At 36.7% G+C, this 72,089-nt stretch overlaps 1 protein-coding gene and 1 long non-coding RNA gene across 2 annotated transcripts in view; one reads left to right on the plus strand and one right to left on the minus strand.

Moving 5' to 3' along the window:
• Nucleotides 1–4,413: 4,413 nt before the first annotated feature.
• Nucleotides 4,414–38,437, minus strand: LOC142353308 (uncharacterized). The gene is made up of 3 exons (XR_012761043.1): nt 38,108–38,437; nt 14,490–14,674; nt 4,414–4,586 (listed from the first exon to the last, which is right to left on the minus strand). It is a non-coding gene; the product is annotated as an uncharacterized LOC142353308 (long non-coding RNA).
• Nucleotides 38,438–65,672: 27,235 nt separating this feature from the next.
• The window catches only part of LOC142352928 (perivitellin-2 67 kDa subunit-like), a 24,707-nt gene continuing 18,290 nt past the window's right edge, over nt 65,673–72,089 (plus strand). Inside the window, exon 1 of the mRNA XM_075405085.1 lies at nt 65,673–67,329. Coding sequence (XP_075261200.1) covers nt 65,673–67,329 — 1,657 coding nt within the window. The remainder of the gene's footprint in view (nt 67,330–72,089) is intronic.

Below are 72,089 nucleotides of genomic sequence, written 5' to 3' on the forward strand. Positions count from 1 at the left end.
TGTTTTTAATAGCCGCACAGCGATAGCTGGGGCTATTATTGGCCTTCTCGTGGTTGTTTACAATTCAAAGAATTTGAACTGTATTGGGGCGCTCTCTTTTTACGACTCGAGGAGGAGTATTGGAGAAGTCCTTTTTTTAATCGATTTTATTGGAGTGATTTTTGAAGCGAGAAATGAAACGCGTGAAAAAATTTGGAGTGATTTTGGTGCTGAACAAAATGAAGAGCGGAACGAAAAGAGTGGTTTTTGTTGATACCGCTGCTTTTGAGAGAGCGAAAAATTGATGTGTGAAAAAATTTTCTCCAAGCGAGGGAATTTTTTGTTCACGTGCGGCACTTTAAAGCGGTTTTTTTCCATTTTTTTTGGTTAAGAGGTCTGGTTATGATTTTTTTAATTTTTAGGCTGGTGTTGGTAGCGGTTTGCAGGTTTCTGGAAATTTATATGAATTTTATGCTAATTCGGATGTTTTTCATGTATTTTGCTGATTTTTGGGCTAACTTTTGCGATTTTTTGACTTTTGTTTTGTTTTACTGCCTCAAATGGGTATTGAAAAGACCCCTATTTATAAAGAAATTTTTAGTTAACAAATAGTTGGAGTTTTGTGGATATGAAGAAGTTTTTGGTTGAGAAATATGACAAAAAATATTGAAAATTGGAACTGTTTTTCTTATTTTTTGCAATTTTTCCTTTTTTTATCTGTTCTCTAGATAAATTTCTTAGCCTATTATGACTAGCCTATTGTTTTGCGATCATCTGGATATCCTATTTGCTCAAAAGAATTTGTCTTTGGGTTTTTGTGCTTGTGTATTCTTAAAAAATTTATTAACTTTTTCCAGTTTTTTTTAGTCAAAGTTGTTTGGAAGAGCTTATTTTTTCATGACCTGGCATCAAGTATTTTTAAAACTTCTCATGAGTGGTTTTATTAGGTACTAGTTGTGCTGATGAAGTAATTTTTACAGAGATGATCCTAAAGATAATCCTAAATTAGTGGAGGCACGTTTTGTCTGATGAGTAGTTGAATAGCATTTAAATGGATTTCCACTTCGAGTCGTTTCCGGAATTCTTCCGGCTATGTTTTTTTTAAGATCTGTTCACAAATTTTCATGATTTTTGAATTCAAGTTGGAGTAGTGATTTTGGTCACGCCGACACAGGAAATGGAGCGAAAAAGCGAGTGATTTTGCGGCATAATTTTTTTTCGCTCTAAGTTAAAAGTAGAGTGAGAAAATGGTGTTTGACTAAAAATTCGGTTTCTCGGTAGTGGTTTCTCACATGCTGCATTTTGACATTGATTTTCTGTTTTTTCCTTATTTTTTTATCTGATTTTTTTAGTTATTTTCTCAATTAATTCATAGTCCATTCTAGGTCTAGTTTTTTCTGCTTAGTCAATGAAATTTCTTTGAATTGAATGTCAGGACTTGTCCTGCTATGTTTTTTTTATTTCGTCGTTATGATTTTTGTTACGACCATATGACGTCACAGCCACTTTTTGTTCATTCGTTCATGCAATTTCAACTGAATTGCACGTCATTTTTCGCTCTTAGCGGTGCGAGTTTTTTTTGTTCATTTGCGTGATTAAATTTTTGGTCACACTTGACTCACCTCACTCTCAAAAATGATTTCCTCACTTTGAATTTGACTTTTATTTACTTTAATTCAAACAGATAAGGTCAAATGGGTGTGGGTCACTCTAAATGAAGATTATTTGAGATCAGCTAATAGAGGCAGCAATAACTTATACAGATTTTTAATCAAAATATAACAGATCAGCCTTCAATGAAAAGACAAATTTTTTTGGTCTGTCTTTTTTACTGTTTTTTTAGACTGCCGATCTACGAATCTATTGCGGCTATTTTCTGGCAATCTGCCAGCTATGTTAAATTTTCTAAATTTGATTTCAGATTTTATTCTCCGTGTTAATAACATAAAAGTGTGAACTGGCAGATTTAGCAATGATTAAAAGTACCAAGATTCATTTATTTCTCTTCGAAACATATACAATTTGGTAACATCTTATACGAAATGCAATGTTCAACGATATGAAAAGGAGAGGAAGTTTCAACCGTAAGCAAGATTGGCAACGACTGACTTATAGAGGCCACTTTCTTCGTAAGTACGTTCAGTTTGGTGCTAGGAAATTTGGCCGACAGAGCGTGTAGCCGAAAAGGAAAACCTAATTAACTCACATTTAATCTACAGCACATGGGAGAAGGTCCTGGGTACAGAGGAAAAAAACGTGGAAAAATATGTATCCCCAGTGCATCGAATCCCGGAAACCCTGCCGGGAAACCCGGAAATCTTAGTTTTCCCGGTTAACTTGTCCGGAAACCCGGGAATCTTATTTTTTCCCGGTTGTATTGTCGGGAAACCCGGGAATCTTAGTTGTTACCAGTTATCTTGTCGGGAAACCCGGAAAACAAAATTTTGTCCGATTAAACTTGCAGGAAATCTCGGGAATCTTGAGTTTCTTGGGAAAGTTAGCGGGAAGCACAGGAATATTATTTTTTGGGAGGATAACTTACCGAGAAGCCGGGAAGTTTCAGTATTTAAGTAAACATAGCGGAAAGCACGGCAGAAGCACGGAATGACTATGTTATTTTTTAAACATAAAGTGAAAACAAGTGTGAAAGGCCAAAGACTACTGATTTTACTGGATTGCTTGTAAAACAAAAACTGTAACAGAAACTTGTATACCAGAGACTAGTCGAAGAAAAAAATTCCAAAAACTGTCATTAGCTGCTTTAGCTCAAGTCCAGGGCTCCTTTTTATATCAAAATGAGGTAGATAGTTTTTTTGCCCCATTTATCTGAATATGGGAGTTTTTTGCCAAACCAAAAGCTTCTTCAAAGTATGAAGAGTAAGGCTTTATGTGGCAATTGTTCTCCATTATTGTTTTTGGTCTCAGAATGTGATTTTTACATTGAACGTGCTCGGCAATAAGTTATGCAGTTGTTTGTAAGTTGTGCTAGTTTTCCCTAAAATTTAGCGTCTGCTAATGCTCTATGACAGTATTGAACGTTTATTTAAGTCCAGAAAAAAATGAAATTTTTAATTAAAAAGTTTTCGATAATTCTTACTTTGGTTTTTCGGGTCGTAAGTTGTTAGGTGCGACGAAGTCGGTCGGTTAGGTTACCCGGTGACAAAAAGAGTTTTCCTGAATAAAATTCCTTGTGCTTTTGGTTAGGAATATCGTAACTGTTTGAGATAAAAAAAACACGTCGGGCCATGGGGTACATCTGCTCAAAATCCAAATTTCGATGTTTGCATGTTTGCAAACATTGGAAATTGGTTTTTGAGGAGATGTACACTAACGCCCGCCTTTTTTTGCCACCTACAAACAAAGGGCTATCTAGATCGTTATTTGGCGCTAATAAAAAATTTTTTGCCCAGATTTGGAATAACTTGTCTCAAAAATGAATTTATGTGAAGGCAATAATTTTGCTTAAATTTTTTATATGTCTGTTATGCTTGTGCCATGTGTTTTCCTCCACGGAATCATAATTTTACCGGTTTTCCCGGTAAGACCAGCAGCTCATTCCCGCAAATACTTGCGGGAATTTTAAATTTCCCAGTTTCCCCGGTAAAATCCCGGCCGGTAAATCCCGGAAATACTGGCAGGAATCTTAAATTTCCCGATTTTCGCGGTAAGTTCCCGGCAGAGAAATCCCGGAAATACTGGCGGGAATCTTAAAGTTCCCGAGTTTCCCGGTAAGATCCCACTGGTGAATCCCGGAATCCCCGCCGGGATTTAATTTTTTCCCGGTTTTCCTGTCAGGGTTCTTAAATGTCCCGGATTTCCCGGCGGGAAATGCGGGATCTTGCTCTATCTTGGCACATCTTGAAATTCCCGGTAGTTTTCCCGGTAATATCCCCGGACCTTCCCCGTGTATTTCCCGGATCTTGTCGGGAAAAAAACCGGGATCTTAATAAGATTTCCGGGATCCGACGCACTGGGTCATAAACTTTTTTTTGGTTTTTCTGAGTCTTTCATAAATTGAACGAGCCAAAGTCTTTATCATATCGCTGCATTTTGGTCTGGACGGGTCTCTTTCATAAGCGCTTTTGGACGAGCACATGAACGCGGCGAAAATTTGAACGAGACAAAGTCTAGGATCATAAGCATTATTGGTCTGCCTGGGTATTTTCATAGGCAAAAATGGCCTGGAAGGGTATTTTCATAAGGACTTTTGAACGAGGACCTCAACCTGGGAACCGACACTTCTATGATAATTGATATTATATTCGCCTTATTTTGAAATACCGTCAAATTGGCCAATAACAACTCAAGAATTTATCTACTAACGCCTTTTACGTAAATTTTTGGCCAAATTTTGCTTTTTTCTTGGTCTGCTAAACGCACTGTCGGCCAATAACATCCCTGCTCAGTGGATATTTGCAATGAAAAGAACTGTTTTCATATGTTTATTTGGCATACAGCTACCATTGGTTCCGATTCGATCTTACACTCTGATAAGTACAGAATAAAACGATAGGTGTGAGACTTCGTACAGCTGTAGTTTTGATTTGACTTGCTGTCATCCCAGGTCAAATATAACTCTTTTTTCGTAAGATCGGGCATTTGTTCACCTGAAAAAAAATGGAATAGAAGTCTTCAAATATGTGCTAAAATAACACGAAGGTCGGACGTATTCAGTTTTGAATCGGCCTCAAGAGACTTGCTAGTTTTAAATTCACTCATAACTAGGGTCGCAAAATTAACAACTACTAACAACATTGATAGACAACGTTGAATTTTTTTTGAACGTGACCATTATAGGCCAATCCAAAGTCAACCATGACCAATATCGGTTGATCTAAACTCAACCTTGACTAATATCGTCGACCTAAGGTCGACCATGAAAATTATCCTTGTCATAAAGTCTACCATGACCAATATCTGTCAACCTAAACTCGACCATGGCCAATATCGGTCGCCCTAAAGTCAACCAACCGTAACCATTAAGGTCGACCTAAAGTCTGATCATATCCATTATCGGTCGACCACTGTCTTTTCATACCCGATATTGGCCGACCACGATCTTTTCATAAGTCGACCTCTCAAGATTTATCCGGTGGAAAATATTTTTTATTCAGCGCTTGTCAGCGCATATCTTACAAATTTTTCAGTTTTTCACCACCTATCTCACATAATTTCAACGCATTCCGTACACAATTTCAGCACTTATGTGACATATTTTCAACGCTTTCCGTACAAAATTTTGAGCATTTTCACCACCCATTTTATATAATTTCTACGCTTTTCGTCACAATTTCGGCATTTTCAGCACTTAGCTTATATTTTTTTACCGCTCTTTTAACACCTATATTGAATATTTTCAACGCATTCTGTACTCAATTTGAGCACTTTCAGCGCCTATCTTACATATTTTGTACGCTTCCCGTACACAATCTCAGAATTATATTACATATTTTCAACAAATTCCGTTGACATTTTCAGCACTTATCTTACTTGTTTTGAACGCTTTCCACACACATTTTCAGCACTTAGAGCACTTATCTTACTTGTTTGCAACGCTTTCCATACATAATTTCAGCATTTTCAGCACTTATGAAGCATATTTTCAAAGCTTTCCGCATTCAATTTGTTCACGTTCAGCTATCATAATTCATATATTAAAAGCTTTTATACATAATTTCAGCACTTACCTTGCATAATTTCACCACTCAATTTTCGCAATTTCAAGGCTTTCAGTACCCAATTACTTGAATGTTTGAGCGTAAATCCTTTAAATTAGATGCTGTATTTAAGCAAACTAAGTAAGTAAACTAACTAAGCACTGTAAAAAAGACCTGTTCCTTTTTTGAGAACAGCACGAGTTACCTCACTGTTTGAGCGCAATTTCCGAAGCTTAGATGCCTCGCTAGTTGAGCACATTAAAATAAAAGATTTTCTCTCCAAATACTTGAAGGTTGTATTTTTAAATGACTTGTGCTGAACTTTTAATGTGTCGAAATTATGTAAGCAATGTGTTGAAAGAAGTCTTGAAAGAGTTTATATAAGAAATGAATTCACCTAAAAATGTGGTGAAAGCGGTGAAAATCTATCGTTTTTGAAGTGCTGAAATTATGCAAGAATTGTGCTGAACTTTAGAAGTGTCGATTTTATTTCAGGAATGTGTTGAAAGAAGTGCTGATTTTTTGTAAGAAATTTGCTGAATTTCTGTAACACATGTGCTGAGAGCGGCGAAATTCTTTGTTTTTCTGAAGTGCTAAACTTACGTAAAAATTGTGCTGAACTTTTGAAGTGTTGTATTGCACAATTTTAGTGTCAGTAAAGACAAAATCATTTCAATTATTTATAATGCTGAAAAGCATTCAAGCCCAATGTGTGATCAAATAGCAGAGAATCTTTAAAATTCTCTCCACAGGACCAACAAAACGTAGTCTCGATTATACACACAAAACTCATGACAGAAATCCAAATGTTTCAGCCAGCAGAGAAAACAATGCTATTCCTCTCGATGACGGAACATTGTTTCGCTAACACAGAATGAACAACATATCTCTTGATGAAGAAACAACGATTAGGGGAACCATCCTTAAGCCATCATTTCTACATAACTCCCCACAATAAAAACTCAATGTTCAAAAACAACTTTAACTACAAAATTAAATGTCATTACACTACTACTGCTGGTGTCGCTTCTAAACAGCAAAATAGGCCAGCATTGAGCAAGAATTATTTTTTAAAACTGAAAATTAACAAAATGTCAGAAAGCAAAACTGACTGAATTTTCAAAAAATGTAAAAATTGAGCCTGATAAAACGTCATCCCTATCCATTCTGGTGAAGAGAAACCTTGAGAGGCCAAATGGTTTGCACACGGTTAGAATAATTCCAAAAATTTTGAATTTATGTCAAGAATGCGTCCGAAGATGTGCTGATTTTTTGTAAGAAACGTGTTGAGAATTTGTAAGAAATGTGCTAAAAGCGCTGAACTCGTCGGACAAGAATTTTGTTTCTAGGGCCTTTTCTACGGCGTATCTATTCAGCTCGCTGCCTTTTATGAGCAGTTTTTCAAACCTTTTTTATTCTAAAACAGTGTTCTTAAGTATATTGAAGAGACATCTTCGTTCAAGACAATTCAAAAGGAAATATTATGACAATCGTACACGAGCATCACGATTTTCTGGACAAAATTGAAAGTTTAAAAGCCGCACAAGTCGAATCGTTTTTCTTCTTAGACTCTTTCGAATTTCCAGGCAATCAAATAAACGATAAATGAATCTATTCTTTGAAGTCAAATTAATGCATATTTTCTTTATTTTTGTTCATCGAACCCAGAATTCAGAAACGCTCTTTTGTTACCGTTGGTAATGTGTTGTGCCCGGTCGGCCGTTTTTAAACCAAATTAATTATAAAAGCGTGTTCCAGATTGTGTAATGAATATGCTTTTGGAAAATTGAACAAGGTTTTCGAGCCTCATTTGTTTTTCATTTGGGTCAAAAACCCCCTACTTGTTCCTTTCTTCCAAGAAAATTGTATTAATAATAACTGTTGTTATCCTGGATATAAATTCATCCTGAAAGCCTTGATCCTACTGACAAATGCGTGCAAACGGCATTTTACAACCCGGGTCAAGGTTTGGCGGTGAACTTTCGTAAGAAATGCGGTGAAATGCGGTGAAAAAAGATAATATTCACAGCGTATTTCTTACATCTTTTTGCGGTGAATGCGGTGAATCGCGGTGAATTATTTATTTTCACCGAGTTCTGAGTATTCTTATAAAAATGAATCATCCGCACACGTGTTCGAACCTCTGACCTCCTCTAACCGCATGACTTCAACTGCTTAGTCCACTGCGCCACCTGTCACCAACATCTTTAAAATTTCATTTGATCTTAAATCAGATTGAGTAAACTTTGGAAATCATATGCGGTGAAATTTTGTAAGAAACGCGGTGAATTTTTGTAACAAATGCAGTGAAATGTGGTGAATTTTTTCTTTCACCGCATTCGCCGCTTTCACCGCATTTCTTACATTAATTTGACACAAAAGTCAATGCGGTGATTTTTTGTAAGAAATGAGGTGAAATGCGGTGAAATGTTCATTTTCACCGCATTCACCGCAATCGCCGCATTTCTTACAAAAATTCACCGCATTCACCGCATTTCTTACAAAAATTTACCCAAAAACCTCGACCCGGGAAATGAAAATAGGCGCCGCCATTTTGAAATGATCACTATTCGAATTTTTCATTTTGATCATTCAGTTTCGCTGCTCAGACTGATTTAATTTAGTTAAGTGAAATGTGTAATCTAAATTTGCATCCAATTGTTCGTCATTGTGTACTGAACATACAATCTTCCCTGCTCAGGTAGAAGGCTGTTAGTAATCAGCCATTCTCAGATAGAGGGCAGTTGGTAATTAGCCATATTCAGGTGAAGGGCAGTTGTTAATTAGCCAAACTCATATGGAGGGCAGTTTATAATCAGCCATGACAGACAGAGGGCAGTTGTCAATCGGCTGTGTTCAGATTGAGGGCAGTCCAAAATCATCTCTCTTCAGAGGGAGTGTAGAATGGTTTGGTTGATTCAGTACAGACACAAATGCAGTCAAACACTGGTAATTCAAAGGTTCAGGCCTGTTTGGTAACCCCAATCAATGAAACAGCGCTGAATGTCCCTGGGACCGAGCTCCGGGTTGGGACAACCTTATATTTTACATTTGTCGAATCAAATTTTGACATTTGTCGAATTGAATAGTTTTAACGATAAAATATTGTTTTAAGTACCAGTTTACAGATTTTTTAGCCAAAAGTTTCTATTGAATATAGAACTACAACTAGGTACAATAAGGGGCTGATAACCAATTTTTTGAGGACTGATTAGTCGAAATTGATTGTCAAAATGTTTCAAATAGCGGAAATAATATCTTTGAGCCATTTTTCCAATATAGATTTAACCACAATTTTGAACTTTAACTGATTGGCCATTTGGTGATCCTTTTACTTAATGTCTGATCTCTCAATGATGTACAAAATATCTGCCGCCCCGGGTTGAATTTTTCCGCCCAAAATGATGTAAGAGTGGGGCTGCAATGGGAGGATTTTTTTTAGGAAAATGCAGCTGAAAACTCTTACTTATTTTTGGGCTGCATTTGGCTTCCAAGGGGGTAAAATGGTGTAAGAGTGAGGGGATAAAAGACAAATTAACCCCCCACTCTTACCTCTTTTTTGGTCTGCCAAGGGGGGTAAAACGATGCAAGAGTTTGGGGGTATTTTGTCTTTTACCCCCTCACTCTTACCCCATTTTACTTCCCTTGGAAGCCCAATGCAGCCCAAAAAGATATGAGAGTTTTGAGCTGCATTTTCCTAAAAAATCTTCCCATTGCAGCCCCACTCTTACATCATTTTACCCCCCTTGACAACCCAAATCTTACATCATTTTACCCCCCCCCCCTCTCTGGCAGCCCATCTCTTACATCATTTTCCCCCCTCAATCTTACATTTATTTTAGCCCCCATACCAGAAGACTGCCAGTCTTGAACCCACATCCTCTGTACCCACAGATGCGTCACCTTATCCTCCAGACCATAAAAGCTTGTCCAACTCTTGACGGTCTATATATGTGAATAATACTTGTTAGAATTGCCCCATCTCAACAAATTACGCCCTCACTCTTACTTAGTTTTACCCCCTCAGAACAAATTACCCCCTCACTCTTACACCATTTTACATCCCTTGGCAGCCCAACTCTTACATCAATTTACCCTCTCTGGACAAATTACCCCCTTCCTCTTACACCATTTTACCCCCCTTGGCAGCCCAACTCTTACATCATTTTTACCCCCCTCTGGAAAAATTACAACATCACTCTTGCACCATTTTAGCCCCCCCCTTGGCAGCTCAAATCTTAGCTCATGTTACCCCCTCTGGACAAATTAACCCCTCACTCTTACACCTTTTTACCCCCTTGGCAGCCCAACTCTTACATCATTTTACCCCCTCTAGACAAAATAGAACCTCACTCTTACACCATTTTATCCCCCTTGGCAGCCCAACTATTACATCGTTTTACCACCTCTGAACAAATAACCCCCTCACTCTTACAACATTTTACCCCCTTGGCAGCCCAACTCATACATCAGTTTAAGTTCCCTGGACAATTTAACCCCTCACTCTTACACCATTTTACCCCCCCCCCCCCCCTTGGCAGCTCAAATCTTAGCTCATGTTACCCCCTCTGGACAAATTAACCCCTCACTCTCACAACATTTTACCCCCCTTGGCAGACCAACTCTTGCATCATTTTACCCTCTCTCGACAAATTGCCCCCTCACTCTTACACCATTTTTCCCCCTTGGCAGCCCAATTATTTTATTATTTTACCCTCTCTGGACAAATTACCCCCTCACTCTTACACCCTTTTACCCCCCTTGGCAGCCCAACTCTTACATCATTAAACCCCCTCTGAACAAATTACCCCATCACTCTTACACCATTTTACCCCCTTGGCAGCCCAACTCTTACATCATTTTACCCCCCTCTGGACAAATTACCCCCTCACTCTTACATCAATTTACCCCCATAGACAAATTACCCCCCCCCCAACCTTATATCAAAATGGGAGGATTTTAGGGAGGACAATCGACCTGGGTCTATTTATTACGTCACCCATTTCTAACACTCGTACTGATTTTAGTTAATTTCATTTTTGCTAAAAACAGTCAAAGTGTAATTATTGGAAGGGACTGAAAATATTATTTGCACAATCAATTAGTTTTTTTGTTTTTCTCTATTTCAATTTTGGTTTAAAATGAATGTGTCATGAAAAGCGAATGCTTATTGATTGAGTTATGTATCAATGTCGTTTAGCATATTAATTAGGTGGATAGTGAATATTTGTATTCACAATACTGCAATTTGAAGAAATTGATTTATTTCATCAGGCGTTAAAGGCTAAAATTCCCATTTTGTTGGCATAATTTCCAAATGTTATCGGTTGAATGAGTTAAAAGCCTTTATACATTAAAAGCAACAACTTTTTTATAATCAAGTCTTTTGAGTTTTGATAGTTCAACGTTTTTTCCTAAAACCATACTGATTTTTGCTAGGCTGATTATTTTTGTTACTCAAATTATTAATTCATTTTATTCAAAGTGTTTATGGGATAATCTATCGAGCTCGTGCAGATCAGTTGTTTTAAAATTTGGAATGAAATATGCTCTTCTAACTCTTTTCAAAAAATATTATCTGGTTGAGCTGTTAATAAAACGTTGCATAAGACAACTTACTCAAAGTTTTTTTGCCCCAGATGTTATTGCTGAACATCCAAGAGATTTAAATCTGCCCAAAACTCAAAAATGAAATTCCTTTTTATGATGGTCAGCACTAATGGAACAAAATCGAAAGCTTTTATGCGCTAACCATGGAAATAATTATAGTTTTTTTGGGACCAGAATATTTTTCGATCCGTGCAATACCGATAATAAAGCATGTTTCACAGATCGTTTTTAATAGGTCCTTAAAAACTAGTCAAAAGTCATTTTTGAAACAAGCAATGTTAGGTTTTCTTCTGCTCCAATGTCCGATTTCATTAATTAAAGGCAGCTTTTTAATGTCCCTTTTGGCTGCAAGCGTTAAAATTTGATAAATTTGTAGGATCTTTTCCACTTGTGCCCCCCAACTTAGTGGGTGCATATTATTTGCACCCCTGAGATGCACGTGCCATACTTTTACATGATGATTTACTATGTAATGGCACGTGTTCTGTAACTGGGCGGTGCATAACTTAGTGGGGGGCACAAACGGAAAAGATCCCAATTGTAGGAAGATATTTTTTTCGACACTCAGACCTATAAACTGTTTGTGGTTACCATGTCTTGAATTGAAGTTTTGCATTATGCCAATTTCTTTAGTTTTCCTAGAGACCCATTTCTCAGATAATGAGTAATAGGTTTTTAATATGAGTCATTTTGGTTCCGAGAAAAAGGAGTTTTTTAATGAAGCATATGAATTCAGAGAGCGAATACATATGAGCGAAAATATTCAATATTTCATTAGGGGAAGTCCTGTTCTAAATACTACACCAATTTACTACTTTCATTGTTTTCCAACAATTGTTGGCCGTTTAGGTCTTTTATCTTCGAACATTTTAAATGTTGCTTGTCATTTTCTTGAGAGTAATTTAGACATTTAAAAATATAACTTAAGGTAGCTTTTGCACAGACAAAGTGTGCTTTAAAACAATCATTAGATAAAAAAAATAATCAGTTATACTTTGGCTACGCGAAGTTAGTTTATACGTATTGGAATTTGTTGGTTTTAAACATCTAGATCACGTTGAGCATGTATTTTTTCTTTCTGTTCACGACCTGCTCCAAGTAATTTATGCTGCTGTCACTCAAAAGAATTAATGGATCTTTTCCGTTTGTGCCTCCCAGCTAAGTAAGTGTATATTATTTGCACCTCCAAACGCACGTGTCATATTTTAACATAATGATTTAACATGTAATGTAACGTGCTGTGTAACAGGGTGGAGCATAACGTACTGGGGATTAACGTACTGGGGAGCATAACGTACATAACTTAACTAAGGATCCAGGGTGCAAAAACTTTTACGATCTTGGAACCCCTTCGGTAACTTTTGATGAGATTTTGCATGCGGCCCCGAAATGGCGAGAAAATGATAAGTCTACTAGGTCACATCTCCCAAATGTGCTTGTGAGAAGAGATATTGCCGGTTGGGGGGGTCAAAAACCGACTTTTTGGGAAAAGTCATCCCCGCTCGCATTTTTTTGAAATTTTTTCAACTTTTTTGTTGTCCAGTTCGATGAAGCACATGTAGGAGTGTTATAGCCCGCAGAGAAGTCGGAAGTGACAGAAGTCAAAAATTTTCAAAAAATCGTGATTTTTGACAATTTTTTCATAATTTTTGACTTTTCTCGGAACTGATTGACTTTTGACCTTTGACCTACATGTTAAAAGTTGTCTGCCGTCGAAAATGGGGGTCACAGATGTGTAGTTTTGGAGTAGAGGCACTCTAAACGTGATTTTCGATCAACGTTTTTTTGACGGTTGAGGGGCACAACGGCCCTTTTCATAAGGAGTTTACTGCTAAACTAAAAGAGCTATTGATGTTCAGTAAAGTCCAGTCGGTCATCCAAAGAGTTAGTAATGCACGCGAGTAATAAAAACGAAAAATAAAAGTTTTTGAAAAAATTGAAATTTAATTTTTGAATTTTTGACCTAATTTTTTTGAAAATTTGACCAAAAAACGCTTAAGTCCGAAAAAAATCAAACTTTCGAAAAAGTGATTTTTGATGCCACAAACGTGCTTCTCGGGAGAAAATTACTCCTGGCTGATATTTTTTTTAGCTATTTTAGATATATTTTTTTTCATTATAAGGCAAAATCGGGACTGTCTGAGGGGCTTGTCCCTGACGACAGTCCCCACATTAAACAGAAGGACATGATGATGTTGCCACTTGAAAATTCATTCCGAGCCGGAACGGCTCGGCCAGGTACACTTTGATGATATGACAAAAAGAACGAACTTCGTGCTTTCCTATCTTTAGTTTGATTGAAAAGCATATCAGATTTTTTGTTTTAGAGCAGGCAGTCACCGCAGTTTGGCAAACGCGTGGCACTACCGTGAGCGGCAAACACCTGAATAGTTTGACCGGTTGCCGAGAGGCGAAACTCCTGACAGCTCTAGGTTTTCGTTATGGGAGTCACTAAAGGCGCGGAAAAAAAGAGTAAACAATGTGTAATTACTTCAATTTTTCCTTTTCGTTAACTAGGATTTAAGCGTTTTAATTGAATAAATTGAGATCTTTTTTTGAGTTGCCTAATCGTTCATCAGAGTTGAGTATATGTATATAGATCATGGATTTCTATCAAGGTTAGCAAAGGATATAATGGTTTCTCAAAAGTAGTAAAATGAATACACAAACCCAATATACAAACCCAATGAGTATACTTATAAGTTAAAGGTTTTCATAGCAAATCTAGGTAGAGAACATGTCATTTCATAGCAAATCGAGGTAAAATATGGCGCGTACGAAAGGGGGTGGGGGTGTTGTCAATGCGGCCGCACCCTAATGATTTATTGACGCATGAAAGGAATTTTTCTCGGGTATAATAGTCTAGGATAAGTCTACACCCCAAGAAAGGAGAGCGCTAAGCCATCCTTATCTATAAAAAGAACGTGTATGGACCCGTGAAAAGTCTTTGTATTGAATTTAGTGCTCGACTGTGTAATTTGGGTCACGATTATTCCTTGACTTTTTGCGTCTTTTCATAAAGTCTAGATCTCGACTGTAAAAAATCCGTTTTATATTTAGCAGGTGGAGATAAAAAAAATTAGGGTCTTTCCCATTATACCCCCCCCCACGAAATTATAGCCCCTTATTATAGTATAATTACCATGATTGGGGGGAGGGGGGCTATAGGTTATCTGTTATCTGACCACTAAGCTGGGGGGCGGGGGGGGGGCTACAATTGCGGAGATGAGAAAATCCTTTCACCTGTTGATAAGTACTGCCATGTAGCTTTTTTCATAATTGCTTTTGATGGGTCGCGGAAACTTCCCGGAATTCTCAGCTCGACTTTCCCAACGCCCATCCAGTTCCATCCGAGAGAAACGAGTTCGAAATGGGAACTAACACTAATTATTTGCTGCATTGATTTGGGTTCGAACAAAACAGCGTTGCTGAAAAATAAGATATCCCTTCTTTTGATTGGGGGGGGGGGGGCATTATGGTATGAGTGTTGAGAAACTTTTCTTCATGAGAAACTTGAGAAACTTATCTTCATGAGATAAATTTTATGATTTTGAACCGCTTGTCGCTCGATCGGGGTGTTGTCTCATAAATTGGGGTGAATTTGGGGGGGGGGGGGGGGGGGGGGGTCTTTCCCATTATAGCCCCCCAAATGAAATAATAGCCCCCCATTATGATATAATTAACATATTTCGGGGGGGGGGACTATAGGTTATCTGACGACTAAAATGGGAACTGGGGGGGGGCTGTAATGGGAAGGACCCGTTATGTTTAAAAGAATTATATACCCAAATTGGGTCTTTCTCATTATAGCCCCCTGTGATACATATGATTACATATATATATATCGAAATTTCTATGTGTACTAAATTATCAGTTATCCTCTATTTTAATATTCATATCATACATTTTATAACTAAGATTATGATTTTTAATTATTCACGTATAAATATGTTCCAGCTAGTTTACTAAATTATTTCATATTTTGTTCAGAGTATTTTATTATGAGTAATCATAATATCGATTAGCATTCTGAATTCAAGTTATCGTTGTAAACGCTCTTCAATTATCAGAGACAAATTCTAGATTGGATTCGCACTGCGATTCCACTAAGTAAAAGTAATAATTTCCGCGTAAATTCGGATTCGCTCCGCGATTCCATCATAATTCTAAGATAACGTATTCGTAACGCTAAAACAATTCTGATTGCTAACCTCAGCTATAAAATGGCGCAGTCAGCATTAAAGGACAGCGGCAAGTCTCCACTCGGAATTCAACCCTTCTGGGAAAAGGCAATTCTAGAGCCCCCACTTCGATGGGAATACTGGAGGACGCAACTCAAACCCGCAATTCTTGCTCGTGAAGGCATTGTAGTGGACATTCTCTTGGCCGACCCTCCAGAGCATGTCATTTTGCCCCCTGAACCGGCATATGAAGATGCAGTCGAAAACCCTACAGCACAATCCGAACGAGATCAACGCACTCGTAACGAACAGGCAAAGACTGCGTGGAAAAATCACTGCCAACGTGTTGCGGTGGTAGGCATTCTATGCGGAGATAAACCATGGCAACTTTGTGATCGAAAAGCATCTTCATTGATGTACTTGAGTTTGGGAACGGAAGGGCGTCGAGTATTCAACTCTAAGAACTCGACTGTTAATCTTGACGAAATCTCAACAAGAAATCTTTGGGATGTCCTGAATAAAACATTTATTCAAATCCATAATATAACTTTCGACCGATATCTCTTTCTTACACGGAAACAGCAAAAGGGGGTACCGATTGAGAAATTCTACGGTCACCTTAAAGAACTATCCTAGAATTGTGATCTAGGTGAAAAAGGGGATACAATTATCGGAGACGTTTTCATCGCAAATATGCAAAACTAAGACATCCACAAAGAACTTCTCAAAGAAACGGTAGAACCAGATAAAGCCTTAGCAATAGCAATCAACATTGAAATGGGTACTCTTAATCAACTTAAAATGAACGCAAACAAAACTGAACTCAATTCAACGGTTAATCAAGTACAACGGATGTGCATCGCGAATGCTACCCCTTTTTCTACTATGAATACCACTGCACGGAAAAAGCCCACAACCTTTCACTTCTGTGGAATGAGTTGGACTCCAGAACACTGCAATAGATGTCCAGCACGTGGAAAGAAATGCAACAACTGCGGTATTGAAAACCACTTCGCAAAGATCTGTCGAAAACCTAAAGATCCCAACTCTTACCCAAAAGCGAAGCCAAAAGTTAATAATGTTGAAAAAGATGATCAAAATGAAGATGTTAATCAAATCTTGGCTGATTTTGATCCTGATTTGGAATCAAATTACTCATCGGATGAAGATAATTGTGTAGCTTCAGTGTCTTCGGCAGACTCTACAACTTCTGTAGAAGCAATCAATCTCCCTGTAGTGTTCGGAAACACAGCAACAAACGTTCTGGTGGATTCGGGTAGTGTATGTACAATAATAAATGAGTCATTGACAGATTCAATCATTTCCCAAGATCTAAATTCGAAGTGGATACGCGAAGCGAATCCCAAACAATTGAAAACTTTCTCTAACGAGCCCGTTCAAACGCTAGGCATCCTCCAAACGTCAATTCGAAGCAACAATTGGTACGCGAATCCCATAGAAATTCAAGTAGTGACGGATGGTCATAGTCCTCTATTGGTTAGAGATCTATTTACTGCTCTCGGTCTTTCTATCCAACAATCTAATAATCAAAAGACAGTTAATCAGGTAGATCAAGAATACTGCCCAATCAAAAAGCAAATCGCAACTGATTTTCCCGACCTAATCTCCCGAATTGGTAAGTCCAAAGTACATATAGTTCGTTCAAAATGTCATCGGAATTATACCCCATCACACCAAAAAGGTCGTCGTGTCCCTATAAATTTATCAGATAAAGTATCTGATGAATTGCAAAAACTTTCAGAACAAGGACATATCGAGAAATTACAGGAATGCTCTGATAAGAACTTTGTTTCTACAATTGTAATCACAGTTAAAAAAGACCAGTCAGTAAAGCTAGCCCTTGATTCTATAGTTCTGAACCAGGCTAGCCATAAAAATAAGTATCGAATGCCAAACATAGATAGTCTTACTGATTCGATTTCACTAAATATTAAGGATTCTAATCATGGTGATAATGTTTATTTTTCGACGATTGATTTAAAATATGCATATAGTCAACTAAACTTGCATCCGGATACCGCACGTCCTTGCAATTTCAATATTATTTGTGGCGACGCAACAGGTACGTATCGCTTTAAAACGGGATTTTATGGTCTTACGGATAAGCCAGCAGAATTCCAGAAAGCGATGGACTCTACACTAGTTCACTAGTGGTTTGTCTAATACCTAATGTTTTCTCCATGACATAATTGTAGTTAGCAAAAGCACTAAGGAATTGCTCCTCAAGTACGTTTACAAATGTTTGCAGAAACTCGATGCCGATAATCTCAGAATTAATTTAAGCAAATGTCACTTCGCAAAACACCAGAAAAATTGGCTTGGCTTCACATTTTCGCAAAATGGCGTTAAACCTATAGAAATAAAAACCGCAGCAATTGCAGAAATTAAAGCTCCTAAAACATTAAAACAATTACGATCATTCTTAGGCAGTGTTCATCATTTAATCAAATTTAGAACCAATCTTGCTAAAATCAGTCACCCTCTCCGACCCCTATTAAAGAAAAGTGAAAAATTCGTTTGTACTGATATTCACCAAAAACATTTCGAGTATAATAAAACCGTAATCACAAGCGCTACAGAAAATACTCATTTTAACCCAACATTGGAAACGCGAATCAAATGCGATGAATCTCGCCAAGGATTAGGCGCTGCGCTTGAGCTATTGGATTGTGACGGGTGGAAAACGGTAGCTTTTGCTTCTCGCTTTCTTAATAATAATAAAGAACGTTACAGTATAAATGAACTCGAATTGCTTGGTGTGGTTTGGGCTATCAAATATTTTAAATATTATCTTTTTGGAAAAAATTTCACAGTCCTGACAGATCATAGAGCACTCTTTTCGGTTCTAATATCTCATTGTTCAAATAAATATTATAATAGCCGATTAAAACGATGGATTGATCGTTTGTTATCTTTCGACTTTAATATAGACATATTCCCGGCACTAGAATGGGTTTAGTTGATTACTTTTCGCGCCAACCAAATCAAAGAGCAAAAAGCATCACTCAATATGATGATGAATTCATGGCGACGAATTCATTAGCAACAATTTCCCGCATTCGCGACGCAATTACATTTTTTTTCTGTCACCCACATAAAATTCCTTTCCATAAGCGGCACACTACAAAAATACAAGTAAACAAGCCGCGCGTCCATTATTGCAAACCTGCTAAAAGTAGCACGTAAATACTTCAAATGCCTCAAATAACTCATTCACTACCCGAGCAACAGTAAACAATTACAATTCTAAATTCACTTCTGCTTTTAATTGCCAAGCAAATCACTTGCTTCAAATTAATACTGCACCCGCAGCGCAAATCCACTCGCAAAATTTAAACTGTAATTCAACCGCAAATTCAGATTGGAAAATACACCACATAACAATGTCCACAAATGAGTCACCACAAAATAGCCCCACAGCATCCCCGCAAAGTCCCCGAGTGACGTTTCGTACTCATTCAACTCCTATAGCAACTACTAGTACGAGCCACAGTAACACCCAGGCCTCATCGCCACCCGAAAATCATGATATCGAACTTTCTCGGGAGGAGATTTTCGAAAACAATCTCAATCAGTTGTTTACCAAGTCCTTCCTTGCAGTCCTCACTAGCAAGGATGCGGTGTTGAAAGAGATCTGAGATTGCGTCATTCAAGACGACGAGGCTCGATGTAAGGAAGTCAGTCCTTATGTCCACTCCTTCTGGAAAGACCTCCATGTAAAGTCTGGCTGCCTGTGTGTCGACCAACGCGTCGCCATACCCAACTCCATCAAGGAAGCTGTATTGGAATCAATACACAAGACACACCCCGGTAGTTGGGGAATGATTTCCCTTTCCCAATATGCATGGTGGCCATACATGTACAGGGAAATTTAGGCCAAAACTTCAGATTGTGTTCCGTGTACGGATATTGGTAAGAACCTCAAACCTATTATCCCAAAATCTGAATGGTATTCACATAAGGCTTGTCAAGAACTTAATGATGAAATTCAGATTGACTTTGGGGGTCCGATACTAAACGATCAAAATAAAGATATATATTTCCTAAGACGTATCGACCGTTAATCAAAGTATCCGACAGTTCAAATTTTTGAAAAATCTAATGGCGCAAATGTAGTGAAATTTTTTCGACACTATGCATATACTCACGGTAATCCACGAACCATACGCTTAGATCAAGCAACTTGTCTAGTTGGTAAACAAGTTACAAATTACCGTAATGAAAACAATATTAACATTATTGATGCTCCGGTCGGCGATCAAAGAGCTATTGGATTAGTGGAGCGAATGATCCAAACAATGAAACGCCGTTTATCTTGTATGAAAGCTGAAAATAAAGACACATTCTCAACGTCCAAAGCCATTAAACAAATAGTCTCCGTTTTACGTTTAACATGGCAGAAAACTACAAAGATAACACCGTTTGAAGCTCATTTCGGTAGTCCTGCAAATACTCCTTTACGGAATATTAGTACTAATCCGTCAAGTTTAAATCTAAGTTATGAAAAAATCAATAATCACTATTTAGATGCTGATACAGTTCCCGCCGACGAATTCTTGGACGAAGCTAGATGGATTAACCGGAACAGAAGTGACACTGAGATTGAAAAGAATATGTGTCAGGCATCACTAGACGCGGGCTCTCGTTATCGAGATTCAGATGATAAGGAACCCCGGTTCATTACCCACCCAAAGCTCACAGACCCCATTCCCCGGACAGAAAAATCGCTCAGCGTCAAATTAGTTCGGAAGCTCCCGAACAAAAAGAGAGCGAGGAGACAACTCGCTGGTCTCTATGAGGTCCTTAAACCAGGATCATTCGTGACGAAATCATCGCCCACAACGACAATAATTAATGAACCTGGGCAATCTCCATTAAAAGTTCGGGATAGCGGTTTAGCCAAGTTTGGAACAAAAGCGGAGCGATCAACCAATCTATGGATGTATGCGCAACGACGACCCGCGCCATATGAACAGACGACGGAAACAAAGATCGCGAGACACAGTAATGATTTGAAAAGACAGAAGAGGGGAGAGATAAAGATTCTCCACCGTCAACGCGATACCACTTCTGTAGTCTCTTCAGTAAATTCGATTGTTTCACGCGCCCTGACAGTCTGTAAACCAGTTAAGCCTCACATTAAATGTCATCGTAACACAAATTTAAATGAGCCAAGCGATACTGCAATGACTTCTACACAACCATTAATTTCAATTGTACCTGCTCCGGCGGCGCCTAATGCACGAGATCATCAGGAACCATCCATGTCTTCCACTTCGCAAGATCAAACTGAAGGTCGTAAAAGAAGACGGACCCAATTTTACGGCTTCACAGACGCGGATATCTCCCCAACAAGTTCTTTGGCTTCAACTAGTTCGGCAAAACCAAATAAACGCATAACCAAAAAGGAAAAGAAAAGTGAAAATTCTGTAGTAGCGCTAATTTAGGACGCCGAGCACTCAAGAGTCCCATCACCACCACGGCCGGATATTCGAATCGGACAGACTTCACCATCAGATCCCCGAATCAGGTACTACGAATATGAGCAGGAACGTGAGTTATCAGTCTTGGACGCTGAAAATGAAATTTAGTTGAAACAATTAAAACTTTGCAAACTCCATCATCTTAATTCTTTTATGTATTCGCCCTGCGAATCCAATTTTAAATGTGTACGTTAAACTTAATTTATTTCATTTGTTACTCAATTTATAATTTCAATTTGTTCCTGTATTCGCTCTGCGAATCCACTTTCTAATGTGTGTGCATTTAATTTATTTACTCCAATTTGGTTCTTTTGCATGTTATAATTATACACTGTATTCGTTCTGCGAATCCAATTTTAATTGGATTTCATTATTTAATGTGCTGTAATTGCCCTTCAAGTTTATCAATATGATAATCACTGTATACTTGATATTTGTGCCAATATGTTTTTCCCGCTTACATATGCTTCACATATACATAAACATCAGTCATTTGTTCATTCAATTTAACATTTGCGTCACCTTTCCATTCATTGTTTCTGTTATTTGCACTCATAGTTTCATCTCCTCATTTGTGTTCATTCTCAAATTGTAAATAAATTTCCAATTTTTCTGTCATGGGGGAAATGTGATACATATGATTACATAAATATATATATATATATATATATATATATATATATATATATATATGTATCGAAATCTCTATGTGTACTAAACTATCAGTTATCCTCTTTTTTAATATTAATATCATACATTTTAAAACTAAGATTATGACTTTTAGTTATTCTCGTATAAATATGTTCCCGCTAGTCTACTAAATTATTTCATATTTTGTTCACAGTACTTTATTATAAGTAATCATAATATCGATTAGCATTCTGAATTCAAGTTTTCGTTGTAAAAGCTCTTCAATTATCAGACACAAATTCCAGATTGGATTCGCACTGCGATCCCACTAAGTAAAAGTAACAATTTCCGCGTAAATTCGGATTCGCTCCGCGATTTCATCATAATTCCAAGATAACGTATTCGTAACGCTAAAACAATTCTAATTGCTAACCTCAGCTATAACACCCCCCCAGCTCAGTGGTCAGATAACCTATAGTCCCCCCAAACATGGTAATTATATCATAATGCGGGGGCTATAATTTCATGGGGGGGGCTGTAATGGGAAAGACCCCCCCAAATTTAACCCAATTTATGAGACAACACCCCGATCGAGCGACAAGCGGTTCAAAATCATGAAATTTATCTCATGAAGATAAGTTTCTCAAGATGAGACTGCCAAGATTGCGTCGATCTACTCAGCTCCTCCCCCATGCCGAACACTCATTCAGCATCAGAAACGATTCAGAGCATTTCCAGAGTAACATTGACAATCAGTACTGATTCACAAGGTTTGCAGAATAGTTTCTGTATTGATTCTGAATCAGAACAAAATTCAAAAATAGGGTTCTCTGAATTTTTTTGAATCAAAGGAAAATTTGGAATGCAATTTGGATTTAGCTCCGAAACTGAATGAAAGTGAAAAATTAATTGTTTTCAAAACTGCAGGAACAAATGAAAAGACTCTCCATCAATTTTTCAACAGTTTTTAATAGGTTTTGGAGAAAAATGCCGATAACTTTTGTCAAAAACGGAATCACAATTTTATTATATTCATCATGGTAAAACCTAGCTTGCCTCAGTTTATGAATTTAAATGGTTCAGAATCATAAAATTGAATTGAATATTAGTTTTCTCAGAATTATACTACCCCCAACTTATTCAGCACCCTTGCTGAGTGGGTGTATACCCGCGACTAGCACCCAGTCAGCATCAGAATTGATTAAGAAGATTTTCAAAGTAACAGTAACTTTCAATACTGATTAAGAAGATTTTCAGATTTGTTGCTGCATCGAATTTTAAACCTCTCTGAATCAGAGCAAAAACAAAAATTGGTGTTCTCAGAGTTTTTCTCAATCAGAGCAAAATTTAGAATAGGTTTCTTTAATTTCTTTTGTTATTTTATGTCTTTGTTTTTTTTTCAAATGACCTGAGAGCGAAATCAATGGAAAAAACCTAGTTTGGCTTACAAACTTATATATGACTTTAGCCGGATCTATTCTGTTTTGGCCCCCTAGCTTAGTGATTATAAACCTTTTATGACCCCCAGGCGCACGTGCTATTTTCTTCGATAGTAACGTGCTATATAACAACATATAATTTGTAAGTGGGGGTCATAAAAACACTGGGGGGGGGGGGGGGGTGTCGAAACAGAATAGATCCCTTTAGCCATACTCAGACGTAAATCGGAGTCTGATTCAGAGTCTCAATAAGAAATAATTTAAGGTCTGAATCAGAGTTCGAATAGGAGAAAAATAGAGCAAAAAGTGACCCGAACAGACTCTAAATCTAAACTGAACAGTTTATTTCGCATTTCATTGCTGATTTACTATGAAAATTATGTACAGGAAAATTTATAATTTATACTCTCCCACTAGCCACTAGCACGCACGTGCTAATTCTTCTGCCCCCTTCAAAATTCTTCTTCTAAAATTTTGATCCGTTCTGCCCCCCCCCCCCCACCAGCTTAGAAGGCCCCAATTTATTTACGCCAACCAGATGCACATAGTATTTTTTCCATAGTAATGTTGTATATAACAACAAACAAATTGTTGGATGTTTAAAAAATTGGGGGTTCAAAGAACACTGGGGGAAGCAGAATAGATGGAAAAATTGATACCTAACAACAACTAACTTGTAAGGGGGTTCAAAAGCAAGACAAAGGAGGGGGGGGGAGGGGTTAACATTTAACAGAATAATTTTAACAGAATAAAACCTATCAATAGTTAAAAATTTTGTGCGTATTTGGGTGTCCAAGCATATGAATTCACTTCTGTGTCTTTTTATGTATCTGGAAAGTGTGTTTGTTCAGCATTTTCGATTTAGAGGAAGTTGATTGATTACAGTAATCAACCTGATCTTGACATTAAAATGGATTAACATATGAACGAAGGAAAACAAAAAAGCTGAGTCTTTTCTGATTTTGACGCCCCCAAGTAACTGGTGCTATTTTCACATACTAAAGTGTTATGTAAAGACACAAAAATAGTTGATGGTCATAAAAAAACATGGTTGGTTGGCAAAACTGAATTGATCCTAAAAGCTGAACAGACACTTTGATAAGTTGAATAATTTCCTTTAAAAGTGCTTAGAAATGTGTTTTTCGAGTTTTGAATGAGTTGATATAGGTGATTTATAAAGGTTATATAAAGGTGATTTATAAATGTATATAAGTTGATTGTGCTGAAAACAAACAAAATGAGACAAATGTATCCAAATGCTTAGCTATTTTGTATACTAATCGCTTTGAAAAATTCCGACAAAAGACATCGCTCACCAAAAGTTGCCAAGTTCAAAAGAGAGGTTGGAGTCTTAACCATTATGACACGCCTAAGAAAATGCAGCCATTACAAAATAATTACCATTATGCGGGAGTTTTAGTTGTCGGTTAATGGGAACGCAGAGACAAATCTTGTAATCGAATAGTTAAATTAGAAATAATGGTTGACAACTGTGGCGATTGACACGAAATTCAGTCCATATTTATTACCCCAAATTACCGCACTTTTACATTCATGGTGATCACCTTTAATTTATAACTTCCTTGACTTCTTATGACATCCGATCTTAACTAGCTATTTACTATGATAATTTACATCTCCAAAAGATCAAGGGTCATCATATCACCTATAACAATATGAAAAGTTGGGGACAAATCTAGTATAAATAGCACGTGTTAGCTCCTTGTTGCATTCACTCATTTCATAAATATCTAAGATGTAAATCAGCACGTGGATGAGGTACGTATATCTTTCCATACTTTAAACAATTAACATTATACTTTCAACACTCCTCCTATCATGTTAAGTGTTTGTTCCGAGAAGGACATCACGAAAAAGTGATACTTTGGTCCTCCCCAATGCTTTTGTAAGTGTGTCTGCCGGCATGCGATCGGTAGGTAAGTAGTTTAGCTCTAATAGTCGACTTTCGACTAAATTCCGAACGAAGTGCACTTTTAATGAAAAGTGCTTTGTCTTTCCGTGATTCATCGAATTTTTACTAAGAGCAATACAAGCTTGATTGTCTACAAAGACGTTTACTGGCTGCTGGATTTCTAAATCTAATTCTCATAATAGGTTTACCAAATGTACTGCTTCTTTACTGGCCTCGACTACGGCGTTAAGCTCAGCCTCAGCTGTTGAAGTAGATACACACTTTTGTAACTTGCTAGCCCAACTGATTGTACCTGAACTATTATTAAGTTTAAAACAAAAACCACTTGTACTTTTTCTATTGTCTATATTGCCTGCCCAATCTGAGTCTGAAAATCCTGTTAACTCCAGTTTCTCACTTTTTCTAAAATTCATCTTCTCTGATTTTGTACCTTTTAGGTAACGTAAACACCCTTTTGCCGCATTCCAATGTCGCCTTCCAGGATTTTCAACAAACGAACTCAATAAATTGGCTGCGTGCGCAATATCCGGTCTACTTGTTAATGCCAAATAGTTCAAACATCCCACTATACCCCTATAATCACATGATTGCATTTCTTTATGCTCATTGCTTCCTATTTCTGGTGAATCTAATTTTGATAGTTTCAGGCTAACGTCTAATGGTGTTTCCAGTGTCTTCGATTCACTCATGTTAAACTTCTCTAGCAATTTTTCTACTTAAGCTTCTTGACTTAGCTTTATTTCGTTTTCTGTTCGCTCAATTTTTATATTTAAGAACCAACTAAGATCTCCATAACTGCTAATTTGAAATTGCTCACTAATTTTATTTTTAAAGTTCTCACAAAAGTTTTCCTGCAATCCTAATATCACCATATCATCTACCCAAAGACACACTATTCCCTCTATACCATTTTCACTTTTCTTTATGAAAAGACACTCATCTTGAATAGCAGCTGCGAAACCTAATTGACTGAGAAAATTTTTGATTGTTAAGTACCAATTTCTACCGGACTGTTTTAATCCATATAAACTTCTCCTCAGCTTACAAATTAATGGATTTCCTTGCTTGTCAAATTTTTCGAACCCTTCGGGCTGTTGCATGAAGATTTCTTCTTCGATGTCAGCATTTAAGTATGCTGTTTTAATATCCATTTGTTTCAACTCGGTGTTATTATTTACTGCGTAGCTTATCAGTACTCGAATTGTTGAGAGGCGTGTTGTTGGTGAGTATGTTTCGTTGTAATCTCGACCTGGAACTTGGCTAAATCCTTTTGCTACGAATCTAGCTTTATACCTTGTTATCTCCCCGCTAGGGCCAAACTTAAGAGCAAAGTGCCAGCGGCTACCAATGGGTTTATTTCCTTTGTTCTCTACCAGTTCCCAAACTTTATTTTCCACTAATGAGTTGTATTCTAACTTCATTGCCTCGTACCAGTTTTTATCCCTAATTGCTTCATCAATAGACTTAGGTAGCAATTCGTTGTTAACAATTTCACCAAGGAAAGCTACCGGGTTTAAATCTCTATCACCATCTGAATGATGCTTGTTGACTATCTCCTCCTTCTTTTCTTTGACTTCAATAAACATTTCGTTTTCGTTGAAAGTTACATTGCGAGATTTTCTAACCTTAAAGACCCCTTTGTCATTTGGAATACCTATCAGATAAGTCTTACTATTGTCTGAAGACCCTAAGAATATTCCTTTTTGAGAAGTTCTATCAATCTTAACACGAAAATTTTTTTCAACATGAAGGAAAGCTGAACAACCAAACACTTTGATAGATTCTAAGTTAGGTTTCTTCTTGTACATTGCCTCAAAAGGTGTCTTCTGAATACCTGAATGGAAACAAAAATTTTTAATCTCACTTGCCATGTTAAGTGCATATGGCCAATACTCTTTTTCTAAACCTGACTGCTCTAAAAGACATCTAGCCATTGGGGTGATTGTCCCCCAATTCCTCTCAACCTTTCCGTTTTCTTGTGGTGTATACGGTGCCGAGAACTCAAGCCTAACCCCTTTTCGTCTACATAATTGTTTTATGTCATTTGACACATATTCCCCTGCGCCGTCACAAACTAAGGTTCCTGGTTGTCTTATGTCTGCAAAGAATTGTTCAACCTTTTCAAAGGCCTCGTCCCTTGTCCTCAAAAAATATAGTTTCTGATATCTGCTAAAACTATCCACGAACCCTATTGCATACCTATGACCATCAACCGCTTCCGGTTGGATGGGCCCTAATATGTTGGTATGAACAATTTCTAAGACTTCACTTGCTCTTGTTCCTGAGTCTCTTGGTACTGGAAGTTTCTTTGATTTATTTAGCTGACATATTTCACAGTTTGCTAAATCATGCTCGTTTACTTTTAGCCCCACTGCGTGATCTTTTAATTTGTATATGTCCTCAACATTGTTATGACCCAAACGCTTATGCCACAAACTAAGGGGATCTCCATTTGCTAAATTGCACTGCTCGCCGTAATCAATGTTGTGCCAGATAAATAAACTATCTCTTTCCTCGAAAGGGAAAACTGTTCCGTTCTTAGTTCGTATTTCTAAAGTCACACCAAAGACGACCTCATTGCCTGTTGCTCTAAGTTTTGACACTGATATCAGATTCCTTGTGTTGTTGGGAACAAGCAACGCATTATTTGATCTTATTTTTCGCGCTAAACCATTGGAATCCAAAACCCTAATTTCAACTGTTCCTTTCCCACTAATTGAACTTTTACTGCTGTTTGCATTAGTGATGGTACCAGAATACTCCTTGTCTATATCTATGAACAAACTTTCAACTCTAATCATATGACTGGTAGCACCTGAGTCTAAAACTAGCTCATTTGTAAGGTTGTTTTCCGACGTTTGAAAGAAGGAAAAGATCTCTTCTTCTTCTTCTTCTAAATTCTGCTCCTCAACTAAATTTTGCGTGCCCCTCTGGTTGCTTCTCCTGCTTTGACTTACAAACTTTTTCTCATATTTCTGTTGTTTTCTACAAAATTTAGCTATATGTCCGTGCTCACCACACTTAAAACATTTCATTTGAGAAGCTTTGGTTTGTTCAGGAATGGTTTTCTTAAACCTACATTCTTTTGCGATATGTCCCATTTTCTGGCAGTTGAAACACTTCCGTTCCTTATTAAAGAATACGCTCTCTGTTTTAGTTTTTACATTTTCATTATCGAAGTTTATCAGGTCTCGTTTTATTTCCTCCAGAGTTTTCTCGTCCTTGCTGTATTTCACGAGTGTTGCGAAATTTTCATATTCCTTCGGGAGCCCTTTTAGAATTATTGAGACAAACATTTTTTCACTAATTCCTTCATTCACTAGTGTTAAGTTGTATTGCATATCATCTGCTCTGGTGAGATAATCTACTATACTCTCACTTGAAGTCTTCCTAAGGCTAGTTAATTGCGCTATCAATTTGTGTAGCTGGGGTCTCTCAAAACTTTTGAAGCGTTTACATAGTACATCCCAAGCTCTGGTGCCATCACCCTTATGCGGTCTAAGAAAAAGAACTGATGTTTTGTCTAAAGCCTGAACCAACTCGTACCACAATGTCTTCTTTTTCTCTTCTAATTCTTCCCTCCCCTTTTCTATAGCTTGCCTACGTTGCTCCTCCGAAGAATTATTTCTAACAGCTTGCACATAATCTAGATAGGTGGCTTCTCCACTAAGAACTTTACCAAGTTTTAAAGAGTGCATACGAGCCTCAAACTGTTCAGCAAAATACAAGAAATCATCTTCACGCCCGCTGAATACCAATCTTTCTAATTTTGAGCTCATTGTTAGGCCTGTCTTACTTTCGTTTAATTTCCGTTCGTCTCAAATTAACTCTTTAGCTTTAATTGTTCCCTACTGAACCAAAGACTTATGATGCCCCAACTATGTCCTTTGTTTTTCTAAGCTAGTACTGCTCTAGGTAAATATTCTTTTGTAAAAAGGGTCAGACTGTGAAAAAAATCTTGTTCGGACTTAGATCAAAACTCCTTTCCTTTCTACGCGTGTTTGAATCTGTTGCCTGTTGGTGGCTGTGTTATAGGGCGACGAAGCGGTGAGTCGTTATGTTTGTGTATCAAAAAAATGCTTTATAGCACCAGGTTAGCACTTCTTGTAATATGTTAGCACTTGTAGGGAAAAAAAACACTAAGCAAAAAGAGTTTGGTCGACTAAATTAATCTAGCAGTTGGTGTTCTGTTCGAGTTCTGTAATATCCTTGACCAAATCGAAAGCAGGACATTGACATTGAGCCAGGGTTTTTCTGCCGCGATTAAGCACGATGAGGATACCAACACCCTCCGAGGATAATGTACTCGAACCCTAGTCCTAGTCCTATTTAAGAAATGTTTTACCACCAACTTTTGTGTCTTTCGACCAAACTTGTATCTTACAGAAGCACAGCACACACAATTGAAAATGAAACAGTTGTTTAAGCTGAGCTGTTCTCAGCTATACTAAGCAATCCTGGTTCCCCGACAGCTCTGTTATACAGTTGAACCTCCACGCTCCTTTTTGATTCCCCACAACAGCTCCACTCACTCTTCTTCACAAGCAGAATCCACTGCTTAGCTACACACACTTAGCACTCCACGATTGAAGTCCCCCGACCAGGTACACAAGCTCTCGACTCAACAGATGAAGTCCCCAACCAGCTTCACAAACTGCTCACTTCACAAATGAAGTCCCCCAACCACTTACAAGAGCTTCCAACTCCACAATTGAAGTCCCCCAACCAGTCACACAAGCTTTCAACTCCACAACTGAAGTCCCCCAACCAGTTACACAAGCTTCTTACTCTTGCTTCTTCTGGTCTCACTTGGCCACTTCTTGACTACAAGGCTTGTCTCTCCTTGTCTTCTGTGTCTTCTTCCTCCCCCAGTGATTTCAGCGATCCTCTTATGTAGCAAAGAGGCGCAGCAACAACGTTTTTCTATTTACGATGGGGGTTGATTACTTAACTTAGAAAAGCTCTGGGCCCATAACCTGTCGGTTAATGGGAACGCAGAGACAAATCTTGTAATCGAATAGTTAAATTAGAAATAATGGTTGACAACTGTGGCGATTGACACGAAATTCAGTCCATATTTATTACCCCAAATTACCGCACTTTTACATTCATGGTGATCACCTTTAATTTATAACTTCCTTGACTTCTTATGACATCCGATCTTAACTAGCTATTTACTATGATAATTTACATCTCCAAAAGATCAAGGGTCATCATATCACCTATAACAATATGAAAAGTTGGGGACAAATCTAGTATAAATAGCACGTGTTAGCTCCTTGTTGCATTCACTCATTTCATAAATAACTAAGATGTAAATCAGCACGTGGATGAGGTACGTATATCTTTCCATACTTTAAACAATTAACATTATACTTTCAACATTAGTTATATTAACACTAAATGGGGGGTTGGGTGGCTTTTCTCTTGTTTTTGTATGGCTTTGTCTTTTTCAAAGACCTGAGAGCGAAATCAATAGCAAAACCAAACCAAGCTTGGCTAACGAGATTAGTTATGGCGTTAACCTTATTCACATGTAAAACAGAGATTGATTCAGAGTCTCAACCGAAAAGCATCCAGGGTCTGAATCAGTGTTAGAATTGGAGAAAACGAGGGCAAAATGTGACATGAACAGACTTTGAATGAGTTCTGGACTGTTTTTGAAAACCTTTCCAGTTCAGTACACATTTACTCTGGAAGTTAGGTACAGGTGATTTGGTAATTTGTGTGCTCCCAATTGCGTGCTAATTATTACAAAAAAAGTTAGGATCGTTTCTGTACCCCCCTCTAGCTTAGTGGGCATCTATTTATTTAAGCCAACCGGGTGCACTTTTTTTCCATAGTAATTTCGTAAATAACAACAAGCAAATTGTGGGATGCTTAAAATTTGTGGGATTTAAAAACACTGGGGGAAGCACAATGTTCCAAAAATGATACATAAGAACGTGTAATTTGTAAATTGTTTGGACAAAAATACAACGGGGAAACAGAACAAATTCCAAAAATAATAAAATATTTTTTTCCGAATTTGTGACTGCATGCGTAATTATTTCTTTTTTTTGCACTTTGTGTATCTGGGAGTGTTTTCGTTCAACAATGTTGAAGACGGTGATTGTTTCCACTAATCAACTTGATGTTGTAGAAATTCAGGATCTATTTTGTTTCGGCCCCCAGTGTTTTTTTGACCCCCATTTACAAATTATATGTTGTTATATAGCACGTTACTATGTAAGAAAATAGCACGTGCGCCTGGACGTCATAAAAGATTTATGCTCACTAAGTTGGGGGGGGGGGGGGGGGGCAAAACAAAATAGATCTGAACTTCATTTGATTTGCATAAGACAAATGCAAAAGCGGGACCCGTTCTGACTTTGACGCCGCACCCAAGGCGCATGTGCTGTTTTTACATATTGAAGTGCTATATAAGGACATAATAAAAACTGTGAGTCTGAAAAACAGGGAGAACAAATTGATGCTAAAAGCTAAACAGAGACTTTGATAAATTGAATTAGTTCCTTTAAAAGTGCCAAAAAAATTGTAACTGAAATTTTGAGTTTTGAATGAGTTGATTTAGGTGAGTTATGAAGAAATGATATGTTTTGATCTAAGCAACAAAATGAGTTAATTGTGTGAAACCAAAAGAAAAAATGAGAAGGTAACGAATTGTTTGACTGTTTTGTATATTAATCGCTTGGAATCTTCTGACAGCAAACGTAATGTACTAAAACACAACAGGCTCAAAAAGAGAGTCTTTCCATATGTGTCACCCACAAGAAATAATAGCCTCCATTACGGTATAAATACCATGATGGGAGAGCTATAATTTATGACAACTATTTGGGGGTTTCGTGGAAATGATATTGTTTTTGGATCTTTTCCGTTTGTGCCCCCAGACTAGTGGGCGCAGGATTATTTGCACAACCCCAGACGCACGTGCCATATTCTTATATAATGATTTACTAGGTAATTGCACTTGCTCTGTAACAGGGGGCTCAAAACGTTCTGGGTGGCACAGACTGAAAAGATCTTTGTTTTTTTTTCGCAAAGAACTTGAATGCAGAAAACCCTACTGTATTAATTTTGTTCTCCTGCATTCTGCATCTCTATATTATAAACTTTTTCAATTTGTTTTGTTGAATGATTTTGCGTTTTCGAAGACCTGAGAGCAAAATCAATAATAAAACCTAGCTTAGGCTTACAAACTTAGCAATGACTTCAACCTTGTTGAGACGTAAATTAGAGTCTGATTCAGACTCTAAATCGAAAAGAATTCAGGGTTGAGAGCAGAGGCCAAATCAGAGAAATTTAGTGCAAAATGTGAAATGAAAAGGCTCTGAATCAGTACTGAATTTTTTTGGAAAAACTTTCTAGTTCACTATTGATTTACTTTGAAAGTTAGCTCTAGGTAATTTGGTAGTTTGTACGCTCCCACTAGAACGCGCTAATTCTAAAACAAAAGTTTAGGGTCGTTTCTGCACCGCCCTCTTTTTAGTAGGCATCTATTTATTAACGCCAAACACGGGGAAGTTTTGTTCCATATTCCATAGGAATGCGAAATACAACAATAAGCAAAATGTTATAGGGGACTTAAAAATGCTGCAGGAAACAGAATAGATCCAAACTTGATACACAAGAACAACAGATTTGCAAGGGTGTTTAAAAACAACACAAAGGGGGTGAGGTGGAGCAGAATAAATTGCATGAATAACAAAAAATGGTGCGTTTTTGTGCGCCCATGCGTATGTTATCGTTTTTCTGTCATGTATGTATCTTAAAATTGTTTTCGGTCGGCCTTTTTGAGGATGCTGATCGATCACACTAATCAACCTGATGCTGAAACTCATTTACTTTAGCTCAAAAGAAATGCAAAGATTTGGAGCGTTTATGAATTTGACCCCCCCCCCAGTTCCAAGGCGCAGGTTCTATTTTTAACATACTAAAGTGCTATATAACAACAATTTAAAATTTGGGGTCACTAAAATGGGGAGTGGGGAGGGGAGGAGAGAAAGAGACTTGATCGTAAAAGCTAAGCAGATAAATGGATGAGTTGAACCAGGCAGGCCCTTTGAAAGTGTCAAGAAATAAGTGATCGAATTTTTGAGTAGTGAATGAATGATTTAGATGATTTATGCTTTAAATTTTGCTTTGATTTAATGAATCTTTTTCTTCTATCTTATATCTTGCTATGTAGATAATGGCACATTAAGAAATATCGGACTTTACTAACTAAAATCGCTTTAAATTATCTTTTAATTGCCTCAATCCTTATATCACTCGTAATTGAATTCTATTTCACATAAGAACAATTCTCAATTCCCTTGTATTTTAATGCTCAAATGCGGCTAAGATAAAAGCGAGCGCGCTTACTGCTAAGAAATTGCTCTCGCCGTGTATTTACTCGAGATTGCAAGCAAAATCCTTTGAAAATTGTAAAGGAATTAAAAAAGTTTTTACTTGCAATCTCGAGTAAACTTTACTCACCTCTTAAATGTGCCAATACTACATGTTCATTTCTAAAATTGCAACGAACTGTACTGTTTATAGCGCTAGTGAAAATGGCAGTTGTATCAAAATATACAAACTTTTTGCTGGCCAATCAGAATCGCAAAAATGTTAATACTGTTTTGTTTGTCTGATTGCTCAACGAATTCCCCACATTTTCGAAAACTGACATTTGTGTTAACGTAAATTTGCTAAGAAATCGCTTTATGCCGAAAGAGAAACGATTTGCATTGTTGGTCGAAACTGATCTCACGTTTGGTTGTGATGGATTGATATGAAGTCCACTGAGGCAAGGCCATGCGGGCCACTGAGGCAAGGCCATGCTCCGCAAAGCATGGCCAATAGTGTTAAAACAAAATATAATAATAATTTATGTTAACTTTAGGGTAATTGAACTCACTAAAGTTAATGTATTCTGAATTTCTCAACCGATCAGTTTCGTTGAAGTTTCTATATTTTGGAGTGTCCGTTTGTTGAAATGTCACCAATGTTTATATAGGTAATAGTGGCCTTATAGTATAGAATAAAAGAACAAAGGTACAATAATATACTAATGGGTAGCTAATTAATAAGTGCGCCATCTCGATTTGCTATACTCAAAATTAATTGCCTAACATCCGCTTCGGACAAATTGCGTTCGAATAATGGGTTGGGCAATTTAATTCAAGGGTTTTTGCTTAGACGAATTCTTGTTTATGGGTGAAAAATATCCCTACAGGTTGGTATTCGAACCCGCGCCCTCCTGAGTTCTCGACAGAGGCATTCTCGACTCGGCTATTAGGCCCTTTTCATTTCCCATGTTACAGTCGTTTTTGCGTTAGCAACAAACTTTACTTCTGAGTAACAGCAAAAGAGATCAACTCAAAGTTAAGAAGAGAAGCATGAAAAATTTGCTTACAAAGTCACAGAATGTTATGGAAGAAAAGTGCAAAAACGGTCAAATAAATGTTTTGCATAAAAACACACACAGGTTCACAATAATTGCTTCAAACTTCGTTCGAGAGCAATTTAAAAAAATATTGCATGATCTTCGGTTATTGCAGAATCATTATTAGCAACTCTACAGTCGGGAAAAATAAGATAACGGCGTAAACAAATGCAATTGCACGCAGGTTTTAAGCTTACGCATGTTCTTAAAAACTTGCCTTTTTAAGTTTAAATTTTGATCAGTAGCTGAATACTTCTTTCTAAAACTGAACTAGATCAAATAGTGACAAAACAATATGTAAACAAATTTAAAGCTATATTTGAACATGCAGCTAAATTTTAAACTGAAAATTTAAACTTTAAATTTAATGATAGGAAGTGTTTTTACTCCAATTTTCAACGTACGCGTTCTTAATCATCATAAATTTTAGCGGCTTTAACTGAATTATTTGCAAGACAAGAGCAAAAAAGTTAGTGGATTTTGTTTAATTTAGACCGTTTTTGAGGCTTTGTAGACTATTAACAGAAAAACCGCCCGCTTAGTTCAATTTTTAAACTCAATTAGCTCACTTGCTTTTATGTCCCACGTTTTTCATTCTATGTAGTTTGACAACTTGACTGATAGTTTGAGAGACACTAGTCAGGAGCAGAAAACACTGGACTTGACAGCAGATTTGAAGAAAAAATAGGTTCTAATCATTCTGTTTGACCGCAAATTGGTTCGCAGTAAAATACTTGCAAGTTAAAAAGCTGAGCTCCAATCACCTAGTTAAATTTTGAAGTGCAATCCATGACATAGGCGACTAACGTCGAGAAAATTGCTCTCAAACGACTGACCATTAGTTGGCGTCGTCAGTAGCTAGCTATGGTTTAGTAAGGCTAGCTTCAACTTAATTGAAGAGGCGCGAGTTGAGCACTGTGTGTTGTGTATGTGGTGGGGGGGGGTGTGGAGCACGCTAGTTTATAGTTGGAATGATTGGTTGCGGATTAGAGGGTGAAGTGGGGGGAGGAGGATTATGTGGGGGAGGGGTGGAGTGAGGGGGGTCAAACACTGAGAACCACCCTTTGCGTCTTGAATTTACGGCACAAAAACAGTTAAGTTGAATCGCATACTTCGGGTCATATAAGATGTACGGCTCTATGAGATTTTAATGCTTTTCACCTGTTTATCCAATTTGCACCTGATGATGCAAAGTCAAAAAGGTAAAGACGAAAAATCGGTCTATCAAAATCACTTGAAGAAGACAACAGGACTAAAATAACTACTACAAACTTTGTTCGAAGCAATTAAAAACTTTGTTCGGCACCAAAACTGTAATATTTTGATGCGGTAAAAATGGGGTCTTTCCCATTATAGCCCCCAGCTTAGTGGTCAAATAACCTATAGCCCCCTCCCCAAATCATGGTAAATATACCATAATGGGGGGCTATAATTTCATGGGGGGGCTCATTGGGAAAGACTCAATAATTCTTTGGGAATTCTGACCTTCATAATACTAAAATTGCGCTATATTAGATTTTAATCTGAGAATGCGGTCAATGGCGGTCAAGAGGCATATGTAATTTCGGCGCATCTGCTCTTTTTGGCTTCAAGTTTAGTGGGCATAAAACTTTTACGTTCTCAAGGCGCACTTGCTATTTGTTACATAGTAACCTGCTACATCACAATAATTTAATTGTAAATGGGTGGCATAGAAGACGGGGGGAGAGGGCTAAAACAATAGATCACTTTTGTCTGTTAATTTAGTTTTTGTCAAGCAATAAATCAAGAAAAGCTGTTTTTGCCAATTCTACAGCAATGAGTTTTATTACAGAAGGAGTACAATGAATAAACTTCAGGAAAAACTGATAGCCTTATTTATTTTTTATGATGGTTTGCCGAATTGATTACGATTTCGGTTTTTAATATTTGGCATATTCAGAAAAAGCCTTTTCATCTGCAATGCAATGGTCACCAAAATACTTTTAACATAAATAGGTATGTATTTTTTAAGTCAAATAATTAATTTGGATTAAGTAAAAAAAATTGTTTTTGGAGCCATAGTATCTCATCTCACTAAATTTAGTAAAATTATTTTTTTTGCATTTTTTGTAGCAAGATTTCCGTTTTGCCTTAGATTAATTGACAGCGCATTTCTTTAAAAAATGATGAAGTGAAGCGTGGAAAAGTCACTTGAGAAGTCAAAGAATGTTCGAAAACAGAAGCGCAAAAATGGTCAAGCAAAAACTTCGCATAAGAAAAAGAGCCAAAGGTTCACAATAATCGCTTCGCTCGAGAATAATTTAAAAACCAATAGTTTGAATCACTCGCGAGCAAGTGTGTTAACGTCTCATATCTCTGCAACCGGATCTTAGAAAGTTAGATTTTTTGGTTACGTGATTTTCCTTAAAGTCACTGAAGACTTCTGGCGTTTATAGAGAACCGCGAAGCGGCTCAAGATCATTCTCAAGAAAGCTCAAGAACTCTGCAGAGTCACGTAATTTTGTTTAAAATGTCAAAAGTTCATGGAAGACAAACTGCTGGCAGACTATATGAGAAATTCTGGCATTTTAACTTGGCACTGCAGTTTTTTGATATTTTGAAACTTGCACGTGAGTATTTCAATTTGCCATAGAAAAGATGCACATTATAAAACTTGCAATATTCTTGTTTCAAGCAAGATTTGGCAACCTCTGCTCAATTTGTTAACTAACATCTCGAACCGCTGCTTGATTTTGAATGAATGCATGATTTTCACATGGACTTCATCGGAATGACTTAACCTATAATGTTGAATTTAACGATAATTATGCAAATACTAAAAAAAGCATTGCTGCGGATCTTTTCCGTTTGTGCACCCTCACCCCCCCCCCCCCACCAAGTACGTTATGCTCGTCCTAGCTAAAGACCACGTGCCATTACATAGTAAATCAGGATCTTTTCCGTTTGTGCCCCCCAGCTTAGTGGGCGCATATTATTTGCACCCCCAGACGCACGTGCCATATTTTTACATAATGATTTAACTATGTAATGGCACGTGCTCTGTAACTAGGGGGCACAAACGGAAAAGATCCGTAAATCATCATGTAAAAATATGGCACTTGCGTCTGGGGGGGGGCTGCAAATATTATGCACCCACTAAGCTGGCTAAGCTGGGGAAACGGAAAATATCCAGCCCTGCAAACATCCAAATATGATTAAAACATCGGGATCCCCCCCCCCCCCCACCCCAGCTTAGTCAGCATAAATTTTTTATGAACCCCAGGCGCACGTGCTATTTTCTTACATAGTAATGCGCTATATAATAATAGCTAATAATTTGTTACTAGGGGTCTTAAAGAACACTGGGGGGGGGGGGGGGGGGGGGCAAAACAGAATAGATCCAAACATCGTCCATTTTATTTTGCAAAACATTAAAATTAAAATTGGGTGCCAATATATCCAATATAATTTAATTGATCCATCATGTAATATATCCACCAAGCGGGTCTTTCCAATTATACCCCCATGAAATTATACCCCCCCTTATGGTATAATTACCATGATGGGGGGCTATAGGTTATCTGACCACTAAGCTAGGGGGCTATATTGGGAGAGATTCCACCAAGCTTAGCCGGTATTGAGCGCATAGCCTCCAATTACCTATATAATTAATATAGTGATATAGATAATCGTTGTGAGGACAATATTTATTTTATTAGGGTGGTGGGGGGGGGGGGGGGGGGTGATAAAGAGAGAAAGAGAGATGACAGAAACCATGCATACCCGAGTTCTGCACAATGTTTCTGCGCCTTCCAGTACTCATCGAAGCGTTCTGTGCTTCGATTGTAACATTTGTCATCAATTCCTTCGGCTTCGACAAAATTATCTGGGCACTTGCTGTCCACTTGTTGTGAGGCAATAGCAAAGCAAGCTATACGATAAATAACTGATGCAAAGCGCATTTCAAGCCTGATTTGATTGTATTTACTGATTTGCGCTATAATAAAAATTTGTGCATAATATCAAAAAAATGCTGTTGTTTGGTATTTATGGCTCTGTTTATATGAATATTCGGTTCTGCAGAGTCCGGAAATGTACAAATCTGACAATAAAAACTTGCACGTGCGAGTTTCATGTATAGATCACGTGAATTAAACTCTGGTTCCTGTGATTGAAAAATTGGATCTTTTCCGTTTGTGTCCCCCTCTCCACTTGCACCCCAGTTACAGAGCATGTGCCGGGTCTTTCCCATTAAAGCCCCCCCCCCCCAGCTTAGTTGTCAGATAACCTATAGCCCCCGCCAATCATGGTAATTATACCATAATGGAGGGCTATAATTTTATTGGGGGGGCTATAATGGGAAAGACTCCATGTACCATTAAATTGCAAATCATTAAGAAAAAAAATGGCACGTGCTTCCGGGGTGTGCAAATGCACTCTAAAACTTTCTCGTGTGAAATCACACGATTTTTTTTCTGTGGTGAGAAGTCACACGATTTTTCGTGTGAAAATTGCGTCTTGTGTAATTTTACACGAGGCGATTTTTAGAAAAATTGCACGATTTTTCGTGTGAATCAGCGTATAATGAAAATTATCAATTTTTAAAGGAAAATTTTTTCGCAAGTTCTTTTTCTGGTTTTTGTATTGAAAAGTCATAAAATAAAAACATAAGTAATAATTTTTATAAACACTTATTCAGGTTTAATATAGAACATATAATATGTTTTTTCTTAATGACGTTCTATAAAACAAAAAAATCACTGCAGACACGTCAAAATCAAACAAAGTTCAATTATCTCACTGAACTCTCGGCTCAAATGCAATTAAAGTTCTATAAAACAGAATTAATTAATTTTTATAGCAATCGTGAGAAACTGAGGCAAAGGACTCATAAACACTACGAACAGTAGATAACATATGGCACATGAAAAAAAGCTCCCGAAAAATTGATTTCTTTCACTTCCAAGGTAGCATTTCACGCTTAAGTTTTTGAAAATCAGAAATATTTTCAACAAAGTTTTGTTAAGTGTTTTTGAGGTCGGCTAGATCGTCTTTTGTTTGACGTTTTTTTAACAAAGAAAACAACTATTTTCATTTTGTTTAACCTATTTATATCACCACACAACAATAGGATATCAAAAACTCGCGTAAACAAACAGTCAGTTCAGAAAAAAAAACAAAAGTCATTTCTGAAGGTGAATACCGTCAAAAAGTTTCCATTAAACAAATTTTCCTTAAGGTACATTAAATAATTCCAATTCCTGCTGCCATTCAATGAAAAATAAATTGATGAAACTAAGCATAAGTCGATGAATATAAAATTATTAAAAAAATGCTATGAACTGAACGAGAATTAATAATTCAGGTTGTTTCGCATGCTATGACGATATTATTCAGATAGTTAATGTATATGTCATGAATTTAACCTATAGCAAAATGGGTAGGAAGTGAGCAGTGGAGTGAACTCTCCGTTAGAAATAAATGCATACATTTTTTTGTGGCTGCTCAAGAATCGCTGCGGAACCCAAATATCACAAGCTAGTTCTCGACTTTTAAACCGGCCTGGTTCTTCATAGGGTTCGATTGATTAAAAATCTTGTCAAAACAATTAGTCGCTCGGACGTATTAAAGGACTGTAACTTTAATTTCGTTGATTGAAGTTAAGAAAATCAGTGATAATCTATGTACAATCTCGTGCTTCAGCCAGTAGCTATTATTTTCGCTAACTTCTTATGAGAAAACTTAACTTAAATAGAACTCGCACAATCTTAATATCTAGCAAAACTCGGCAAAAAGACTAAAGTTGTTAAAGATTCAAATTTTAGTCTAAACTGAGAGCCAACTGCTCTTGGTAATTATTTCAAAAGGTTCTGATTTTAATATAGTTTCACTATTCAAATAATTGGGTTTAAGTAATTAATCAAATATTGATCACTTTTAACAACAATCCTACTTGTTTCTGAATGGTTAATGGAGAGAGTGATTTGGGTCACTGTTTACAAAGTAAATGTCAAATTACTGCAATATTTATTTTTCTTTGACATAGCACGGATGGATAATACGTTCCTTTAAATACCTCAAGTGTACGGTATTTGAACTTTAATGAACAGCTAAATTATCATAAAATAAACAACTTAAGAAATTAAAAAATAAATGACAAAATATCCAATTGAAAAAATGCCAATTTTGCACCATATAAGTGCAAATAGCCACGCTTGTGGGTCCGATGCACTTTGGTTGGGTCCATGTGTAGCTTAAAAGTAACCCTTACCGTGCGCCATTACCTCGGGTTGCTCAGGTTTTTTCTTCCTAATATCGGGGGAGGGGTACAAAATTTCGGTCCTAACTTGTAAAAAATTTATGTTTTGATCAGTTTTGAGTTTTGACAAATTCTAAGTTTTTTTTGAGTTTCTATTTCTTGCTGTCTGATGTCTCTTGTTGCTGATTTGAAGTGGCCGAACTCATTTTTTTCAGTATTGCAAAAACAAAGTGCCGGGAAACAAATTTTGTCTACGAAAAGTAATCTACATTTTAAAAATGGTAATTTGAAGATTAAAGTTGAAGATTAAATTTTACACTAAATTCCATTAAAAAGATACATCTAGTATGCACTTTTTTGCCTCTAATCAGTTTGCTGTTCAGACAGTGAACATTAAGATCAGTAAAACTCTACAAAATTCATTGGTTTCCTTTTAGGAGTAAGTTCGCTTTTCACATTGGAACATCCATAACTTGAGACAATTATTGTATGAAACTATAAAACACCTTATTAAAGGCAGTTGCTAACTCCTGCAATTTTTCTGTCAATTTTATTTATGAGACGCACCGGCCTTACCGCTCAAACTAAGTTAGATGTTTTCAAATATCTCTGTTTTTTTTTAATAAATTTTTGATATTTATTAAGCGCTTCTAAGGCAAAACAAACTTTCTTTTTTTTCGAATGCAATTATTCGCAGTTAATTGCACAAGCTGCCTGCATTAAATTATTTTTCCCAAGAACATGAAACGAATCGCAAATAATATAAATTTCCCTTCCATTTGTATGCATTATTTTGTTATAGTTTGGTCAGTTGTAACTTGTGTTGGTATTTGTTTCCCTTCGAATAGTTGTGGGTTTTTAGTTGTTTTCAATTATTTGATTTTGTCTACTTGCCTTTGCATAGGTTAAGAAATCGTGCCCTGTGTTTTTAATAAAAATCAGCTTTCCTATCCATAATATCAGAGACTCTAGCGGCTATACAAAAGATTATTTTTTATCGCTACCGGAGCCAATTCTGCGTGAAACCAACGTATCAAAATTCAGATTTAAAAAGCTACAAAATAATAAGTTTTGACTTCATCACTATAGTGCACAGTATAAATTATTGAAAGCCTGTCCCCTCTTTTAAATTTTTCGTTACACAAAGAGACAGTGGAAAATTTTGTGATCCTAAAAAAATAAACAAGAGAAACTGTCTGCAGTTCTTGGTTTTGGCCTTTTTCTATAGCTTTAGTGATTATAAACTTTGGGCACATAAAACTTACAGTATAAAGCTGGAGGCCCGCAAAAGGCAGTGAACTTGAGTGATAATGTTGTTTATCTATCAAAATTTCACCACAGTCGTCTTGAGCTTCACATCGTCAAATCTGTCCATATAATATTTTCATAAAAGTTGCCAGTTATTTTGACTCTTATTGTCCCAATTGATTAATCAACAAAGACAATTGTTCATACAAGAAACATACCCGAACTCACAAAACAAAATTATTAAACTCACTGAGATGATACAAGAGATCATTTCAGTGAATTAGGTATTCTTACAATCTCTTCACTTGGCGAATAGCTGTTGTTTTTTAACGAGTTATTGTAATATATTATATTAGAATATTACTTAATAATATATATTAAATTATTGAGGTTATACACTAAACAATGTATAGGTAAAATTACCTGAACACTGTACAGGTAAAACCATGGGCAGATAATAATTACCTACACGATTTTCCCGAAAAGTGCTTACCTGCACACTATTGAGGTTTGTTGTCTGCAATTTGTTGAAAGTTTTTTATGCGCAAATTTGAAGCAACTTTTTCTCGTGAAAAACTGCAATTTGGAAAAATAATCAGTAATTTGTCTTTTTCAGACAGGAAAGACGTTTTGCTGAAGCTTCTCTATGATTTTTTCCAAGGCTAGAAAGAAATGAACCGTACGTCCAATTTTTTAATTATTACACTACTATGATAAAATAAAAAATTCTAAATGTTTTCTGGGACTTTTTTGTTTGGCTGGAGTTTTTTTGTTAAAGTAATTGAAAGTACTGGTGCACAGTAGTTAATAAACTTTTATCATTTTATTGACTAAATTGAAAAATTTATTCTTTCTTTCTGCATAAACGCCGGAATCCTAAATCGAGCAAGCCATGAGTGCCAAGACTCCACTGTTCTAGTGAAAGGTTAGATTGGACAAATAATCAGTCAATTATTTCCTAAATCAATTGGATTTCTGACAAAAAGATCACATGGAATAAATTAAGTATTTTGGCACATTGGGTATATTGGCTTTTAGTATTTTGTTATTTAGGCTGGATTTTGTCGCTGTTTTCCGTCTTGCTACTCAACAACTTCTCATATTGACAAGAATGAAAAGAAAACTTAATTGGTGACCTTTTGCATAGAGGTCCCTCCACGGCTTACTAATTACTGTTTAACACGATATTTTCTGATCAGCTTTTAAGTATACTAGGACTCTTTAGACTTTCGATATATTAGTTACGTCTCAATTACAAATTGTTCAAAATCTCCACGAAAAATGATTATTAAAGATAGATTTGGTAGTCAAAAAATCTGTTATTTGCAAAATAACACAATTCTATATAAATCCCTGTTTACCAATTACTAAGAAACAGTTTGGAGTTCGAGAAAATGAAAACGAGTAGAGTGTGAAATGAGCTAAGAGCGGTCAATCTAAAATCCAACAGGGCAATTCAAAAGGCAACCCTTTTAGCTTCTATGATTCTGTTTTTTTTGTTGCTGATATTTGAAAACACCAAAAGTTAAGGAAAAAGTTAACTTTGAAAATTTTTGACTTTCAATCCATGCAGTAAAACAAGATTCTCCAGTCAAAATGAATCTTTAATTGCTTAGTTAATTGCTTTAATTTAATTTTTGAAATGTTATAATACAACCATAATGCAGAACAATATGTTTCTCAAAGGATAGAAAAATTAAAAAAGCGAGAACATTCTTCCTGATTTGGCAGTCAACAAATTCGTATGTTTTTTTTCATTAGAATCGATATCTAATTAATTATCTAATTATTAGAAAAGTTTCGTTTTTTCTTAAGCCGACAAAAAAATAACGGCGCAAAATATTTTTGTACATCTATATTTTTTGTGTTAATAGTGCAAGGTATCATTATAGATCTCATGAGCAAAGTCGGCTCTTGGTATAACTAAATTAGGAAAAATTATTGGTGATACAGTTAGATTTATTAATGAAAAATATACAACACAGCAACCAATATTTCATCTCATTATAAAAGGTACGGAGTAGTTTTCAACAATCTCAAAGTAATGGTTTTACTCACATATTTGCCATATCTAGCTTTTTTGATGTATTAGAGGATGTCACCAACAAGATCGCGCCTCAAAAAACTGATCGCGCCTCAACAAGATCCCGCAAAAATTTACAGTAACGACGAATAGGGAAACAAACAGACGTCAGTAGTATAGAAGTCGATAAAAAACTTGATCGTTTTTTCGCAATGGAGAGTTATTCAGGTTTCAGCAGTCTCGTTGACTGTCTGCTGAACTTGCAAAAATTTTAATTTTGGAAGAAATCAGGATTTTTGTCGGCGCAAGTTCTTGTAGGGGTTGGGGTCCGAACCCCCAACCTACAAGCAAATGGCAAATGGCAAATGGTTACTGCAGAGAGAAAAACCACCTCTGAGCTGGCTAGACTCCCGACTATATCACTTTAGTGGTATTAGGAATAATTTCGCATTATATATACTAAAGACCTAAAAATTGAAAAATTTTCAAAAGTTTTTCAGTTTTTCGAAGTCCTTAAATGGTCTGAAATGGATTTTGCGCTATGAAAGAGCACTCGAAAGTGTTTTTGCGATTGTACAGTGTATGCTGGATTTCATAGACTTGGAAGTTTAAAGTTTCACACAGTTTTTTCTGTAAAAATTGATTTCTGACCGTTTTTGTGTCTTCTATTTCTCACAGCTTTTATTGGTCAAACCCGTTAATTCAAGTGTTATTGGCATTGTCATTGATTAATTCAGCTCTTATTGTTGTATTTTTGCAGCCTCCAAGTTGTCACTTCCTCATTGGTTGGCAGAAAGCATTATTAATATAGGCCATGTTAATCAGCAGTTGGAAGTTTCAAATACCTTCAAGTTTTTTTCTCGTTTATAACGTTTTGCAAATTTGAGTTTACAAAGATTAGCGAACGCAATGAAAATGTTTGTAAATATTTTAAATTTTTTTACAATATCAGTATAACAATTTGCCATATGCTTGGAGGTGAGGGGTGTTTCGGACCGCCCCAACCAGAATTCAAGTCGAAAAAAATCCTGATTTTTTTTGAAATGAAAATTTATTCAAGTTTCTGCAGTCTCGTGTAGACGCTTGGTGCTATTCTCACCTCTGAAATTTCAACAATTTTTCATTTGGAAAGAAATCAGGATTTTTGTCCACTTGAGTTCTTGGCAAATGGCAACTCGCGCCTGTTGGAATGGTTACTGTCGAGAGAAAAACCACTTCTGAGCTGGATAGACATCTGATTATATCACTTTAGTGGCAATAGGAAAAATTTCGCATTACATATACTAAAGGCCTAAAATATGAACAATTTTTAAAATTTTCAAAATATTTCAGTTTTTCGAAGTCCTGAAATGGTCTGAAACTGGTTTTGCGCTATGAAAGAGCACTCAAAAGTGAACTTTTGTTGACTTCACTTTTTTCACCTATGCATTATGGTGGTCAAGAAATACAAGAATTTCAAAGGTTAATGAAAGTTACAAAATTTTTTTTATTCCTAAAATTGTGTAAATGGATTTTGCGCCATAAAAGAGCAATCAAATATCATTTTTTGCCCTCTTCACTTTTCTAACTTATGCATTATGTGGGCGAAATATACAAAAAATTTCAAACTTTTAAGAAAATTCCAAAACTTTTGGAGTCCTAAAATAGTATGAAATGGATTTTGCGCTATAAAAGAGCACTCAAAAGTGATTTTTTGTGAACTTCATTTTGTTCAACCAAGTAGAGCAGGAAAAAAATCAGGTTCTGAAATGATCAGATTTAAGACAAAGAACAATCAGAAACAGTTTTCATACAATAATTTTGCGAACGTGTAAAAAGATGTGGAAAACAGGTCTTTATTTATTCATATACATTTGTATCTATATATGATTCTATCTAAACAAGTTTGCTTGCATCTGTTCAAAAAGATTTTTCTATGTACGAATGAACAAATGAACAAAAGGAAAGACCAAAAAATTAATGCATTATGTGTATTCAAGTATAGAATCTCGAAAGCATGTCTATTTGTATATAAGTAAAAATAACGGTGCTTAAGTTTAGTCATATAAATGTAGGAGATTTTTAATGTATGTATAAGTGTAGAAACTCTTAATGTGTGTATATATGAAGATATTTTTTGGTGGTATGTGTGTACGTTCTTCTGTATGTATATGGTGGAATGCATGTATATATGTCTGAATATGTTTATGTATTTAATACTACATGCATGCAGGTCTGACGAGAGAGAGAGAGAGAGAGAGAGAGAGAGAGAGAAGTCATTGGAGGGAAAAATAATTGTTTCCAATAATCTTGCTGTTTTTCTCCACGATCCAATATCTTTTTATCTAACAAACAGATTGTGACCTTCAGCGTTGTTAAGCTCACGTTTTTGTCCTCTGCACTTAGTCAAGCAAAATGTCGCAACTGGAGACAAAAACGACCTTTTTGAGCATGTTTTTTTGAAAACAGAATTTTCTACACCTATTCAGCTACCCTTTTAGGAATGAGCAAGATTAATGTAGATCCAGGAAAAATGTAGATGAGATAAATTGTTAAGAGAGAAATAATAAATTGCGCTAAGTTAAAATAATGACTTCTGTAAAGAAAAACAAAAAAACTGGCATAATTAGTAAAGCAAGAACGAACAAGCCTCAGAATTTGCGAGGGATGCGAGGACCAGCTTCAGAAGTGTATAGGTCTTGTTTGCGTATTGGGCAAAATACTAATGGATAATGCGTGCGGGGACTGAAGTGTTAACCAAAGCGAATCGCTTCTTCAAAAAATGGTTCCAATATATTCAACTATTGAAAACTGGATGTAAGTTACCAAAGCACCTCAAGCCATCAAAAATCAAAAGAGTACTTTATAGTTCATTCTCGAATCAAATTTACTATGCAATCAGTAACTCTGTGTTAATTTTTCGAGTTATTTATTGTTCTGTCAACTCTTTACCGTAACGATATTTGGCAGAGTATCATCGAGAACTACATTTAAAAGAATTGGAAACTAAAAAGAGCTAAAAAGAGTTAAATTAACATATATCTGGGCTAAGAAATCTGATGAACATTTCAGAAAAAACACTACTGCTACCTATTACTGGTGCTACCTACTACAGCTCCTACCTGCAACTACTATCTACAATTAGTACCTACTACTACTACTACTACTACTACTACTACTGTTTCAACACTTTAATTCCAAATATGAAATAAAGGCACGGTTGGCAACAAATACAAATACAAATACAAATACAAACAAAACAAGAAGAGTTATTTGTTTGGTTATTCTGTGAAGTGCTGTACGACGAAATTGTTGAAGGCATTCTTTGACCCGGTTGCTGCTTTCTCCTGCAATCTGGTGAACGATACTTTGTTTCGTACACAGTCTCCTTCGATTTGACTCATCCACGTTTTCCGTTGCCCCCCAGGAGCGCGTCTGGCATGGGCGTATTGATCGGGCGGGTCCCAATCGAAGGCACTGCGGGCTAATCTTCCTGGTTCCATTCTCTGGATGTGACCGTACCATTTTATCCGTTTGAGCATGATCATCGTGGATAGTTGGGGCATTCGCGATCTTGACATAATTTCATCGTTCGTTGCTTTCTCCAGATATGACACACGTAGAATTCTCCGAAGACAACCACAGTGGAAACTCTCAAGTTTTCTCTCCATTAATTTCGAAAGAGTCCAAGTCTCTGAGCTGTACAGCACGGCTGATAAAACGAGTGCTTTGTACAAATTGCACTTGAGGTGCACGCTGAGCTGCTTGCTCTTCCAGAGATTTTGGAAGTTAGCAAACCGTTGTCTACCTTCTGCAAGTTTGCAATTGACTTCCTGGAGGTCTCCATGCTTGAGGCTGACATATGATCCGAGATACTTGAACGCTTCTATGTTTTCAAACTCGTTTCCGATAACATCTTGTACTTTGCAGGAAAACACGCGTGTGGCAGCTGCTTTAGGTTTGCCACAGTATCTCGATTGGTGAACTTTTCGGCCATTGACTGTTTTGAACTTCCTTTCACACTTGTCACAGGTGAGGCTCGCCTCTAGTTGCTCGAACTTTGACTTGTCGACGACATTCTTTGACGAACCGGCTTTGCAGAATCTTGTTTGGTGCACTTTGCGTCCGGTAACTGTACTGAATTGCCGCTGACAGTTCTGACATCTTAAAGACTCTTGATCAGCCACCGCTGACCCACTCTCATTTTCTAGCGACTCTAAATCCGCTACTGCAGATTGTTGTTGTGAAGCTACCAACGCTGGCTTAGCCTCCGCTAAGCTTTTCAATCTGAGCTTCCGGCCATCTTGTGTTTCGAACCAGCCCGCTTTCTTTTTCGTTCCCAGCAGCACCTCCGTGCCGATGGTTAGTCGTGACTGGCTAGATGTCTCTGCCAGGAGTCCTAGTTTGCCTTTATGTGTTCCAGTGAGTATCTCCACGTTCTGTTGGATACTAGGCACTGCAACAACATTTGGGTTGTCGCATTTTACGCCCATATTCTTTGTTTTGGCCACATTAATCTTCAGACCAGCGGCTTCCGCTAGGGCCTCGATTCGATGTAGGTTTTCTTGCACCTCACTGTCTGAGACCCCCACGAGAGCAACATCATCAGCAAAATCTAAGTCAGCCACCAATCTCCCAATGTCTAATCCTCCATGCACCGAGTTAGCTAAAATGTAGTTGATGACAAGGCCGAATAGGATTGGGGACCACACATCACCCTGCCTAACGCCTGTTCTGACATCAAATAAGCGTCCCTTCTCACCTTCGGCTTTGACTCGACATTTGAATCCATCATAGCTGTTTCTTATGATGTTTATCACTTTTTGCGGCAGACCATAGTGTTTCATTATCTGGTACATCTGCTCACGATCGACAGAATCGAATGCCGCTCGAAAGTCTATGAAACAAAAGCTAATATCCAATTGAAACGCCATTGATTTCTCTATTATTTGACGCAGGGCAAAGAGTTGATCGGCGCATCCTCTGCTTTTTCTGAAGCCACACTGCTCTTCCCTTAAGACGCGATCCACTGAATCTTTGCATCGATTGAGAGTAACGGAAGCGAACACTTTGCCTGGTACTGACAATAGAGAGATCCCTCGGTGGTTCGAACACTCTGACCTCTTTCCTTTACTCTTGTATAATGGGACAATTTCTGCTACCTTCCAGTCATCGGGCAGAACTTCCGTCGACCAACATTTATCTATGATGTCCCAGAGCCACTCGACAATACCCTTGTGTGCTTTCAACATCTCACAGGAAATGTTATCGGGTCCACTTGCCTTGCCATTCTTCAACCTGCGGACAGCTTCAAGCACTTCTTCAAATCGAATTGGGCTCAGGTCAATCGGCAAGCTTTCAGCTGCTTCTTCGGGATCCAATCTCGTACTGCAACTGAATGTTGAGGGATTCAGGAGTTGACTAAAATGTTCCGTCCAGCGTTCAAGTCGTTCCTCTTTCGTCCGTAAGTTGACGCCAGTGCTTGAAACTAATTTGGTCAACTGGGGCCTCCAGTTTCGGCAAATCTGCTGTGATGCCCCAAAAACCTCCTTTAAGTTGCCTCTGTCCGCGAAGCTCTGCACTTCTTGGCCTTTGCGTTCAAGCCATGCCCGTTTGTCTGCACGTAGAGCTTTTCTGACTTCCTTACAGCAGTTTGTGAACTCTAACAGCACCTCCGCGCTGCTGTGTTTCTTTAACTGTAGATCGGCTCGTTTCCGGATAAGTTCCAGAGAATCTGGAGAAATCCAAGGTTTGTTCACTCGCTTGTCCGGAAGGAGGCATTTCACTGCTGCTTGGTTCAGGGCTTTTCGAAAATTGTCCCAAGACTGCTCTGTATTCTCGAAATCGCCGCTCTTATCAAGATGTAACTTGACCTCCTGCGTGAATAAGTCACGCGTTGTTTCATCTTGCAGCTTTGCAGAACTGATTCTGGGCGTGAAGCATGACTTTTTAGACAAAAGTTTCATAGATACTTCCGCAATGACCAGTTCGTGATCGGTAATTGTGGTTTTCCCTCTTCTGGACCTCACATTCGTCAGACATCCTCTGTATCTCTCTGCAAACAGAATGTGATCCAGCATCTTTTTTCGACAACTCGGATCGGGAGGGTTGAAGGTGTACCGATGCACTTGTCGATGCTGGAACCATGTACCACCTACGAGCAATTTGTGTGAAGTGCAAAATGATAACAACTTTTCAGAGTTTTCATTTTCTTCACCCATTCCAAACGGGCCTCTGCAGCTCATGGTGTCATTCAACTGGTGTCCAGGCTCTGCATTGAGGTCACCGATGACACAAATACGCTCCCTATGTTTGAAACTGGAAACTAGGTCTGAAAGTTGACTCCAAAACAAATCCTTCTCTTGGAGACTAGCTTCATTCGTAGGTGCGTAGCAGACAACAACAGCTAGATTGGCTCTCCTCTGAGCCGCGAACTTGACGTAGCAAATACGTTCACTTAGAGCCACTTGTTCTACGATGCTGTTTATCAATGACTTCTTTACAGCAACGCCCACTCCTCCTTGTCTCGACTTTACACCAGACAACCACGAGTCAGACAGGTAGAGCTTGTGGTCTCCGAGATCAATTTCTTGCTCCTGCAATCTCGTCTCCTGCACTCCCAGAATATCCAACTTGTATCGCGCCAGATCCATTTTCAAAGCCTCTAGAGATCCGGCTTGGGTCAGTGTTCTGACGTTTAAAGTTGCAATTCTGAGTTGGTTCCTCGGGAGATTTTTAGCACCCCTTACCCGGGACTCGGGGCCATGGTTGATTGTACTCATTGCTTTGGTGTTTGAAGGCTGAGATACGACTAGTTGCGCCACAAACTAGAAGACCAGTGCCTCGTTAGCTCGACCATGTGAGCGTAGATCCGCAGCACATGACCTACCCCCAGGGGACACCACGTGGAGGTGAGGTTGGATTTTGTCCCCCACTACTACTACTACTACTGCTACTACTACTACTACTACTACTACTACTACTACTACTACTACTACTACTACTACTACTACTACTACTACTACTACTACTACTACTACTACTACTACTACTACTACTACTACTACTACTACTACTACTACTACTACTGTTTCAACACTTTAATTCCAAATATGAAATAAAAGCACGGTTGGCAACAAATACAAACAAAACAAGAAGAGTTATTTGTTTGGTTATTCTGTGAAGTGCTGTACAACGAAATTGTTGAAGGCATTCTTTGACCCGTTTGCTGCTTTCTCCTGCAATCTGGTGAACGATACTTTGTTTCGTACACAGTCTCCTTCGATTTGACTCATCCACGTTTTCCGTTGCCCCCCAGGAGCGCGTCTAGCATGGACGTATTGATCGGGCGGGTCCCAATCGAAGGCACTGCGGGCTAATCTTCCTGGTTCCATTCTCTGGATGTGTCCGTACCATTTTATCCGTTTGAGCATGATCATCGTGGATAGTTGGGGCATTCGTGATCTTGACAGAATTTCTTCGTTCGTTGCTTTCTCCAGATATGACACACGTAGAATTCTCCGAAGACAACCACAGTGGAAACTCTCAAGTTTTCTCTCCATTAATTTCGAAAGAGTCCAAGTCTCTGAGCTGTACAGCACGGCTGATAAAACGAGTGCTTTGTACAAATTGCACTTGAGGAGCACGCTGAGCTGCTTGCTCTTCCAGAGATTTTGGAAGTTAGCAAACCGTTGTCTACCTTCTGCAAGTTTGCAATTGACTTCCTGCAGGGCTCCATGCTTGAGGCTGACATATGATCCGAGATACTTGAACGCTTCTATGTTTTCAAACTCGTTTCCGAGAACATCTTGTACCTTGCAGGAAAACACGCGTGTGGCAACTGCTTTAGTTTTGCCACAGTATCTCGATTGGTGAACTTTTGGGCCATTGACTGTTTTGAACTTTCTTTCACACTTGTCACAGGTAAGGCTCGCCTCTAGTTGCTCGAACTTTGACTTGTCGACGACATTCTTTGACAAACCGGCTTTGCAGAATCTTGTTTGGTGCACTTTGCGTCCGGTAACTGTACTGAATTGCCACTGACAATTCTGACATCTTAAAGACTCTTGGTCAGCCACCACTGACCGACTCTCATTTTCTAGCGACTCTGAATCTGCTACCGCAGATTGTTGTTGTGAAGCTACCAACGCTGGCTTAGCCACCGCTAAGCTTTTCAATCTTAGCTTCCGGCCATCTTGTGTTTCGAACCAGCCCGCTTTCTTTTTCGTTCCCAGCAGCACCTCCGTGCTGATGGTTAGTACTACTACTACTACTACTACTACTACTACTACTACTACTACTACTACTACTACTACTACTACTACTACTACTACTACTACTACTACTACTACTACTACTACTACTACTATTACTACTACTACTACTACTACTACTACTACTACTACTACTACTACTACTACTACTACTACTACTACTACTACTACTGCTACTATTACTACTTCTACTACTACCTACTAGTAATGCTAACAACTACTACTAGATATTACTACTACTAACTACTACAACTACTTATTGTTCCTAAGTTACACTAGCATCTATCACTACAACCTACCTTCAAATATTACTTTTTGTTTACTAACAAAAACTATTCTTTTCTCTAGCAAATAATTGAACATAAACAACAGAAGCTCTTATCTGTTCAAAACAAACGTGTCCTGACTGATGCAGACCGACAAATTTCACGCACCAATATTTTCAACAATTCATCAAGTGTTTGAAGATTTTTCAAAGATATGACAAACGCTAGGTCTTCGTTGCACACATTAACTCATTATGTTTCCACTCAATGATATTTTTCTTAATGAAAATTTTCAAACAATACAAGAATGTGATACATCAGGTGGTATTTAATTATTTAAATCAACAATGTAGGGCTCTTACTGTTTAGCGAACAAGTCGAAAATTTTTATGAACTTCAAGTAAATTTTAATGCATTTTTGAAGTGCAACTTTTTTGATTACTTTTGTTACTTATGACGGATAAGTCATACGCTCTTTTTTGTTCAAAAGCTGAGTGTTATTCAGTGTATTATGTCTGATTCCAATGATTCAAACTAATTGAGAGATATGAAAAGCAAACTTTTTAAATTTCTAATTTGCAGGGTTGTATAGCGTGCAAATTGAGTGCTTCACAAAAGCGCTGCACTATGCCTATTCAAATTATCAGCCTTTTAGAAGTATGAGTGCTTCAAAATGTCTAAAGTGTAAAAATATTACCTACCTTATCGAACAACTGAGGTTTTACTGTATATAGTTGGTTTCATATTTTTATTCAAGTCAGGTGTTCTTTCAGTTTTCAGAAAGTACACAAATCTTTGTATGGACTGAAAACTGTTGGGAAAGCTTGACAAAAAACGACAATGTATTAGTTGAGTTTCATAATGGCCCTTAGCTTCGGCTAATGATGTGTTCTGAGCTAAAACCTTAATTGTGAACTTGCTACACAAAAAAAGGGTTAACGCTATGTGATTTTGCAACTTTTTGTTGTAATAACTTCTTCCAATTTAATTGAACATCTTTAAATCTTTGTCTCACTGAAAAAAATTGAAAAAGAAATGACTCTCATAGAACGTTTCTCAGCAAAATTGAGTGAAAGAGTCTTGTGGTGTTGGAAAACTCAAACAGAAACCTAAAATTTAGTGGTAGGTGAACAAAGTTTCCTTTGTTTTCAACGTCTGCTTACCCTCAATTTACACAAATGTGTTCCAGAGAAGTACTTTTCGCTGAAGTTGATACAAAAGACTTCTTTAGTGTTCAAAACAGATCAATCAGAGACTGTATGTATCTGGATAAGCAAGTATAAAAAAATGGAGAAACATGGCCGAAAACTTTACATGAAAGTTGAACCTTTGAGTTCGAGTTAAGATTTGGGATCTGAAAACAGTATTCGAGCATTATTGATTTAAAATCTTCTTTTTTTGTAGTCAAAGCGCAATAATCGATACGGTATTGCTTTGTATAAGCAAATACAATAAAATGGAGTAACATGGCCAATCTTTTTAGCATAAAGTTGAACATTTGAGTTCAAGTTTGTGATCTTAAAACAGTATTCAAGGATAACTGACTTGAATAGACTTATTTTTAAGTGTTAAAAACTCGACAGTTGGAAACCGTATGGCTTTGCATAAGCAAAAATAATATAATGGAGAAAATTGGTCCATCAATTACCTAAAAGTTGAACCTTTGATTTCCAGTTCGATTTTGTGATCCAAAAATATTATTCAGGTACAATTGAGTTAAAAAAGATTTTTTTTTACAATTCAAAACGCAACAATCAATGGCTGTATGGAATTCGATACGTAAGTACATTAAAACGGAGAAACTTTGCCAATCACTCTACATAAAAGTTGAAGTTTTGTGTTTGATATCATGTTTGTGATCTAAAAACACTGTTCAAGGATAATTGACTTTGAAAAAAGGCTATTTTTTAGTACTCAATAGTTCAAACAACTCAATGATCGGTGACCGTGTGACTTTGGATTAGCAAATATAATAAATTGGAAAAACTTGACCAGTCACTCTATTTATAAGTTAAAGTTTTGAGTTAGAGTTAGAGTTTGTTATCCCAAGATTTTATTCAAAAGAAAATTACGTCAAAAAAGTTTAGATGTGTTATGCAGCATAGAACACCTACAAATGAAACAAGTTCTCTATATCTAATAACATTACAGCTGAGATGGTGTTAAAACAGCAAAAACATCTATCATTTTCACTAAGAGTTTTAATATAGTTTAGAATTTGTCCTACAGTTTATCTGAAGTTTGTTTGACAAAGTTCAAAATTTTAGAGTATATAGCTCTCTCTGTGATGATTCTTCCTAATTCATCTAAACAAAAAACTATGCCAAAATTTTTTTTGTTTAAATCATGGAACAGGTAATTCAAAACGGTTGGAAGAAATATTAATTGACGCTGACATCATTCAGCATAGATTTTTCGTAATTTCCTGTGTTCTAGATTTTTCTCAAAAATCAAAAACATCTATTAAATCTTGAAAGTTTTCAAGTTGTTTGTGCAAACGTTCGGAAAAATGACATTAGAAATTCAACTGTATTTTTTCAAAAAACGTCTTAACGAATGCCTTGAAATTTCCAACAAACACTGTTTTTTCAATTATGAGACTTCATTTATATAATTAGTTCCAATTTTAGTCATTGAAAGCAATATTTTTGAGAAAAGGTAGATTTGTAATTTGTTATTTTATTGGAAAAAACCAGAGTCACAAAGTTTTGATTTGTTTGTTTTACCAGGAAAGCAATCAATTATTGTACAAATACAGTAAAAAAGCTGAATCAGTAATGAGGTTTTTCATCAAAGTTAAATAATTAGCTTTTTTGCATGAGTTTCACGATTTCATCATTGAAACGAAATCCACAAGGCCTATTATGTAGTCTTTAATGCACAAGTACTACAAGCATTCCTGAACAGTGTATTTTTGCATTGTTTTACAGCAAAGTGCAGAAAAAACACATGATCTTCTGAAATGAGAACAGTGTTGACAATTTGACAATTTTTACCAGTACTCCTTGAAAGGACAGGTTATTGTCTCCAGATAATGATCTGCTAATGAACTTTGAAAATTGCAAAATAACCAAAATGGAGATACCCCTAAGTCATGGCCTCACTAATTAGCAGTTAACGAGACAATATTTGACTTTTGATACCATCAAAAACCGTCAACATCGACAGTAGAACACAGATTGTGCTTTTTGATACCATCATCAAATTGACAGGCATACTTTTACATTCACTTGGTCGATTTAGAAGCAGAAAATCCAGAGTTTAAACCCTGTTATCCCTAGGGCATCATTTTCAATTTTTAAAGTTTTTGAATTTTTCGGCAACCAACGCTTCATTTTCCGTTGATTAAATAAGTCTCCTTCGCTTGGTGTACTTTGTTTGGCTTTCATCGTTTTGAATTGTTTTCTATGTTTTCAAACGTTGGTTTGTTATGAACTATATGAAGAGTTGATTTGAGTTAATGTGTACAACAAAGCTTCAGAGTTTTTCATATTTTTGATAAACCTTCAAACACTTGAAGATTCGTTGAAAATTTTGGCAGGTAAATTCTGTCGGTTTGCGTCAGTCAAGACACGTTACCTTTAAGGAGATAAGAGCTTCTGTTGTTTATGTTCAACGAGTTTCTAGAGAGATATGTTTTCGTTAGTAAACAAAAATTTATTTTTGAATGTAGTAAAAGTAGGTTGTAGCAGTATGTACTAGTGTAATTTAGAAACAATCAGTAGTTATAATAACCAGTAGTAGTATCTAATAGTAGTTGTAGGTAATACTAGTAGGTAGTAGTAGGTTTAGTAGGTACTAATTGTAGATAGTAGTTGTAGATAGTAGTGAAAGGTAGTAGCAGTAGTAGGTAGCAGTAGTATTTTGCTCAATTCCGAAATTTTTGCCAGACTTGTGAGCCCAATTTTATGTTAAATTACTTCTGCTCTTTTTAGATTCCAATTCTTTTGGATGTACTTCTTTTTGGGATGCTCTATCAAATATCGTTGCGGCAATTTTAAAGCGTCGACAAAACAATAGATAATTCAAAATAGTAACACAGAGTTACTGAATGCACAGTAAATTTGATTGAAGAATGAAAGATAAAGAACTTTTCTGATTGTTGGCGGCTTGAGGTGCTTTGGTAACTTATTTCCAGTTTTCAATAGTTAATTTTATTGGAACAATTTTTTGAAGAAGCGATTCTCTTTTGTTAAGACTTCAGTCCCAGCACGCATTATGCATTTGTCTTTTTCCCAATACGCAAACAAGACCTATACTCTATTGAAGCTGTTTCTAGCATCCCCCGCAGTAAAAGTGGTTTATTCCTTCTTGCTTAATTAGTCAAGCTATTTTTTGGTTTTATACAGAATTTATTATTTTAACTTAGATCAATTTATTTTTTATCTCTTAATAAATTAAATCAACTACACTTTCTCTGTAAATAGTTTTGCTCATTCCTAAATTGTAGCTGAATAGGTGTAGAAAATTCTCTTTTCAAAACAGCATGTTCAAAAAAAACAAAAACGTCGTTTTTGTCTGCGGTTGAGACATTTTGCTTGACTATGTGCAAAGGTCAAAAACTTTAACGCTGAATGTCAGAATCTGTTTGTTAGGTAAAAAAAGTGTTGGAACGTGGCGACAAATAACATCATTCTTCGAAACAATAAATTTCCCTCCAACAACTTCTCTCTCTTCAGACTTGTATGCATATAAAGTTTTTTATTCATACGTTCGACCGTTTACATTTAGAATAACGTTCACACATAGAGCCAAAAGTGTCTTGGTGTATATACACACCATTACGATTTGTACACTTATACATACATCTAAATTTAAACTCCTACAAATATATGACTAAACTTAAGCACCGGTAGATTTACCCATATACAAACATACATGCTTTCAAGATTCTATACTTGAATACACATAGTTTTATGCATTAAATTTTCGTTCTTTCATATATTTCAATTGTTCACTTGTACATAGAGAATTCTTTATGAACTTATGCCAGCAAACAAACATATTTGTTTAGATAGAACATACATTGTTACAAATATAATAAACAAAGACATGTTTTTCACATCTTTTTGCACGTTTGCAAATGTATTGTCAACAAACTGCTTCTGACTGTTCTTTGTCTTGTTTCAGATCATTTCAGAACTTGATTGTTCCTGCTCTACTTGTCTGAACAAAGTGAAGTTCACGAAAAATCACTTTTTAATGCTCTTTTATAGCGCAAAATCCAATTCAGACCTTTTTAGGACCCAACTCTTTCCTCAATTTTATCTTGAAATTATTTGAATAGTAGGTGAAAAAATGTAGAACTATGTAGGGGAAAAAAACTTAAGTTGACAAAAAATCCCTTTTGAGAGCTCTTATATTGAGCAAAATTCATTTCAGACCATTTTAGGACTTCATAAAATTTTGAAATTTTTTTCCTCAAAAATTCAAAATTTTTATATGTTTTGAACCCCGTACTGCATAGGTGAAAAAAAGTCATCAAAAACTCACTTTTGAGTGCTCCTTCATAGCCGAAATCCAATTCAGACCATTTCAGGACTTCGAAAAACTGAAAAATTATTGAAATTTTTCAAGTTTGAGGCCTTTAATGTATGTAATGCGAAATTTTTCCTTTTACCACTAATGAGATATAGTCGGGAGTCTATTCAGCTCAGAAGTGATTTTTTTTCTCGACAGTAACCATTACAACAAACGCGAATTGCCATTTGCTTGTAGGTGGAGGGTTTGGACCCCAAACCCTACAAGAACTCAAGTCGACAAGAATCCTGATTTCTTTCGAAAAGAAAACTTGTTCAAACTTCAGCAGTCAGCATAGCACCATGCGTCTACAAAAGACTTCTGAAAATTGAACAAATTTTCATTTGGAAAAAATCAGGATTTTGGTCGACTAGAGTTCTTGTTGGGGCGGTCCCAAACACCCCCACCTCCAAGCATACTCCGTACCTTTTATAATGAGATGAAATATTGGTTGCTGTGTTGTATATTTTTCATTAATAAATCTAACTGTATCACCAATAATTTTTCCTAATTTAGTTATACCAAGAGCCGACTTTGCTCATGAGATCTATAATGATACCTTGCACTATTAACACAAAAAATATAGATGTACAAAAATATTTTGCGCCGTTATTTTTTTGTCGGCTTAAGAAAAAACGAAACTTTTCTAATAATTAGATAATTAATTAGATATCGATTCTAATGAAAAAAAACATACGAATTTGTTGACTGCCAAATCAGGAAGAATGTTCTCGCTTTTTTAATTTTTCTATCCTTTGAGAAACATATTGTTCTGCATTATGGTTGTATTATAACATTTCAAAAATTAAATTAAAGCAATTAACTAAGCAATTAAAGATTCATTTTGACTGGAGAATCTTGTTTTACTGCATGGATTGAAAGTCAAAAATTTTCAAAGTTAACTTTTTCCTTAACTTTTGGTGTTTTCAAATATCAGCAACAAAAAAAACAGAATCATAGAAGCTAAAAGGGTTGCCTTTTGAATTGCCCTGTTGGATTTTAGATTGACCGCTCTTAGCTCATTTCACACTCTACTCGTTTTCATTTTCTCGAACTCCAAACTCTTGCTTAGTAATTGGTAAACAGGGATTTAAATAGAATTGTGTTATTTTGCAAATAAGAGATTTTTTGACTACCAAATCTATCTTTAATAATCATTTTTCGTGGAGATTTTGAACAATTTGTAATTGAGACGTAACTAATATATCGAAAGTCTAAAGAGTCCTAGTATACTTAAAAGCTGATCAGAAAATATCGTGGTAAACAGTAATTAGTAAGCCGAGGAGGGACCTCTATGCAAAAGGTCACCAATTAAGTTTTCTTTTCATTCTTGTCAATATGAGAAGTTGTTGAGTAGTAAGACGGAAAACAGCGACAAAATCCAGCTTAAATAACAAAATACTAAAAGCCAATATACCCAATGTGCCAAAATACTTAATTTATTCCATGTGATCTTTTTGTCAGAAATCCAATTGATTTAGGAAATAATTGACTGATTATTTGTCCAATCTAACCTTTCACTAGAACAGTGGAGTCTTGGCACTCATGGCTTGCTCGATTTAGGATTCCGGCGTTTATGCAGAAACAACCCATCATCCAGAACAACCCATCATCCCCTCCAAGCATATGGCAAATTGCCATACTACTATTGTAAAAGTTTCTAAAATGTTTACAAATATTTTTATTGCGTTTGCTAAAATTTGTAAACTCTAATTCGCAAATTGTTATAAACGAGAAAGAAATTTTGCAGTTATTTGAAACTTCCAATTGCCGATTGATGTGGCCTAATAATAACGCTTTCTGCCAACCAATGTGGAGGTGACAACCTGGAGGCTGCAAAATACAAAAATAAGAGCTGAATTAACCAATGACAATGCCAATAACACTTGAATTGACGGGTTTGACCAATAAAAGCTGTCAGAAATAGAAGACACAAAAACCGGAGAAAACAATTGTTACAAAAGAACTGTGTGAAATTTTTAGTTTCAAAATCTGTGAAATCCAGCAGATATAAATTTTTCACTATATAATAGGAAACTAAAAATCAATACTTTAAAACATAGTATTTTAATTTTTACTCTACAAAAAGAAACATTTCAAGTGGGATATGCAATGTTTGCAGATATCATTATTATTTGGGTCAAGCTAAAGCATGACCCAAAGCATAACCCGTTGAACATCAAGCTTGGGTCAAGCTAAAGACCAGCATCAATTATTTGTGTCAAGCTAAAGTCCAGATGAAAACTTAAGAAGAGCTAATATGTTCTCTTGGAGGGTATAAAGCGAGCATTATCATTTTGAGTGTATAAAGCGAGCATACCTTTGAGTAAAATAAAAATTGTTACAACTTTATGAATGTTTGATTTGCGGACAAGTCTTTTCTGGCCTGCATTCTGTTTTCCATTATCAGTGTGAAAGTCGTTGCTTCTTGGCAATTTACGATAAAGAAAAGGCGTCCTAAATTGAGATTTCGCAACTGTTTTTTTTACATAAGCTAATTGACAACATCCTTCAAACATGTTTTGAGATGTAGAATCTCAACCCACAATCACATGGGAAAATGGATCGCAACAGCAGATCTCGCAACAACAGCGAAGAAAATTTCACTTGTCGAGAAACTACTTCGTCCAAAACCAAAAGGTGAGGAAATCGACTACCCCAAGAACTGGTATATGAATCTGTTATAGCAGATGGGACTGCGGCAGAAAAAAAGACAAAGGGAAAAACAGAACATCAAAAAAATTTGTTTATGATTGGTTAATCAAGTAAAATAGTTTAAGTCAATGTTTACATAGTAAATGGCAAATTGCTGCAATACTTGCTCTTCGTGACATAAGCACCGATGGTTACTACGTACGTAGCGCTAAAAGCTCTAATGGAAGGGTATTTGACCTTTATTGAACAACAAAAGTCCAATAAAATTAACATTTTGAAAAACTTAACAAAGAATAACAAAATATCAAAAAAGCTCATTTTGCACCAACTAAGTGCTAATAGCCACACTTGTGCGTACGATGCCATAGCCTACATTGGGTCCTTAGAAAATTTAGAAAATTTAGAGGTTACCCTAAATCTGTGCTCTAACCTCGGGTTACTCAGGTTTTCTCTTCTCAAAATCGGGTGGCGTACAATTTTTCAATCCCAACTTGTAGCATCTTTCCGTTTTGAACATTTTTGAGTTTTGACATAATCTAAGTTTTGTCAAATTCAAAATTTATTCCTTGCTATCTGATGGCTCTTGTTGCTGGTTTGAAGTCGCATCAGCAGCTGAGTTTAAAATTAAAGTGCAACTCAGGACAATTATGTTGCAACTGAAAAGACCAGAAGAAAGTGCGCAACTAAGATTAGACCAGTCAGAAAAAAATTGTCCAACAATGCAATGATGTATCAATCCAGACATTAAAAAATATGCAAACAAAAATTGTAATAAAAAATTTTGCAAACAAGTGAAAAATTATTGAATCAGCCAAAAAGCGCAAAATTTTGCTACCAAATTCAGACAAAAATTTAAATTCAATGCTTTGACCACAATTTTTTTAATTCATTCTCGTGGCGTCATTTATCGGAGCAGTATCCAGCTGATTTAATCAGCAAGAAGCATCAAAATTTTGCAAAATTCTACGGAGGGTCGATTAAAAGAATGCTATGGCATCTCGTCAGCTTTTTTGTAATAATTTCATTAAAATTTGTTTTGTTGCTAAATTCAAGTGCTGTTATTGAAGATAGGAGGGAGCAATACTTCGGAAACAGACAACAATAAAGTTTAAAAAATCCTGCGTATACTCCCCAAAGTACGCGAACAAAGAGAAAATAAAGATTCACTTGATAAAAGTTTACGGCACCGATCTTAACCCTATCTTGAGTACAAAAATTTCTTAGCATTGATGATAGTATGTTCTTAAAAGCAAATTGATTGATCTTCTCATGATGTAGTGCCACCTTACAATTGACGCTTTAAACTCAGCCGAGTTGATTTTAACTTACTATTCAGGTCTCCAGATCACACTATGGTTTCTAGCAGAACTTTTCTGTACCAGGAAATAAATTAAAGCACAAAAATCGAATTATTATTTTATCATTTCTGTCCGTAAAATAATGAAAAAACTTTTACCTTTGATTTTTCTGAATTTTTTAAAAACATTGCTCCGTGGAATAGATCAAAGTACCAGATCTTAAAGTTCCAGACGTGCCATCTTTACACGAACATGATTTTGTGTTTAGCTCTCAAACGTTGAAAAAACGCATTTAGACCAAGTTATTTTTTCTAGTGGATATTAATTTTTTTGCTCACAGAATGTCATCCAAATTTCAAGCACCGCAATGAAAACGAAACAATTTCAGTAGCGCCGCATTTCCAAAGTCTTTTACAATATAGACTCATGATATTGTCACATATTTTATATAGACGCCAATTGATTGCATCATCTTCAAAAATAGTTTTTTTTTAAATTAATAAATCGTTTGATAACCATCAATTGAGAGAAAGAATAGTTTTCATAGTTATTTTTTCTAGATAGTTGGTTGTCAGAAAGTTGACAGTATGAACATAAAAGCTAGCAAGCAAAAGTAACATTTTTTTTACTATTTCATGATACTACTACAGCTAGACACAATCGACAGCAATTAATGATGAAATTCATATTTTTTCAATAACAATTTTTGGTTATAATGCAGTAATAAAAGTTTAATAACCTTCGTGATCGAAAAATTCAAAAGATTGCTAGAATCTTGCAAGATTTTGAATTCAACTTGCAAGTATCGTACAAGATTATAAATTCTTATTGGAAATTTCTCGCAAGATTTTTGTATTATTGGATATTTTTTCCTGGTTACCTGGCTTCATTTGGCGGTTGATCGAGGTGAAATAGTTAAGCAACTGTCGGAAAATCTAATTAGGTCTAGTCGAAAACTGACCGTTTCGAGATTTTCCAGTATGACTTTTGTGGTTCATTCCTCCTATTTTTTTGTTTCGGACTGGGCACCGGCAGTGGTGTAGTTACTGAAACAAACTATAGGAGTACTGATGTAGTACGACAAAAAACCGCACTCACACGTAAAGTTGGGTTGTCTGGAAAATTAAAAACTGCTTGTTTGGTTTATACTAGCGAATTTTGTTACAGAAGAATCGTGGGAAAAATTTGATGTGAACTGACAGACAAGTAGGAGTGAAAAATAATTCATTTCCTGTGCTTGAAATGTTGTCCCTGATACAGAAGATTTCAGCTAAAAATAATAGTGTCATCGGGAAAACTGATTAATAGGTTAATAGAAAATTCGCTGAGGATGTATTAACGTTTTTACTTCTGTTTTCAGCGTAGTTTGTAAAAATGTTAATACATCCTAAGAAGATGATTGGCCTGAAAGAACAAACTCTGATCCATCGTTGGAAACTACTGGAACCAAAAGAGGTTTAAGATCAGTGCCGTACATTTTTTTGAAGTGCATTCTTGTTTTCACTCTGTTACAATACTTCGGCTGGTTTAACCAGGAAATTTTGAACTTTATTGTTAAATGGCTCTAAATGCTGCTCTCTCCTCTCATCACTAACATCCCTTGAATTTAGCAACAATATAAATTGTAATACAAAAAAACTGATGAGATACTATGGCGTGCTTTTGATCAACCTTATGTGCAATTTTTTGTACAGTTTTGATGGCAATAATTGTCTCTTTTTATCCGAAAATACTTCCCTGGCACGCTTTTTTCGCCGGGATATTTGTATTTGTAGTACCGTGATGTTCCTCTGGAAAAATTATAACTGAGTATTTTTACATTGTCTTTTCGTACCCGAAGTGGAACAAAATTAGTATATTCAGTTTGCTGAAATTTGCATTAAACTCTCGTTTTCTTTTTTCCCAAACTTAAGGACGTTCCGTTAAAAGTTTTTTCTTTTTATCTTGCCATTTTCTGAAGTGTGAAATACTCAGATCGTTCCACAATTACAGCGACGCTTTATTACCTTACAAATTATTTGGGGTGCTATGCTAGAAATCAGAATACAATATAATCTAACAGGGTTTTCATACAATTCAGAGATGGCACAATTTGATGATTCAGACGAAAGATTGCGATGATCAGATGCTTCAGTGAAAAAGTTAAATATGTTTCAACATGTGCATTTGTTTAAGAAACAAAGCTGCGTTTCAAATTAAAGGACAACTTAGGACAATTATAATGCTACTGAAAAGACCAGAAGAACGTACGACACTCTGACTTGACCAGTCAGAGAAAAAACTGACCGATAATGCAATTACTTATCAATCCAGAAAGTGCAAACATATGCAAACACAATTTATTTTGAAAAATTAAACAAACTAGTAAAAAGATTGTTGAACAGGCAGAAAACGAAAAGTTTTAAGACCGAATTCAGACAAATGTTTAAAAGACTTCAATGGTTTGACAACAGTTTCTTTCTTTTACTTCATTCTTGTCGCGTCATTTTTCGGAGCAGTATCCGCTTGAATTAATTAGCTAGAAGCGTCAAAATTATGCAAAATTCTTCAAATGGCCGATTAAAAGAACGCCATGGCATCTCGTCAGCTTTTTTGTCAAAATTTTAATACAATCTGTTTTATTGTTAAATTGCGAACACATAAAAAAACAAAGTGTCATTTCATAAAAATTTACGGCATCAATCCTAAACCTAACTTTTGTACAAAAATTTCCAAGGATGGATGATAGTATGTTTTTATTAGCCAATCGATTGATCTTCTCATGATGTGGTGCCATTTTACAATCGACTTTGAAAATTCAGCGAAATTTATATTAGCTAACAATTCAGGTCTTCAGATCACACTGTGGTTTTTAGCAGAAATTTTCTGTACCAGGAAATAAATTAAAGAACAAAAATTGAATTATTTTTAAATCATCCCAGTCTGTAAAATAATGGAAAAATTTTGCCCTTGAGTTTTCTCAAATTTTTTGTAACATTGCCCCGTGGAATAGATCAAACTCACAGTTCTTAAAGTTCCAGACATCTCGTCTTTACACGAACACGTCTTTACTTTTATGTTTAGCTCTCATATAAATGTTGAATAATTGCTTTACAACTCAGTTATCTATTGCAACAACACGAAACATGTCACTGCTAGGCCAATTACAGGAATAATTCAAAAAGAAACGATGACAGATTATTAAAAATTTGGGGACGCAATTTGGGGAGATCAATACTCATGCAAGGTGAGTAAAAAATGGCTTATTGATTTTGAAACTTTAAAACAGAAGTCATATCACATAAAAGATATTCAATATTATGTCCACTGAATGTCCACATTTCAAGCACCGCTCAGGAGATGTTATTTTTGTAAACGAATCAATTGCAACAGCAGCGTAATTCCAAAATTATTTACAATCTAGAATCACATGATCTTTTTTATTGACGCAAATTGATTGCATCATCTTCAAAAATAGTTTGATAACCATTAATTGAAAGAAAAGGCAGTTTTGGTAATTATTTTTCTAGATAGTTGGTTGTTAGACGGCTTTGTGTATGAACATAGCAAGCACAAGTAACAATTTTTACAACTTCATGAAACTACTGCAGCTAGACACCATCGAGAGCAATTACTCTTTAAAGTCAGATTCTTTATAATAATCTTTTTTGGTTAATATCAAGAAAGCACAGTCTAATAACATAAGAATAATGATGAACCAAAAGTACAAAAAAAATTTGACACGTTATAGCAATTTGCACGTTATTACACAGATTCTGATCCTTGTCGGTCAGTTGAGAGGTTTGGAATTAGAGTCATGCAGCAATGTCCCCCCAGGTATAAATCGGATGTCCCTTGGAATTGACATCACAGAACTCGATCTGAGAAGCAACGACCAGACATCAACGAATGGCTTCAAAGACCCCGTCTTTCAATGGAATTGTTCAAAGGGGGACATGTGGGTCAACCACAACGGCCAGAGCTACCAGAAACCTGACCAAATTTCGCTAATATACAGTTTTCCTAGTGGTATCGAACATTCCAGCAATGTTTTGATGAAAACTCGCAGAGACGTTCAGCTGAACTTGAAAACCAGCGCTGGAGTTGACGTCTTCTTCAAGGGTATGTTCTCATCATCTGCTAGTTATAACTTAATGGCTAGTGCCATAACTGATCGGCATGATCGAGTCTCGGAAGTTGGCGCCGAGTACACAACCAGAGAAACACGACTTCATAACGACGCACCAATGAGTACACTAGTATTGGACAGAATAGACCGGCTGTCGATTGATCCAGTCAAAAACTACGCAGACTATGAGTCATTTTTCGCTCAATTCGGGACACATTTATGGAAAAGGGTCCTGTTTGGTGGTAGCATCCGGACCATATATGAAACAGGAGAGAGCTATCATCTGGCTCATACTGATGAAGAAATAATGTCGCAATCTGAATCCATGTTTTTTGGCAAATTTATGGTCAGCTTAGGATATCAAAATGAAATAGAAACCGCCACAGTTGATGAACGCTATTTCCATGAAACAAACACTACGACAGTCTACATGGGCGGAAACGTCAATTTTTTGGGTAATATGGGCTTTCAATCTTGGTATTCAACCATACATAACAATCCTTCGATTCTCGGAGGCACTTTGGTCCCGATTTGGCAACGAATTGAAGATCCGACTAAAAAAGCTGCAATGAAAACAGTGTTTGAAATATATCTGACGAAAAAATCTCTTTCGGAGCTAAAGGTAATGCTGAATTACAAAGTTGACGAGTACGCTAAGAACCGGAAAGATACTCAGTACTTGACGAACTACTTGGAAGAAATTGACACAGAGTTGAATCGGCCGGCTCCAAATTTGACCAAAATGCACCTACTGGAGGGAGACATTAATTTTGATTTCGTCATTCCGAACTGGTGGGAGGATACTTTACTGTGCCTTGAACACTACAACAGATTTGCGGACATAAGCTGTTCGGCCAAACAGGATTTAAGTTGCCCTTATTCGGCTCTACCGAACAGGTACACCCCAGCTTACACGGACAACATGAACGATGTCAACTGCAAAATGGAACTGGGCATGTTCACCCCCTTGCAAAGTGATCAGTGGTGGAACGAAGTGGAATTGTGCATGAGAAGATTTGGCGACGGTTGTTGGGATTACAACGAGATATGTACACATGCTAATCAGTATCTCAGATCTGACATGCATCGGCTTGCAAATCGAGATGACTCGTGTCGGGCGTCTTGGATGTTGAGGACAGGTGATCAGAAAGTCCCAGAATGGTTCAAAAACTACAAATTTTGCTTCTTATATTCTGCAATAGGCGCAGACCCTGAGAAGTACGGCTCCCTGTTGTGCTCGAATCTGAACGAATGGACGCCCGATTACGGCGACAGATTGAAGAACAATGATAATTGCTGTGATCTAATATTTGCAATTCGTAGCACAATTTTGAACGAGAATATCTTCAGACCAATCACAAATTCCAGCGATGCACGTTTTTTGAATCTGTATCTTCTATTTTTTATGTTTGCACTTCTTTTGTTGATCCGGTACCAAACACTGGAATGATATTGGATATAAACTCATGTTAATATGTACTGTAACTAATTCTTAAAACATATAAATAGATTTCTTTGATAGTAAATGGAAGGGAAGTAACAGAGCAAAAATAAAAAAATAATCGCAAATAGATCCGAAATATTAATCCAAATCAAAAAGGTAACCCTCACTTTTTTACAAAGGCGCTGCTGGCATCGCACCCGAAAATTTCTGAAATTGCTTAATCAAAGCATAAATGAACTCAAGTTGGTAACATTATATATCCAAAAATGAACTCGGAATACCACGTGCGCCCCCCCCCCCTCTCAACGCAACTTTCAATCTTAAAAATTGCAAGAATTAACTGTACTCCTTTTTGATTCCTTACTTGTTTGTGGTATTTTTTTTTTCAATTTCTCAATTCGGGAACTGAAGAGTGGTTCAAAATGACCCTATGCTCCCTCTGCCATAGAAGCCCAGTAGTCAGTTGGAGAAAATTGATTAACTATTGAGAGGGATTCCTTAAATCAAAGCTTAGCTACCGAATCAAATCGTTGTTACTATCACGTGTGTTTGTTTCCCTTTTCGTTAATGTAATTTTTTCGGGAGTTTTCTAATGAACGACCTTGTTGGTAGCACCCTCTAACTCATCAAAGAAGCTATATATGGGGAAGTAAGTAAGTAAAACCATTGCTTTGAGAGTGTCGAAAACTACTCCCTACCATTTAAAATAAGATGAAATATTGGTTATTGTGTTGTATAGTTTTCTAGTTTTCATCAATAAATCTATCTGAATCACCAATAATTTTTTTTAAAATTAGTCATACCAAGAGCCGACTTTGCTCATGAGATCTACAACGATACCTTGCACTATTTAAACAAATAAATAAAGCTGTTCTATAATATACTGTGTGCCGAGAATTTTTAAAAAAAATTTTTGGCTAAACAAGAAAGAAAATTGTTTTAAAAAAATAATTAGATATCGTTTTTGATAACAAAATATACGAATTTGTTCACTGTTGAATCAAGAAGAAATTTCTTGCCGTTTTAATCAACATATTCTAAGTGTCTTGAGCTAAAAAAATGTATCATATCAAAAATTTCGCTGTTATGTATCAATTAAAAAACAAAACAAAACCTAATACTCTGCATTATGAACGTATAATAAGAATTCAGAAATAAAACCAAAGCAATAACCAAAAAACTAAACTTCCGTGCTAATAAAGATTCATTTTGACTGGAAAATCCTGTTTTACTGTATCGGTTGAAAGTCAACCATTTTCGAAGTAACGTTTGCCTTAATTTTTTGTGGTATTTGTTGTACTCAAAAATCAACAACAAAAAAACTGAAGAATAGAAGCTAATACGGTTGCCTTTTGACTTGAACTGGTGGAGTTTTAGAATTATCGTTCTTAACTCATTCTCAAACTCTACTCGTTTTTTTTCTCGAACTCCACCTCTTGCTTAGTAATAGGTAAACAAGGGGTTTCAAAGAATTGTACTATTTTGCAAATAGCAGATTTTTTACAATCAAGTTTATCTTTAATTATTATTTTTTGTGGAGATTTTGACCATTATTTGATTGAGACGTAACTAATATGTTGAACGTCTAAAGAGTCTTAGTATACTTAATTGCTAATCTGAAATTACCATGTTAAACAGCAATTAGAAAGCCGAGGATGAATTTCTATGCAAAAGGTCACCAAATAGGTTTTAGTTTCATTTATGTCAAATTGACAAGTTTTTGAGTGAGCAAGACGAAAAACAGCGACAAAAACCAGCTTACATAACAATACAACCAAAGCCAAATTACCCAGTGGGTCAAAATACTCAATTTATTCTCTTTAATCTTTTCGTTCAATAATCCAATTGATTTAGGAAACAGTTGATTGATTGTTTGCCCAATCCAAGCTTTCACTAGAGCAGTGGAATCTTGGCACTCATGGCTTGTTCGGTTTAGAATTTCGGTGTTTTTGTAGAAAGCAAGAATAATTTTTTTTTCAGTTTAGTCAATAAAATCATAATCATAATAGTTTATTTATTATTCTGCACCAGTACTTTCAATTACTCTAACTAAACAATCCCTGTCCAATAGAAAAGTCCAAGAAAACTTTTAGAAGTTTTAAAAGTGTTATAAAAGTGTAATAATAAAAAATTTAAACTTATGGTTCATTGATTTTTAGCCTTGGAGAAAAATTACAAAGAAGCTTCATCAAAACGTCGTTCCTGTCAGGAAAGACAAATTATGAGTTATTTTTTTTCAAAATGCATTTTCTCAAAAAAATTGCTTCAAATTTATGCATAAAATTTTTGTTTAAATGCAGGCAAATTACCTCAAAAATGTGTCAGGCAAGCAATTTAAGTTTTACCTACACATGGTTATACCTGCACAGTGTTCAGTTTTGGTGATAAACAAAAAACTTAATAGTTCATAGATTTCTTCAGCTGAAATTTGATATTTTGGTTTCACAAAGAATTGGCTCTGGTAGCGATATAAATCTTTCGTTATAGCCGCTATAACTTTCGATATTACCGAGTATGGATTGGGAAACTGAATAAAATTAAGAATGCAAGTTTTTTTAACCTATGCAAATGCGAATGAGCAAAATCAAATAAATTAAAACAACTAAAAACGCACAAGTATTCGTAAAGAAACATTTCATTAACTCAAAAACAAAGACCCACACAAGTTGCAAGCGACAAAACTCTAAGAAAATAATGCATGCAAATGGAATGGAAATTTACATTTATTTCGAGGCGTTTCACGTTCCGGGGAAAATAACTTAATGCAACTAGCTTGTGCAAGTTGCGATTTGGATACCATCAAAATTTGTTTTTCGAACGAACAGTGGAAAGATGAGGAGCTATTAAGTGGGGACGAAATTCAGATGAAAAAGAGGAACCGAGGAGTAAAAAGCTCTCACGAGTGAAGAAGTAGAAGGAGAGAAATCCAGCAGACTAATTTCGCTTTCCGGTGAAATCTCGATAAATGTCGACAGCAATCGGCTAAACGTATCCGCAAAATTGATCCTGAACAACTGGGCAAGCATAATCTTCAAGGACTATATGAAGAAATGCCGGAAGGGTTGGCTCTCATCAAAAATTCCGATTCCAAATATTTCAAAAAAACGCTTTTCCAACCGGATGAGGTGTAAAGCAAATCAGATATAGCGATGACAGGAACGAAAAAGCAGCAAACGGAGACAACAGCAGACCCGGAGCCTCGTGTCAGGGCATTTCAGTACTGATTCATTACAATCCAATGGTAAAACGTTAAATCAGTCCTGAATCAGAGTGACCTAAGGGTAAATTTACCTCGCATTATGAGCAGACAAAACCCAGAAACATTTTTTCATGAATTGTGACTGGGCATTCTTAGTTGATTCTTTTTTCTGATCAGAGTAAAATCATAGTTAAAATGAAAATTTCGAAAATCGAAAAATTTTGGCAAACGTGTCGCATGATCAGGCAAAAAACCAAGTAAAATCGTGAATCGTGTAAGTACACGTTACAATAAAAAATAAACGCTTGTTAAAACAGGGGGGGGGGGGGGGTGCTTGGATGGAGGGGTGGGTGCTTGGATGGAGGGGTGGGTTTGGAGTTTGGAATTAATATTAAAATATATTAAAACGTTACAAAACGTGTACAATATTAAAACGTACACGTTACAATAAAAAGTAAACGCTTGTTAAAACAGGGGGGGTGCTTGGATGGAGGGGTGGGTTTGGAATTAATTTTAAAATATATTAAAATGTCAAGCCAAGCCCCCCCCCCCCCACCCACCCAAGAAATAAACCCCCCCCATCCGCTATTAGCCCCCCCCCTGCGAAACCTCTATTTTTATCCGAACTCTTTAGAGGTTCTTCCGTGAAAATTCACGACGTCTCGGACCCTCCTGAACAGCCTGAAGGTTGGCCAGGAGCGTCCAGGATTGGCATTACCTGCGATCAAATCGCCCTGAAATTGGGCCCAAACAATTGGGCGGTTCTCAAATTTACAGGATAGTTGAATCAGATTGTTTTTAAAAAAAATGGGGGGGGGGGCAAACGAGAGGGGGGGGGGACGAGAGCGGGGGGGAACGAGAGCGGGGGGAGGAACGAGAGCGGGGTGGGAACGAGAGCGGGGGGGACGAGAGGGGGGGGGGACGAGAGCGGGAGGGCGAACGAGAGTGGGGGGGGGGGGAACGAGAGCGGGGTGGGAACCAGAGCGGGGGTGCAAACGAGAACAGAGAGAGAGAGAGAGAGAGAGAGGGGGGGTTGCAAAATATTTCAATTTAATTGTTGCATGCAAACCCCAGGATAGTTATGTATTTGTATGTACGGGTGTAGTAGTACGGGTGTAGTAGCACGGGTGTAGTAGTACGGGTGTAGTAGTACGGATGTAGTAGATTCACACCTGGTGTTTCACACCAAATGACCATTACAGGTTTTGGTTTCTTTTTCCAGAGCTTGTTCTGTCCCTTGCTTTAATAAAATGGATTGTCGAAAAGTATCCGTTGTTCCCAATGTCTCAGGAGGTTCGACTCAACGAGTTGTTTTTACTAACAACGCAGAAGCTGGTGGAGGCAGCAGTAGTAACAAACCTATACACCCTAGGCCACTTTTTGGCTGATTTTCCCCAAACATGTTCGATCATGCGCGCGGATGAAAAGTTCTTGGCAATTATTCCCTTTTAGTTTAGGATTGTTGCCTGAATATGTAATAGACTTACCTTAAC

The sequence above is a fragment of the Convolutriloba macropyga genome, chromosome 14 (assembly GCF_964194025.1).
Source record: "Convolutriloba macropyga chromosome 14, txConMacr16.3, whole genome shotgun sequence".
Taxonomy (NCBI): Eukaryota; Metazoa; Xenacoelomorpha; order Acoela; family Convolutidae; genus Convolutriloba; species Convolutriloba macropyga.